Source organism: Zingiber officinale, chromosome 2A (genome assembly GCF_018446385.1).
Source record: "Zingiber officinale cultivar Zhangliang chromosome 2A, Zo_v1.1, whole genome shotgun sequence".
Taxonomy (NCBI): Eukaryota; Viridiplantae; Streptophyta; class Magnoliopsida; order Zingiberales; family Zingiberaceae; genus Zingiber; species Zingiber officinale.
Genome location: NC_055988.1, coordinates 129,755,109 through 129,816,229, shown reverse-complemented (window position 1 = coordinate 129,816,229; position 61,121 = coordinate 129,755,109). Strand labels below are relative to the sequence as shown.

Sequence of the window (61,121 nt, the reverse complement as noted above, 5' to 3'; positions counted from 1 at the left end):
AGGACTAACACGGAGAAGGTAAATCACGGACAGCTACTAACCTTTAAAATAATGACTAACACCTAAAGAAGACATTTATTTTAACTTTATCGAGATTCGAACCTCAGACCTCATGATGACAATACCTCATGCGCTAATCACTAGACTCATCCGAAGGAACACCCTAGACCCCTCTGAGAAGGCTTTAACATCAGATTGCAAATTATTCATCTTATATATATAATACATCTTTACCAAATATTTATGATACATTTCATACTAAATGAATTGTTAATCATTGATGCAATTATATTATTGCGATATAAAAAAATTGTTATATATATTGTAGTTCAGGAGGTATGTATATACTAATAGACATAGAGCAGTATTAATATTTGGTGAATACAACAGAATAAATCAAAATATGATCAAATCTAATTTTTAAATTCCATTTAATTTAAGTTTCTTATTCCCTTTTCATACAAAATAACAACAATTGTATCAGAATTTTCTTACTCAGAGCAATCGAAATAGAAACATTTACCTCACCAAAGAGTTTTCCTTGAACAATGAGAATTACACTTGTGTTTCATTACAGCAGGAAAATCTTCATCCAAAGTGTCTTTAAAATGAGGCGTCGATAAGAATAAGACATATAAATACATTAAGGCCACAGAAAGAACTTATAAACATCACAAAGAAGATTTAACAGGATTGCAGCTAAATTATCTATGCAATTACACATAATCTTCCTGTTCGTCCATTCGCTTGCTTGAGTTAGCCCTTTGAACCAAGCGAACTAAAGCTTGCACCACTTCGGACATGGGTGGTCTGAATTCTGGTTCAGGCTATTGCCGGCGAGAAAATTCAGCTTATTGTTTAGTTTGCTTATAAAAGAAGGGAAACAAATATCATCAACTGAGACCTTTACCTGAACACACACAGCAATTACATCAGCAAATCGAGAAAGTGATTTTGCAGGGTATAACCCCTTGAGGCCAGGATCAACCATACTATCCAGTGCATCGATGTCGTGGAGCTGAGGAGTAGCCCATCGAACTAGTGATTGATCAGCTCGTGTTCTTGAGCTGTAAGAAGGTTAGGACATCATTTAACCTGTTCTACATGGGTTATGAGAGTGAGTTTGCATTAAGAGATGACTTCAGTTGTGTACCTGTCAAAAGGTTTTCGTCCCGTTAAAAGCTCTAGCATCACAACACCAAAGTTGTACACATCACTCTTCAAAGTGTACTGGCCTGACATGGCAACTTCAGGTGGATTATAGCCAGATGCCATATTCTCTTCTGATGCCTATATAATTTTTTTTTTTAAAGAAAATCAGCAAATCGAGAGAATTCAGGGAAGGAAACTAGACTTAAAGTATGCTCTGGGTGTTTCAAAAGGACTGCCCACGAGGTAACATCAATCTTGGTAGTAATTAGTAACTATATCAAGCGAGCTCTGATTAATTAGGCATGCCATAGCAGCAACAAGCACACAATTATAACATGTATATTTTCATGCCACGAATTATTTAACATGATATTGAAAATAAAAAAATATCTGATCAATGAAAAGTAAAGTACTCTAGTTCCCTTATATACGAAGAAGGGAGACGTACAAAATTGTGCAAACTATAAGGGTATTAAACTAATGAGTCATACCATGAAATTTTGGAAACGAATAATAAAAAGGAGATATAAGGACGGAGACTGCGATGACCGAAAATTAATTTGAATTCATATCCAGAAAGTCTACAATAGAAGCTATATATCTACTCTAGCAACTAATTGAAAAGTATCGGGAGCAAAAGTAAGATTTACACATGATATTCATTAATTTATAAAAAGCTTATGATAGAATCCTAAAAGAAATTATATGGAAAATTCTAAAAAAAAAAATGTTAACGTAACATATATTTAACTAATTGAGGATATGTATTAGAATGTAACAACTAGAGTTAACATTTCAAGCAGATTACCTAAAGTATTTCCAATAAAGATAAGGTTACATTAAGATTAGCTCTTAACTTCCTATCTTTTTACATTAATCATGAACGAACTACACATTCAAGACACAAGGTGCAAATTTGCACATAATATTATTTTGGTACATGAGGCACGTAAAGGAGTAAATGTTAAATTAGAATCTCGGCAGAAAATACTATAAGAAAAAGGTTTTAGGCTTAGTAAAATAAAAACTGAATATATGAAATTTAAGTTTAGAAATATTAGACGTAATGAGACAATTGTGAAGATAGGAGATGACAAGTTGTTTGGAATTGAGAGCTTTAAGTGTTTAAGATCAATTTTGCAAAACGATGGAAGGATTGAAAGAGATGTCTTATATAGAATACAAGGTTGAAATGAAGGAGAGTGTCGGGTGTTTTATGTAATCGTAAAGTATTTCTAAATCTTAAAGGAAAGTTCTATAAAACGACGCATGTTATATTATATAACGCTGAATGTTAGACTATGACTCAAGCACATGAGCAAAAGATAAGAACTGCAGAGATGAGAATGTTAAAGTAAATGTGTGAACATGCAAGAATAGACAGAATAAGAAATGAGAGTATTAGAGAGAAAGTCAGAGTTGCATTTATTGAGGAAAAACTCTGAGAGACATGTTTAAGATGATACAAATATGTACTTAGACAATCAATAAATGTTCCAATTAGGTGATGTGAAACAATGACAAATATACACATCAAACGACGAAGACACGATAAAAAAAAGACTTTGGTCAGCAATAATAAAACAAGATAAAATTTATTTAAGTATAGATGATGATATAGTACGGGATAGAGTCCAATGGCGTAGAAGGATTCATATAACCGACTCCACCTAGTATGATAAAACTTAGATGTTGTTGCATAGTTTCATACCACAAGCTCTCTATAAACAACTAGCTCTATGTTAGTGATCAAAACAATTAATTTTAAAAACAAAAAAGTGAAGCCTTATTTGGTTCAAATGTATATGCAGGCACATTTTTTTGTGAATATATGTAAAGGTAGCAGAGTATTAAATTGTTTTTATTACTCGCCATACTTGAACATTTAACTTGTCAGTGCTGTTGTCAGGTACATATATGAGAAATATTTGTTTCAATTCATAAGCGACTCCTAGACATATTTCTGTGTTAGACAACAAACTAGATAATTAGTCTATGATCCAAATATCTGGTATGGCTTGATCTGGTACAGCTTGCCATGTTCTCACTGGATTTTCTATATTTATAAACAGATACTAGTAATGTCAATAAGTATCCAGCCCCTTTTTTATCTTTGATTTGTGGAATGGGCAAGGCCATATTGGTTGATGTTAAAGAGTAATTGAGATTACCCAATGGATCATCTAAAAATTATATCAACATTCATCAGTCTGTGTAATGATCACCGTGGAAATCCTCAGTAAAGGCAGAAAAGAGGTGAAGAAAAGTGAAAACCGCCTGCTGCACATGACCAAAAGAACTGACCAGGAACTGTAAGGTACCGCTCTCTAAGAGACTACAATATTCAAGATCCGAAATTAATCATAAAGTTATTAGAGGGGAACAAGTAATCTGTTCATTCACTAACCAACTGTTTTAACACAGTCATCAATCGCACTTCTAAGATAAAAGTAAGAAAGGACACCATTCTACTTTGAGAATCTTTTGGAAACTAATTCAAACCAGACATACTAATTAATCAAACTTCACCTGAAATTCGGCATCAGGAATAAGGCTTTCAAATCCACAATCTGAAAGGTGTGGGTTGAGTTCCATATCTAACAAGATATTGGATGACTTGAAATTTTTATGGACTAGAGATGGTGAGCAGACCTCGTGTAGATATCTGAGGATACAATTTTCAATATGTTTCAGTTAATAAGAGTAAAAGGTAAATTATGCCAGAGAAATGCAGGGGTTCAATTGAAATGAAAAAATGCAGCAAAAAAAAGTTTCAAATCAACTTCAGGAAATATTTGATTCAAATTTAAGAGTTACAAATATGTATATACATATAGTCACTAATTGCTATGCATCTGATAGATAGATATCATTTGACTTTTTGCATAACTGAAAATTATAAGTATTAAAAAACTTCCTCGTGTGTTACAATGCACCTAAGACTTAGCTCAAAAGACTCGGTGACAAATGGTTACAGAGGACATCAACATAACTAGTCATTCAAGCTAAGAGCTAACAGTGGAACACCTACTCAGTTATTAGTAAGGTAAGAGAAATAGTTGAGGCAAAAAATCCACCAAAGCAATCACACAAATAAGTGTCAAAACACATCAGACATAAATGACCAATCATTCTAACTGAGACTCTCAAGCTCAAATCAAACAGAATCCTGGAGATAATATGACAATAGAATATAATTTTGAAGAGAATTAAAGTGCAACAATTTTGAACTATATTACTCAAACTTGGATACAGATATCTGACATGGATATGAATCCAAATGTTTCACATGTGATTTTAAAAAAAAATGAAACATGGGAACTAGTTAAAAGAGCGTATGGGAACACAATGGATCTTCAAAATATGTAGATGTTTAATTGTTTGTGTTTATAATAAATATGATATAATTATATAAATTTATATAATATATAATCAATGTTTGTGGTATATATAATATTATTAGTAGTATATACTGTGTATATATATATATAATATTTGAAAAGTAAAAAAAGTTTTAGATGGCTTTTAAAGATGATCTCTATCCTTTATAATCATCCCCTCTCTCTTCTCCCAACTCTCCCTATTCTTACAATTGCAAGTCTCCTTTTTCTACGATTGCCTGCTTGCTGCCACCTAGCACCCTACACTGCATGGCTTGCATTGCTTGCCTGCTACCCCACCCACCTGCTTCCACCTCACTATAGATTCTCAAGCTTATGTGAGGGCTTGATTCCAAGTTAGGCTTTTTTTTTTTCTTCCTCTCCACTGCTTCCCTTTTATCTTTCTTCTTCCTCTTATGTTCCTTCTTCCTCGATTATTCTTTGAGGAGATGTGAGTCTGACGAGCAAGAATTGTATTTCTTATTCATGCCTACATCGTGTTCACACACATATGAGAGTGAGAATCAAAGAGTTCAAGTATCAAAAGTTACAAGTCACTGTCTTTCAGATGAGCCTCTTTTAGATTAGACAGAAACTTCTTAATATGAAAATAAATTGCTTGTATAATACATGAAAAGTGATTTATGTTAATTCAGTGTTCCAAATATGAAAATAAATTGCTTGTGAAGGTACAAAAAGCACTATATATAACAACACTAGCATTATATTACAACTCAAGTATTTGCCATATCAACATTTGTTAGCCATTCACTTTTTTTTTGTAATCTACTATCCAACTCTTCGAACCAACTAATCCTGGAGGTAACCAATCCAACCCCACGGAAGTTTTCCACCGGCCATAAATGTAAATCGGGAAGCACTCCCAGAGGCTCATCCAAGCTGCCAACTTTCTTAGGTTTGTCATCCCAATACACCATAGCTGGGATTCAAACCTTAAATGTCTGGTTAACCACTTGAAGGCCTAACTGCTGCACCATAGCCCCGAGGGCAAGCCATTCACTTTAAATTATCTTAGAAGTGAAATCAATTGTGAATTACCTGTGTGAAGTGGGTAAAATTACCACTAATTCTAATGTTGTTAGATGCTATCTTGAGATGATTAGAAATAGTGTGAACAAAGTTTAAGACAAGTGCTTTGGATTTAACCGATGTAAAATCGACTTGTGTTTGGTCAAATTAATTAATAGGCAGAGACTGTGTCAAAGATAGATTGGCCATTTTGGCCAAGCAATGACAGAGCACTTGCTTTGAAGCCTTTTATAAATGGGGTCAAGGGCAACATTAAAAGGACTTTTGCAGGCTTACTGCAGTGACAGTGCTCTTGGAGAGGGCAATAACTTGTTACCACTGCACTTTTGACTAAGCATAAATCTTCCCCCAGTCCTCTCAACCCTGGTACAAATTGTTCTCATTGTTCTACGACACCATTATACAGAACTCAGCTTCATCTCATTATAAATACTAAAATGTCCAAATCCTATCCAACCTTTAATCACCTTGGACAAGCTGCTTGCACCTCATCTGACCTCAATCCACTTCGACTGCTTTATACAGCCTAGCTACATTGAACTTGACACATATCCCTACTCGGCTGAACTCCCCCAACCCACTCTTTCTTATTGACTTCCTGTAATCGAGGTTCAACCTAGTGCAAGTGACTAGCATGCTTCTATATCTGTTATAATTTCACTCGTAATATGTTGATGTCATCTTTGGGAAAGTGATAGGCATCGAAACATGAGGTAGAGAAGAGAAGAGATTGATTAAAAAATCATCTCACTAACCACTAAAGAAATTCAAAGCTTCAACCAAGCAGAGACGACACAAGCCATGAGCTCTTCCATTGCAAATGAAAGGTACTAAATTCTGGAGCCACAAGCCCAGAGGTCCCACCTGATTCTGTGGTGAAAAGCATCAAATTAATGTTAAGATGCAGCGAGATATACTTGCAAACTGCTAGAGAAAATTTTAATGCAGTTTGTGCAACAGTAAGCAAGAGTAACACTTTGTAATACTTGTGGCAAAAAAAAAAAACGAAATCGCTCGCCCCCCGCGGCCCCGCAACACCCAACCCCAGGCCATCACGAGGGAGGTAAATCACAGCAGCCGAGCAGGCAAGTGGTGGTGGGGTGAGGTGCACAGGGTCCAGGGATTTACGTCCCGACAGCCCTACAGTTCGACCCCGCGACCTCATGTGGCAAGCATGCCACCACTTACCAATTCGGATGACTTGTGGGGTTAACACTTTGTAATACTTGATATGAGGGAGGGAGGATAATGTAGGCGTACACATGACCTCAAGATAACAACCATTACATGGAAAAGTTGAACATTTCGTTCATGTGTCACCCTGCTTTTAGGCAAGTGCTCAGTTTCAGGCCTATAAAAGGTGCTCTTTTGGAGGTGTATCAACATCCCACTTTTGACTAAGCTAGCTTCATACCAAAGATCTTTCCACCCTAGTGCAACTAGTTCTCATTGTTCTACCACAAGACTCTACAAAGCATAGCTTTGTCTTATTACAATTCTAGCAAATTCCAAATCCTTTCCCACCTTCAATCACCTCAGAAGAGTTGCTTGCACCACACTCAACCTTAACCCACTTATACCAAACTCTATGATTTGGCTACTGAGCCAGTCCTAAATGGCTATATCCAAACTTAACCAAATCTCTCTCCTCTAGCCAATCACTTAATCGAGGTCCAAACTAGTGCACACTGGCATACTTGTATATCTGCAGTAGTTTCACCATAATACTCAACAACGTTCATAATATTGTGCTAGTTAAGTAACTTGCTTATAATCTTCTTTGAATTAACAATGTGGTCAACAACATTTTGCTCACATATTTATGATCATTTTAGTTAAATTATGAACTTTGAGTTTTTCATTATTTTTCTGTTATGTCTAGATAAACCAAACACAACTATCACCATATGGGCGTAGATGAATTAGAGAACGGAAACTAACAAAGAAATTGATGGTTCTCTGATTTAAACAAGCCCAAAATAGGCAAACACAAGATGTAAGAAGACCCTGAAGGAAGAGGAGGATGAAGAACATTGCTTGTAAAATTGGTCCAAAAGCTAATGCACATAATGAGTTGAGGATGTTGAATATCACCCATTCACCCATGGACTGAATCCAAAAAGGGTCCACATAACACATAAAAATGTCATTGTTGCAAAATCATTTGGATAGGTATATTCCCAATGAACTTTTCTAATCAACACAAAGCATCATTTGATATTAATTCTTGATAAAAACAAACTGTAGGATCAATGATGTGGTTAGTGAAATGATTTCCAGATTAAAATGTAACAGAAAACAATAATAACTTCACTTACTCTAATCCTCGTGCGGTGCCAAGGGCTACTTTGACACGAGTATTCCAGCTCAGTGACTTGCTGTTCTCATCTGAGAGGTGAAGCAGATCATGAAGAGAGCCATTCTTATAGAACTCATATACCAGTAAATGTTGTCCATGCTCAGAGCAATAGCCTACAAGTTCACTCAAATTTGGGTGATGCAGGTGTGAGATATTGGAAACCAATTCAATGAAGTCATCCGATGACTGATTAAGCAAAGCTGAAGAATTTATTTTCTTTACTGCCAGAACCTACCAAAGTGAAATTTGTGTTATTTCATTTCATTCTAAGAACAGAAACTTGTAAACATGAATCTGTAAGAGAGGAAAAACATTGATGAATAAAGAGTCGGTTATATAAATGTAACTCTATTAAAGACATGCATTAGTTGAATCATGTCCAAGAAAATTTTAATGATAATATATATATATATATATATATATATATATATATATATATATATATATATATATATATATATATATATATATATATATATATATATATATATATATATATATTATACTGATAGAGAAACAGTATATTGCGCTAAAATCAAGCATACTTGATGTTTCTATACAAACAAATGATATCAACCAATGTTTTAAAAAGTATTCCCAAGCAGTCAATCCTAGGTAGACATATACAGTTGAAATTAAAATATATATGTATACAAATATTTTATATTGATAAAAATAATTCATAATTATTTATACTAATCAAAATCCATCCAATTCAGGAAAATACGTCTACCAGTCATACAATATAAAACATATAACATAGCAATGTAGAATATGATATATTTATCAGCAATCTACATATAATTAATGTCTTTATCACTTAGCAAAATAAATGTCCTTTGCAAATGTTTAAGTTAACACTTTTGAATTATGCGTGATCACATCAAAAACTTGGTTTATTGTTTCACGATCGCAAGAAAGATTCTTCTTGAACATAGAAAAGGCACACCAAAGGTCCACATTAGATTATCAAATGAACCAAACCAATTTTCTTCCCTTTTCATTGCATTGTGGTTCACTAGCTCGCATATGCAACCACTTGGCCCACCTATGCGCCTGAACCACCTAAAGGGACTACATATTGCATATATGATGCAGTCCCTTGACAAAACACCTAAGTGACTGCATATGCAACCACCTAGATCCTTTTCAGAACAGTGATATCAATTAGAAAACTATGGAGGCGCATTCTTGTGCATGATATTCTTTTTACATTTTCACAGTAAATATATATTTGCATTGCTCAAGTAGATCAACTAAATTTAATCCAAATTTATTAGGGCTTATTCAATAATCTATTTCTGTATGAGGAAATTAAAGATCCTATTAGGTTTTTCAGTATTTTATTTGATGAAATTTACAGGATTTATCATGATTTAAAATTTCGACCTATGCCGAGTTTTTCGCGGATCGGAACGATACGATTTTAGTATCATATAATGTCATATCGATATGGTTTCAGTATTTTTTAATATAAAATATATTAATTAAAAATAAAAAATTAATTTAAATATTTTTAAAAAAATGAAATTTTAACATTTTTATATGATAAATAAATATAAATGTAAATTTTATTGCATATTTTTAAAATTTAAAAAATAATAAAATATATATGTTAAATTAATAGGATAAATTTGTTAGGGTTTGATTACATCTGTTTAAATCATCATCCCATTTATAGTGAGGAGTTGATTATAATTATTAAGTTTTTTTTTAGTTTTCCTATGTTTTAATTAAAACCTTGAACATCCCTACCTCCGCAGGTCACCGCGTGCCGAGCGCAACCCATCAGGATCACTACGTTTGAGGGCCCGCGAAGTCGCAGCACTTCCGCGACCAAGGGCGGAGCCAGGTTGAAGGCTACCCGGGCTGTAGCCCGGGTAGCCTTCAACCTTGACAAAGGGATTTGCTTTAGATTTACTATTGGAGAAGCAAAAATAATGGGAGAGAAACGAGAAATAGCCCGGATGACGGTGTTGTCGTTGATGCTTGTAGCCCACCTCCCACGATCAGCCCAGGTAAATCATCCGGGCTGGCTCCGCCAGTGTCCGCGACCCTACAATGGTCACCGGGGGCCGCAATGCTTCTGCAACCCCGTAGAGGTCACCATAGGGTCGGCGCTTCCGTGACCACAAAGGGGTCGCCGGGGTCGACCCCGCAGCAACTGGTGGTGCTGGCAGCGGTTCCGGTGTCGACCGACCGGCGGAACGGTAAGTTTCACTCATTTTGCCTGGCACGGAACCGTATTTAAACCTTGGGTCTTATTATTAAGTGTTCTACCCTGCACACACAAACCATAACTTTAGGCAACACACCATTCTTCCTCTTTTGTCCCTTTTTGCACCTCCTTCCTCAAAGTGTCATAGAAAACTTTTCTTAATTCCCTCTAGGATTTCAATATGTTAGTCCCTCAACCTGTACCTTAGACTAGGCGTAGGGTTGCTTGATTCTACATCTTCTGTCATATTCTAATAGGTCATGAAGAGTTGTTTTCTACCTTTCACCATTACCACCTATCTCGATATATGACAATTCAGATGTCCCTACTAAATTGCAAGAATAGTTGCATAATTCTTCATCATTAATAGACAAACCCTTATATGATCCATAGTTACACAAACTTATTGTCCCATATCATCATTACAAAATCATTGAATCGTCGTGCAACTTATTATCCCACTCTTCGTGTAGTTTAACATATAAAGATAAACGCAACCATGGAGTTTGTGAGTCTAATATGGTCTATTAAGGCAATGAATGATTTGCTTTTAGTGTTCTATCTAACACTAGCATCATCTCTTAACTAGTCGATCGTCATCTTGGGCATCTAAGGCCAAAATGTTAAAGATAGTGTCCTAAGCTCATTCAAATTGTAAGAGAGAATTACTGTACAATGTAATTTCATAATTATAACTTTTATTTTATCTATCTTAAATCTGTGCGACTAAAAGTGTTACTTTAGTGATAGATTAAGAGATAGGAGACACTCCGAAAGCACATAATTGTTGAAATAGCTTCTATCTTCTTATAGTGATCTAGAGAATAGGATATCAACATAATCTCTTAACCAGTTGATCCAATATTCACTCATTTTTTGTTCATGCTAACCATGCTATAAAAAAACCTCTACATGAGTTTACTTATGAAGTTGCCCACATTTATGCAAAGAGGGAGTAAATAGCGTTGTGATTGCATAAAGAATATTGATGTATGTGATTCATACCTATATTTCCAACCTTGTTTGGCATTTGTTTCCAACATTACATGAGCATATTTACATTTATTTCTAGCACCTTCATGCATTTTCATATTTATAGTTCAGAAGACTGCTCGTTTGCACTTTATGTTGACAGGGCATGAAAATCTCGGCTTTTGGATGCGTTTGGAGACGGATGGCCTTATTCCAGTACCATACATGGCCTACCCGTGGTCCATGCCACGATTGTGTATAGAAGTGTCAAAAATGAACCCAACCCGAGTCAACCCAAAAAAAAATCGGATTCAAGTTGGGAGTTTTCCGATTCAGATTGGAGTTTTTAGGTTGGTTTAGGTTCGGGTCGGGTTGGCCTGAATTTAGGATTTAGGGGTTTTTTGGGGGGTTAAATCAAATTTTATTTTAACAATTAAGATGTTTTATGTACATAAATAGTTATTATAATAATGATGAAATATTGAGATAAAAGTGAAGATAGGAAAGTAACAAAAAAAAAATATTGGATTGGACGGGTTATTCGGGTTGATCAGGTTATCCAGGTTCGGGTTTAAGAATTTCGGGTTGAATTCAAGTTCAGGTCAGGATTTTTTTAGTAACCGATCTTCAACCCGACCTGAACTCGCCCGAATTGACACCCCTAGTCGTGTATCATTCTTCGAGGCAAAACACGCATCGAAGCAATAACACGAAGTCCAAGGCCAAACACGGCCAAGCTGTGTTAGCCGACATGGTTGTGCCAGAATCTACCTCCTCCAGAGTTGCAACATAGGGAGCAACACGGCCTGTACAAGTTCTCTAACACAGCTGTAGAGCGCCGAGACATTTCACCCTAATTAAAAGAATTCAGTTGGAGACCGAACAACCTCAAAAGCTATAAAAGGAACCAAGGGGTTCCCGCCATAGGGATTGAAGAATACGGGGTGAGTGACAGAAACCCTCCTTGGGAGAGTCGTCCTGCAAGGAAGTGGAGATTGCAACGCAACCAAGGAGCGATTAGAGATCTTCCGAAGACATCACTGTGTGCCTTCTAAACCTAATTGTTATTTTTCATTGTAGAATTATGCCTTTGGCTTGTAACTCCATCGCCATAGAGTAGTCTCCCTAAATCTAGGATTAGGGAATAACTAGATGTTTTGTTTGATGAAATAAATACATTGATCCTCATTTTGTTTATGACGCATATGAATTATGATTGGTTCTAGTTTGTTTCTCTCCATCCATCATTGTTGCTAGATTCAACTTAGATAGTAACCTCGTCAGGATTGACCGAGGGATAAACCCTAGCCGTAATCATTGCATATAAGCATATGATTGGATCAACAGAGAATAAGAGACGCCCTTATCAGCGAACCTAATCTCTGACCTCTAGAACCAACTTGAAGGTTCTTATCACGAAGTAAGGTAGCATCTTCAGATTCGTGGAGCTCTAGTGACAAGAGTTTCCTTGAAAGCGACACAAAAGTGGTTAACTATCACAAGGCTTTCACGATTCGTCATAGAACTTAAAGGTCTATCCTAATCCACTTTATGAGTTGCGATCAATATAGACACATCAGTGTTTTCGTGCTTCTCTTTACTCTATAGACACATCCGCTCATTTTTGGACAAATCCCTTCATCATATACATCGAGCTAAAAGGACTTGCATTCGTCAACATACATCATAATGAAACTGAAACCCTAGGATTTCCTTCCTAACTAGTTTTCTCACCGTTTTCTCTCAATCTCTTTTGGTTATTTAGCACAGCACATCTTTTCTGGACCTTCTAAATAATCTGCTTCACAAGTATTTTGGTACCAACACTTGACGACACCATGCGCTTGTGGTTTGCACACATCAAATATGCAAGCTAAGCCAATCCCCAACTAAATTTCAAGTCATGTCAAAATATATTGATTTAACTAAATTCAGTCAATATGTATACTTCTTACAGGGGTCATTTAGATAGTAAGATAAATTGTTACCTTTTTTTGTTATATGCATTTTCACCTGTAAATATTTATACGGATTTATGATAGGCTTAGGAGTGATTAATTTAACTAATAAGGAATAGATTCAAGTTAATCTGAATTGATTGGTTAGGTTAATTAATTAAATATAATATAGTAAATATACACAGTACATTTCAGCATCTGATTTTATAAATAATTTGTCAATATAAATAATATTATTGTTCGAAGAACTATAGATAACATATACAACTACATATGAGTCTACATGCAACATATTTGTTATGCAGTGCCTTGCCAACATATTGCTTGCATGTCTTTTAAATCTTTCCACTGATGTAACATTTTATGTCTTATTTCTTAGCTTCATCCAAATCTATGTAGCTCCCACCCTAGCTCTCTCTAGCTCTTCACTAAATTAATCCAAGTACCCTAACTACTCTTCGGCATAAGATATACCTTTATTAGTCTGTCAACCTACTCAGGTTAATTTGTCTTCGAACTCTTTCTAACATCAACACTTGGCATGCATAACAAACTTACCTAGAGCACTTCGAAAAGGTGAGCTTACCTTCATAATGCATCTCATCGTCAATTTCCAAGAACTCTCTAGCATCAATACTTGCTATGTTTGACAGATTTATGTATAACTCTTCAACATGGCAAGTATGATATAATTATGCATCTCATCATCAATTTCATTTATTTCAAACATTTAAGCCCCTCCTTTGACAAGTGTACTGAGTCATTTTCCTTTGTGATGACCCCCATATTACACCACAAAGTTCTTAGTAAATTTTTCATTTTAAGCAATTCATAGATCAGATGTTTGTTATTCTCTCAAGGGAAACATAGGAGATAATTACTTTTGTCTCATGATCTTCAACCTATTTATGATGTCAGATTCTTGAGGTTAAGTATCTTCCTTTAGTTGGTACAAAGCTTGATTGGCTGAAAAAGGTATATACCCAAACATCAGCATCACTGCGATGCTTTATGCAATTGCTCATATAATTCTATATATCTTCTCTTTTCCATTTCACTGTTAACCAAAGTTGGAAAGTATTTTAGATAAATGACAAAAATATCTTTCTTTGTGATAACCTTTTAAAGAAGTTTATCAGAGTAACCTTCAGATTGCCCAAGGGGAGGAAAAAATTGAACTCAGCAATCGATGGTCCCAAACAAATAACTTAACAATGGTTAAATAAACTTTTATCAATTTTGGTACAAAACAAGTCATTAAGATTATGCAAGACTGTAATCAGAATAGTGATTTTGAAATTTTACAGTAAATACAAACCATGGTTTAAAATCTCAAACTATGCTAAGGTTTCAATCTCAGACTGGAATAATACAGTTTCAGTACTGTATCGTGTTGTGTCAACATAGTTTTGATATTTTTTAAATATAAAATATATTAACTTAAAAATAAAAAATTTAATCTAAATATTTAAAATATTATATATATATATATATATATATATAGAGAGAGAGAGAGAGAGAGAGAGAGATGTCTGATATGTTGCACCCCTTGTGCGCCCACGCGTGTGTGTGTGTGTGTTGGGGGGAGGGGAGGCTAACGTGGCATGAGGGGGTCAACCCCCACCACATGGCGCTCCCTAGGCGCACAGCATATTAAAATACCCCCACCTATTTCGCGCTGCCAGCTACCGTGGGGCAACGCAACGCTTCCAGGCGCATTGCCAGCTACCTCTAGGCCAACGCAACATGTCTGTGGGGCCTCGGGCCGCACCGACACTGGCACTGGAGCCATGCCTATGCCTGTGCCAAAACGAAATATTTGGCCCGCATCAGACAAAACGGCACAAGATTTTAAACTATGGTACTAACTATATTCTTTTAACGAGGAGTAACAGGCAAGGCAGTGCATAGGCACTACATAAATATTATTTTCTAGGAGTAGATGTTGCTTATAGTTTTAAAGCTGAGATTATATTATTGATCATCTGCAACAAACAACGTAATTAGATGCCAACTGTAGATATTCTGATTATCCTACATCAATATTTGTGACCAGAAAATGGTGATGATTTGAAGCCCTTCTTGTTATTGGAAGACTCTTTCCAAACCTCATCTATTATAATTACTAGGCCTGATATCTCCTTTGTGATTGATGTTGCAAAACATTACTAGAGAGAAGCAATCCTTGGAACCAGTGTTAAGTATAACATCTAAAACTAATACATTTTCTGACAAAGGCTATGTTGGATCTATTATTGATACATTTTGCACTTATGTTAGAGGCAAGATGGAAAAGGAAGTAATTAATGTTGTAGCTCGCCCTACTATTTGAATCAGAATATAGATTTATGACAGCTTATGAGATGCTGTGGATCAAGTCTTTACTTGATGATCTCAGATTAGAAGTGATGAGCAAATGAATCTACAACCTAATAACAATCACATGATCATTAGCTTGCATGCATTCAGTGTTTCACAAACCTACTAAATACATTAAAATTTTAAATATTCAAAATTTAAAATTTAATCTAACATTGGCAAATATTTTTTCATGATCCAACTTTTATAAAGAAGAGATCCAAAGAAATTATTAATTGTTTAACTTTTTTTTGTCCTCTTTTGTGTTTTCAAAAGATTAAATTAAAAAAATAATTAGAGTTCGACAAGTCTCTTTGATCAAATAAAAAAAATATTTGATTAAATTAAAAAATCTATAATTCTTAATTACATAAAATTATTATTTTTTAAATCTATTTTCAAATGTAAATGTGATTTTATTGAAAATCTTAACCTAAAAGTTTCAAATTATAGTTGAGTTTAAATCAAATTTCATATATTTGATTTTTAAAAATTTAAATATAATATTTTACATCCTAAAATTTTGAATCTCATTATTTTTAGTCCACCTAATAATTATAGTTAGGTGGAAGAAACAAAGCTAAATTAAAATTAAATGATAGAATTTTAAGTATCTAAGAGTATTTTATTTAGGTTTTTACTAAACTAAATATAAAAAAGTAATGTTTAATTCTTTATTAAATGCTTATAAATAAATTTTAAACATAATTACATAAATTAATAAAAATATAAATTCATTTTAAACAAAATTACATTATTAGCAATCAAAGCTTCTTGGGCTCGTGCTTTCAAATATGAAAACACTAATTTTGCTTAATTTAAAAGTAAAACATGCTAAGTTTATAAAGCACTAGAGAAGGTCTCATTTGCTCTAGCATTTTACCTGCAAAAATTGAATAAATTATAAATGTAAATATTATAAAATGAAAAAAAAACTATAATTTAAACTAAAATTAAAATTAAAGATTATAAGCATTTTAATTATAAAAACTGAGATAATTGAATAAATCATAAAGAAAAAAACATATATTAACAATATAACTAATTATTAATTTAATAATTAATTAAAATAAACAATGAAGTAAAAATTACTTATATTAAGTAAAATTAATTATGGTATTATTAATAATTCAATTAAATAAGTATCAAAATCATATTAAAATAGTATAATATGGTACTAATGTAGGGTAAATCCGATCGAGTAATCGCCCTATCTGGCCTTGCACGCCAGATGACACCTACCATGACAACACGACCCCATCCGGTGCCAACCTCCCTTACCCACACGAACATAGGTTCCCAAATGACGATGAATCCTAGACGAGATAAGTTGAGCGGTTTCTCCCTAACCTCAACCTTCGACCATCCTTGACGCGAGATTGACCTCAACGAGGTTGCCTACTTAGAAAGCGACATCGGGTTAATGACCACACAGCATCAAGAGTACGACCCAATGGTTGTCACCCTTAATGCAACGTCCTGCTCATGCAGTTGGTCAGCAGGTAACGCTTTGCTCATGCGGTCATCCACGCAGCCTACATAGGGCTTACATGGCAGCTTATGCGAACCTTCCCCCTCCGTGGCAATATAAGGTTCCGCAAAGGTAAATGAAGGTATGGTTTTTTTCTTTCACTTAAAGGCTAATCTTCTCCATCTTCTTCTTTAAGTTGCTACGCTCTCTCGTGCACGCACGTGAGCCTTCCCTCTCAACCTGTCGCTAACTTGACCGTCGGAGGGGTCACGTCGACAACGCCGGTCCTCGACTGACATGCTTTGATTCATAGGACGCAAGCAGCGAGCACACTTGAGGGCCTACCTCAACCACAATCCCGAAGGAAGGGGAGGAGGAACCCGAGCAAGTGAAGGACACCATCAGATAAAAAAACAATATTGTTCCCATCTTAGTCAAAGACTGAAATTCTGGTATGATTCAAAATTTTAAACCTTATTGCTCTCATATTTGAAGCTATGATATGTTGTTAGCTTTTGGAGATCCATATACATGGAGACAGTCATTGAATTGATAGATAATAAAATCCCAATTTTCTACTTCTCCAATTGGTTACCATACCAACTGCTTCTATCACATATTCACTTTAAATGACTAAATGTTCCCATAATTCACCCTTAAAGTTTGACTTTCTTTTTAAGAGAAAACAGACATCTAAAATTGACATTTGCATATTATGTGAGCATATTTGAAAAAAAAAATGGAAATGAATAAAGCATGAAACAGATGGAGAAAATCTAGTTTGAAGCAAGAGATACCTTTCCATCACCAAATTGTGCCTTGTAGACACGACCAAAAGAGCCTTCACCTACAAGGTTATAAATACTGAAGCTGTCTGTGGCAATCTGCAAATCTGCAACTGAATAAATAGCTGTCTTGATTGCTAAACTGGTGACCTTCTTCGCATTGGGCTTGTCTGAAAAGTCATCTTTGTCAAATGATTTATGCCTATCAATCGGAGGAGGCTTAAGGCTTAATGGAGCTGGAGGCAATGTCCTTGCCTCAGATGAAGAGGATGTCTGGATTTTCTTCACCTCTACAAAAAATTGTTCATTGGATAAGCACATAGCAAAGTGAATGTAAGTGTAGAATATTCAATTAGGCATATACTTCAGCGAAATGGAATTTAAAGTATATGATCATTTTATGATCAGACGTCTGACAATGGCAGGAACAAATTTAAAGGGATGAGAGGCAACATCTACTGATTCCAAAGGTAACAAGTCTACTAGTTATACCTTCATTATGAGATACTAACCTATGACAAGTCACAACATAGTGCCAGTTATACAATTTAAGCATCAATTGCAACACAGAAATGAACCAGAAACATTTTTTGTTGAAATCTAAAAAAAATGAATTGATGTTTTTCAAGCAACGAAATTTTTGGTTTTTGTGAACACAATGAATTTCTTGATTAACTATTAATACCAAATAGGGCATGAAGGCAATAGGTGTCCAATTTTACTTAAAATTTGTCAATAGAAGAGCCAGTGCACCACATATGCTTCATTCCATTTGACCTGAATAATGCAGCTACCTAACCAACACTAAAATATTAAACTGCACGTGCATTCAATGTGTATAGAGGCTACATGAATGGCATCATAACATGCTTGTGGCACATTTTATTCGTGTTAAAGTGGTAAATATTGTGATTCAAGGTATGGCTATTGACACTTGTGACTAAATTGGCAATATGATGATTCTAATATATCGAGTATGCAATTTGTCGAGAAGGAATTAAGTGAAGGGTGGACAAACCTTTGCATAGGAATGTCAGATTAATGTTTGTCCGACTAGATCCAATCAATATATAAGTTAGCACCCTGCCTGTGCTATATGAGTTAATGAGAAGAGTTGGGACAACAAATATCAATAAATCAATAAGATACGGGTAGTAGTTTTACCATAATGAAGTACCAAAAACACTGTCCACGTGTTGTTTCAAGTATTAAGCGCATCTTGGCTCCCAGAACCCTACCCAGATAAAGAACTTGAACTCTAATATTGTGGATGTCTTGCACACAAAGTTGTTTGTGATCACACCAACTCCTATCTGTCACCCCAAATCCTAGTCATCTCTGCTATTACAACTATTGAATGTCTGTCAACCCTAACCTCCTCTCCTTGTCTCTTGCATCTTAATCGCGGCAGCTGGAGAGGTGAAATTGGGATGGCAAAGTCTAGATAAGATGAGCGGTGGCGTGACAGAAAGTAGAGATCTTCTACTACCATGGCGGAACATGGTGATAACAAAATTACAGCTACTTATGACAATCCTTCTCTCCAATCCAATTAAATTAGATGGATTTTGATCATGCTTGCTATTCATTCAGGCTACAGAATTGCGAAGCTACATCAATAATGGGAAAAGAAAACAAATATTCCTGATCTTGGACGCTTAGCAAATGAGACTCAGAGACTTCTCGCATCATGTAATGGTTGATCAACTCTCTCATCATCTTGGCTCTTGCACGAGGTTACCTTTTCTCCTAGATACAACTCAAAAGATTTGGGATGCAGCTACCCCCCAATCACGTAATGATGCTCAAATATATAAGCCAAGGAAAAGGGTTCATGAAACCAAACAAGTTGAGATGACAATTGCAGAGTATCTTTCTGAACTTAGTGGCTTGTGGAAAGAACTTGGGATTTTCAAGCAACATGTTTATGATTTTCTGGTAAGACTAAATGATATTTTTGATCATATAAGAATAATAGTTCTTAAGCAAGATCCTTTTTCCTCCTTACAACAAGCATATAGCTATGTGCACCAGAAAGAGAGCAGATGGAATATACTATCATATCAATTATCTTTACTCAAGGATCAGGGATGCTTATTGACTCCTCTATAGGGACAGATCTAGGAATTAGAGTTGGGAGGGACTTGAACTTCGTGAGATGGGCTGGGCTTTGGGTGTGGAAGGAGTGAGTTTTAGTGGACTAAATAAAAAATTTACATAGGTAATAATAAAAAAAATTGGGTTGGGCTAGAGCCCAGGACAGCCCTAAGTAAGATCCGTCTTTGCTCCTCTACCATAACTATAAAACCTAATGCGGTTGGAAGTGAATCTATAAGGGAAGAATAACAAAATAGTGTAATTGCTATGGGAAACCAAGACATACCAAGGACATGTGCTGGAAACTTCACGATCGTCCAATACGTGATCAATGTGAAAATTGGTGATCCACGGCCTCTAACTCAGATGTCTAAAACTCTTGATACCATGCTGCCAAGAGAAACCAATCCTTCTGGTGGACTATCTAATGAAGAACCGCAAACTCTCGGGTTTAAAATTTCAAGTTGTGCTGGAGTTTCAGTTTATGATCGGAGTGATACGATTTCAATATCATATTATATCATGTCAATATGGTTTTGGTACTTTTTAAAATATAGAAGTTCAAGCAGGATCTAATTTGAATTTATTTTGATCAATTTAAAATTAAATAAAATTTATATATAAAATAACTTAAATCATTTGTAATGATAGATTTTATAAGGTTTGAATTTATATTATTTTTTTCCTTAAAAATTTGTCTCTTACTTACATTCTTGAAGATGTTTTTTTCTCTGTTGGTCTCTATTTACCACTTGGTCTCTATTTACAAAGGGAAAAAAATAATCGGAAACAAAGTTGCAAAGGAAAGAAAATAAGGGGGGAGGAAAGAAAAAAAAAATGACTATCAATTGGCTGCATCGCGACCTCACAGAAGCCTTTGTGAGATCACCGCGAGGTCGTGATGGCCTCACAGCTATGAGATGGTACCGATCAACAGATGGAACGGTACCCGTGCCAACATGCATGGCTCGGTGTTTCAAACCATGCTCTTAGGCTCCTTATACAAGAATGGAATCCCCTCCTACCACAGACACTCCACATCTTGATCTTGCACATTAAGGTATACCATTTTCATTCTTTTTTATTAGTCATTCTGTCCAAAATTGTCCATGGTAATTCTGAGAACTTGTGGATTTTAGATCTGGAGCATCTGATCAGATGATTAGTGCTCATAAAAACTTGCTCACCTATTTTTCTTGTTCAGGCGCTGAGAAATAGTCCATATAGCCGGCTGGTCTTTATTGCCTATTGTTAGGAAAGGTTCTATAACCTACATTCCTTCCACTAAGTTGCTACTTGTCTTATATATTTCCCAGTTTTCACATAATCTTCTACCTGTTAATGCTCTTACAAGGGATCTAAATTGTAAAATTTAATTTGTCCCTTCTCATTGTGTCATGCAAAAACTGAGCAATGAAAAAAATGATTGGTTGTGGTAGAGTTCATGATGGCTTATATCGACTAGTTGAAGTATATCAACTAGTTGAAGGACCTCTTTTCAAAGGTCCTACTTTATTAGGTGAATATAATTATGCTCAATTGCTCATCACTAAATTCTTCAGTAGCAATGGAGATTAGGATATCCTTCTTTTCTTATATTGAAAAACTTTATCCCACTAATTTAAGCAATGTAATGTGGAAACCTCCGTTTGTGATGCTTGCGAACTTGCTAAGCATACTAGAAATTCATATCCTTCAGTCAATAATAAAAGTTCCCCTCATAATGATTTACTCTAACATGTGGGGCCCTAGTCCGATGACCTCCTTATCTAGTTATAAATGGTTTATGACTTTTATTGATTGTTACCATAGGACAACATGAGTGTATTTGATGCATGCAAAAAGTGAACTGTTCCCCTATTTTCAATCCTACATAATGATTAGTATACCGTTTGGTGTCAAAGTGAAAAATTCACGGATTGATAGATAACGGTATCGAATATATAGAGAAGAGACACTCATGAGATTATACACCAAACTAATTATCTTAAAACTCACCCGAAATGGTGCACCTGATCTGAAAAATAGATATCTTCTGGAAATTGCTAGAGTTCTTATGGTCACTATGAATATCCCTAAAAGTCAATTGGGGGATGCAATACTTATTGTTGCCTACTATAGGATCAATATTGTGCTTAAGGGGGTGAATAGGCGCATGCAATTTTTACTTTTGTTCGTGTTTGCTTTTCTACAAAAGGTCAGTGCGCAACAAAAATATAGAAAGGCAACCCAACACAAATGAACAAATGCACGAACTACAGAATTCGCGTAATTCAGAACCTCTAATTCCTACTCCACGACCTATGATTCGTAATTCTCTAATTCCTACTCCACGACCTATGATTTGTAATTGGATAACTTCCGATAACACCACTATATTTTCTCCTTCTTTAGATATCTTCCAAAAGCAGGAAAACCTCTTACAATCTTTTCTTAGGACAAGTAGTGAAAAAGCAAATATACAAGTAAATACAATCAAATGACAAAAATACAATAACGGAAATTACTGAAAGAAATTGCTTTGGATTGTTGTAGGTTGCTCAAAAGGCCTTGAGATACAGTAGCACTCTCCTGAAACCAATCATGAACGATGCCTCGAAATTTCCCCAAGATCAGCTTATACAGCCCTTCTATTCGCCAGCCATAGTCAACAGCTTATTGTTGATCTATCAACTGAACCATGACACATTGTCCGTTTCGGACCTGTTCATCCACTAACTAGTTCAAGCAGTTGACTGAACTTGAGTTTAATACGACTGTGTTATTTGCTGACTGAATCTTCTGCTTGTTAGGCCATCAATCAACTGGACTTGAACCATCAATTGATTGCACCATCAGTAGATTGCTTGACCAACATCAGTTGACTCCTTTACCCGTAATCTAACAAAACCACAATTTTGTGATTTCAAGTTCACCAGTTGAATGGCACTGATTCAGCCACACCAAAGTTGAATCTATATGTCAAGAGATCCCATGTCTTTAGGACTTCCTCATTTGCCTGATATATATCGATCTTAACCTACTAGGACTTTAACCTTGCCTAGTATCGGATTAACCTGAATCAGACTACCCACTTGCTCAACCTCAAGCCAACCTTGACGAACCCAAACTTCCACTTCAACCTTGAATACATTTGTAACAAACTAGGATTTATAATATCTTTGAATCTACTTCAGGGAAGTATTATATGGACCTAATTGTAAATAAGTAAGGTCTACTTGAATTTGTAAGTATACAAATCATAGGGTTATAAATAGCTGTTATACACCTATTGGGATATATAATGGGATTACATTTAATGGGTTATAAATAATGTTATACACCTAAATAGCAGTTATCAATGCTGAACTTTACAACTTCGATTACATTTGTAGTTGCTTGTTTTATTAGTAATTACCAGTTTTTGAACTCATACTTCAATTTAGGTGTGCATTTTGGTGATGTTATTCTAAGAATTAAATGGTAGGATTTATTTAATTGGAATTTCTTACAATCTTATTATTTGATCTTACAATCAAAATGGCATACTATCATTCAACCTTATTTAGGAAAGAATGACTGCCTTGGTTGGAGTGAAGCAACAAATATAAAACCACCAATAAAAAAATAAGAGCAAAGGAAGGCTAGTGGACCACAACCTTATGGAAAATAACCACCAAAAGTAATTATCTTGAGTGCAGCGAATTTACCTTTGGCATCATCAGAAAGAAGAGTGGCAAATGACTGATCATTTTTAGGAAATTGTTCCCTTGAAGGTTTGTGTGACTTCCACGTAACCAAGAAGAATGCTAGTATTCCAGCTATGACCAACACAGATGCAACAATTCCTACTATAGCTCCAGCACTAATGCTGGATTTGTTTCCACCTCCACTGCCTGAGGAATTGATACTCCCACCAGAATGTTGGTCAGGGTTGCTTTGTCGGCTTGGTGGAGGAGGGTGATAAGGTGGTGGTGGAGATGCTGGCGTTGAACTCCATGAATTGCCATCAGTTCTGTAGAATTAGATATATACATGACCGGTAAATAGAAATGAGCGTTATGCAAGAATGTAGCAGAATTCATTTTGTACTCACTGAAGACTATTTATTCTCTTTAGCTGATCAGGAATCCATCCAGTGAAACGATTATTTGCCACATTCCTAAAAGCAAGAAATGCATACTAAATGTATGATACACAAATTACTTCTTACCTATACAGATATGAACTTACAAATTCTGAAGGGGAAGATTAGCAAGAACATCTATGCTGCCAGTAAATTGGTTGTTCTCCAAATTCCTGGATAAATAATTAATTTACAACAATCATACTACTCAAGACACTGTGTTGAAATTCACAGTCAATGCTGCACAGATATAAGTAGCATACAGTGTTGCCAAACTTGATAGATTGCTAAAGCTCTCTGGAAGATCACCTGTAAGTTGATTGACGGACAAGTCCCTGCAGAACAACTCAAGTATTTGCTAAGTCTTATGATTTTTTTAACATTCACTTACATAATATCGAACCCTATACCTCAATGCAAATTGGAAACCCATCATTTTAACATTTTCAATTTTTTGGAAAAAGAATTTTACCCCATTCTATTCTATCAATATAAGTAAGATGGAATGTATGTTATGTATGGCAAATGCTAGCTTAAATATGTCAAAGTAGATGTTCCAGAAAGCATTCTAGCAGACATTATTGTCTAGTAGATGAGGCAAGTATTGAGAAACAAGTGGCAATAAAACAAGATATATGGTCCGGGAACAATAACGAATACTAACATTGTTGTGAGATTACCAAGGCCACCAAACATATCAGTCAGATTCCCCTGCAGTTGGTTATGTGCAAGATTTCTACAACAGTAAGAAATTGCTTAGTTTGAAAGTGTTAAGAAGTTAAAATGCAGACAATGGCATCGCCACTTACAGATTTTTAAGTGCCACCATCTTGGAGATTGAATAAGGCACACTGCCTGAGAATTGGTTACCGCCAAGATTCCTGCCCATTTTATCCTCATACAAACAATCACATAAAAACCAAGAAAAATGTTGATGTTGTCAACATCAATAAACTTACAGAGTCAGGAGGTTTGGAGGAAGGTTATAAGGTATTTGGTTACCACTTCCAATATTATTATCGCTAACATCACTGCACCAAGATTGACAATTAGTTTCTGAATTAAAAATATTATGAAGGATTTATCTAACTCACAATATTGTTAGTGAAGTCATGGTTTGTAAATTATAGCCTATTGTCCCAGAAAGTCCCAAATTTGACAATTTTCTGTAGCAATCCATCAGAAAAGATGTATCAGGCAAAGTAGTGATATCGCCAGGAAAAGAAAGAACAAGGTGGGGAATCTCACATCGCCGTAACAGCTGATCCTGTACATTCAATACCCCTCCATGATTGCCCACAGGGATCCCCTCCACTGGCAACCCAGTTTGTTAACACAGATGATGAATTCAAGCTGACATATATTACATTGAGAGATGAAACTGTACAAGAAACATCAAAACAGGAAAAAATGAAATCAGTATCAAAGTTTAATTGGCAGCTCCAATACCATGCTATTTTTTTGCACAACAAAAAATAGTTTCAAGAAAATACTACAACAACAACCAAGACTTATCCCACTAGGTGGGGTCGGCTATATAGATCTTTTTACGTCATTGAGCTCTATCTCCTACTATATCATCATCTATACTTAAATAAATTTTATCTTACTTTATTGTTACTAACCAAGTCTTTTTTGGTCTTCCTCTTCCTTGTTTGATATGTATCCTTATCATAGTTCACATCGCCTAACTAGAACATTTATTAGTCGTCTAAGTACATGTCCATACCATCTTAAACGTGTCTCTCGAAGTTTTCCCTCAATAAATGCAACTCTGACTCTTTCTCTAATACTCTCATTTCTTATTCTGTCTATAACACATCCACCTTAATATTCTCATTTCTACAACTCGCATCTTTTGCTCATATGCTCGAGTCATAGCTTAAACAACATAGCAAGTTTAACTGCGATTTTGTAGAATTTTCCTTTAAGTTTTATAAGTACTTTACAATGACATAAAACACCCAACACTCTCCTCCATTTCAATCATCATACTTGTATTCTATGTAAGACATCTCTCTCAATCCTTCCATCGTTTTACAAAAATGATCCTAAATATTTAAACCTCTCGGTTCCAGGCAACTCATCATCTTCTATCTTAACAATTATTTCATTACGTCTAATATTGCTAAACTTAAATTCATATATTCTATCTTTATTCTACCAAGACTAAAACCTTCACTTCTAGTGTTCCAACCAAAATTTTAGTTTAGCATTTACTTCTTCACGTGTTTCATCTACCAAAACAATATCGTCTGCAAATAACATGCACCACGGTACTCTGTCTTAAATATGTGCAGTAAGTTCGTCCATAATTAGTGTAAAAAGATAAGGACTTAGAGTTAATATTTAATGTAACCCTATCTTTATTGAAAATGCTTCCGTTACTCCACCTCAAGTCTTTACTCTAATCATTACATCCTCGTACATATCCTTAATTAGTTCATTACATCCTCGAAAATAGTTTCAAGAAAATAATAAGCGTAAATGTCAGCCAATCCCACTCAGCTAAATGGAGATAATAGGTTGTTCTATTTAAATTGTTCAAGATGTCGAGCGAAAGAGAGATTATAATTCACAAATATTGATGAAAATGTAGAATTGTGTTAGGTATGACAAAGCAAAGAGAAGAAATGAAGCGACAAATCCATGTCTGAAAATCCAACACAATGTCTCATTACGCAAGAAAGATATCCCCGCAAATCTATCCCAATACTAAAAGCTTGATTCATTCCACTTACACGATATCAGTTGTGATGGCAACAAAAAAAATCCAACCAAAACCCACTTCAGTAACCTAACCATTAACCACCGAAATCTACAATAACCATCAAGAACACGGACTATCTCCCTCTGAACAAGCGCCCACATCAGAAAAAGGAAGAAAGAATCCGACAGATGCAAGATTGAGACACCAACGCTGTAACCATCTCCTACTTACCTCTCCAGCGCAACCAAAATCCTCCCAAAAAAATGTTTTTTTAGCAAAAAAACGCTTTTTTTTTCAAGCAAAAGAACTGAGAATCTCAAAGCCGCTTACCGTCATTCTGGTTCGTGGTGCCACACACACCTGCCTGATTCCCTACCAAAATGCCGACCAAAAGAGCCCAAATCGTCACCACCTCCCTCCCTCTCCCCTTCGCCATTCTCTCCTTTCCGAGAGGGCCAGAGATGCAACCACTCTCTCCCTACCGCGGCTAGCAACTTAGCGCAGCCTACAAAGTAACAATCATCAATTTCAAAGAATACGACTTCCGATTATTCACCCAAGGTGGGTGACCAAGCTCTGCTGGCACGGAGAACGAGATGAATCCAGGGACCAGAATTGGAGTCAGGCCTCAAATCGAGGAAACGATGGCGCTCTTTCACTGTGAACTCGGTAAAATGAAAAAGGCCGCTCTTTTCTCCAGAGCGACCGACAATATTCTCACTGGCGGTGACGGGACCCGCGGAGAAGCGAAGGTAACATTGTAATTGTAGTCTTTTGAGGTTTGAATGGATCGACACCGTTGGATGGTACGCGTGACAAACAAAGGCCATGCAATTAGTCAATTTGTGTGATTTAATGACAATTTTTTTTTTAATGCAGATTTTTACGATTAATTTGGGAGGTGATGAATTGTATCCTATAAAATTTTATATCCACCGTCATGATACATTAAAAAAAAAAGTAATACTAAATAGTTAGAATCTATTCATAGGGGTATTTTAATAATATCATATGTACATATTAATTACATGTATATATATACATGTATTATGATTGATTGATAAAAATTTCTAATTGATCAAATTCTAACTAACAAGATTTACTTTTAAAAAAAATATAAATGAATCTCGTGGATAGCCTAACACCATCATTAATTTGAATTCACAGACATTTGGGAATGCTCAACGTAAGATTCAAATTCTCGTTATATGACAATTTAAGCTCAACCATTAAATGTGTCAAATTTTTCTTCTTTCGATAACTATATGGACTTCGCATTAAGCTAATTTGGTATGAGAATGTAAGAATGTTTGTGACAAAAGTTGATGGAGGTATTTTAGTCGTATACTCCTCTCAGAGTCGAATTTATCATGTGTACAATAAGTGAACACTTGCCGTAGTTGAGTCATCTAGTATTATATTTGAGAAAACTATTGGAGTGTATCTAGGTTTTTATAAAAAGTTGAAAATTTTGAATACACATGAAAAGTGAATTCGGATGAAATAATGATTATTCTAGAGGTTATATATATATATATATATATATATATATATATATATATATATATATATATATATATATATATATATAATTCAAAGATAACACAATAAATCGTTCAATGCAAAGATGTTATCTCTAGATTTAACTGAATAAAATTGATTAAAAATAAAATATCATGTTCTTAACATTAACTAAATAAAGGTTTTAGTAGTCTCAAAATTCTATCATAAAGCAATGACAAAAATTTATCATTATCCTCTGAAAATACTTTAAATGATATTATTTGGGTATTAGACTACACCGTTACGAGTTACACCTGTGATTAATTATAGATTTATAAATAAACTTTAATTTGATATATTAAAGATCTCATAGTTCAACCCAAATTAAAAGTTATAATCTCTCGAAATCCAGATCCTCCTACATCCAGAAGATAAGAAGCTATATAGAAACTCTCATGGGCTTAAGGAAAATCCAAACTAACAAGTAACGAGAGGCGTTCATGTCTCAGGAAAATCCATAACAATATCATATTTTTTGGGGTAAATTATCCTAAACTCTCCATATGCAAACTCAACTTCTTCCTTAGCCCCGTATCATAAAAAAATTATTCTCGCTCCCTGCATATAAACTTTTCTCTACTTCAACTCTCTAATACACACTAATTTACCTAATTGCCCTAATTTTTAAGTACAAAAAGTCTAAAATGAGGTATAATTCCTCCTAAATTTAGCACATTTAAATTAGAAACTAGTATATTTTCTATCAAATTGAGCATGACTTTTTTTCCGCCTGGTCAATCAATTGATATACTTGATTCTAATTAAATGAGATTGAATTTAGGAAAATTTATACCATTATTTTTATAGAATAGAATCCCTCAATATTTTGTATAGGTATAAAAAATCCAAAATGAGGTATAATTCCTCCTAAATTTGGCATCATTTAACTAAAGTAGAGTATATCAATCGATTGGTCAGACGGAAAAAAGTCGTGTTCAATTTGATAGAAAATATACTAGATTATTATTTAAATGTGTTGTATTTAAGAGGAATTATACCTTATTTTGGACTTTTTTTACCTAAAAAATTAAGGACAATTAGGTAGATCAATGTGCATTAGAGAGTTGAAGCAAAGAAAAATTTACATGCAGAGAGTGAGAGAAATTTTTTTTTTACACGAGAACTAAGGAGGAAGTTGAGTTTGCTATTAGGAATTTTAGGACAATTTATTATTTTTTTAACATACATAATGTAGCTTATGTTTTCCAAATTGAACTACATTAGTGCAATCGACTCCTAGTCAAGGTTTGACCAAGTTTAAGTTAACTTGAGTTGGAATTTTTCCATTTGTTTAATATGTTATTTGGTTGAGAGAGACGTTAAGTAGATCAAAGTTTACCGGAGATGTGACAGTCGATCAATATGTTAAGTTGGTTGAGCATAAAGTCAAGTAAGTTAAGGTTCACCAGATACTTGATAATATATAAAAAGTAACAAGTGGTATCAGAGCAAAACCACTTTTCATAGAACTAACAATCAAAAGAAGTATAAGCTAGAGGAAGAAAAAGAAGCTAAAATTTTGAGCCCTCCAATATCAATAAGTCAAAGGATCGATCATCAAAAGAGCTTAACCTCACAATGGATCCTCAAGACGGATTCATATGACATTCGAGTACCTCCACCATTCGGATTGGGAGGATTTGAGTAATGAAAGTCAAGGATGGAAAACTTCCTTATCATAGACATAGAGCAATGATTTGCTCTAATGGAAAAATTTGAAGCTCTGAGAGATACAAAAGAAAAAACTTCTTCGGAGGAGCAAATGGACTAAGAAATAAGTTCAAAAATTTGAGGCAAATGAAAAGTTAACCAAATTATCAGTAAATATTTTATCTAACGATACCTTGAACAAGATAAGTCAATATTAGGATGCAAATGATCTATATAACAAGCTTGCAAAACTTTACGAAGATTTAACATTAAGGCAAAGTGAAGACGAGCCTAAGGATAGAGACTCATCGACACTAGAGAAAAATGACTCGGATGTTAGGAGATGCTCAACATCTTAGATGGAAGATGAAGAAGCATCCACCTCAAAGATTGAGATGGAGCATAAGCCACTGACATTGGAATAAGCAGAACCCTCGACATTCGAAGCCAATGAGGATGATTGTGCCACCTCTACGAACAAAGATAACTCAACTCATGAAGGTGTAACAATTTTGATTATTAAAATTAAAAATCATATCATTTTCTTTGAGTGTAGAAAAAAGGACACTACAAGAGTAAATGACCTAAATTGACGAAGAAAAAGACTAAGTTGGCACCCAAGGCGAGGGAGAAGTCAAAGGAAGATGAAATCTTGATACGAACGAGCAAAGAACATATTGTGTGTTTCACATTCAACCAAAATAAACATTATCAAAACCAATGTCCAAAGGGGAGGCTTCAAGGAAAAGATAAGGAGGAAGCTCAAATTTAGGGAAAGCTTCAAAGGTATTAATTCATAATGCAATTTCCTTATATCATGCAAACAAACATGCTAGAACTAAGTTTCATAATTTAAGAACAAATTTATTATAATAATAGAAAGTATGATAATTCTAAGAACAAATTTAGGTCATATCATACTAGAATAACTTCACCTAAAGATAGAAAGGTTGACAATAATCTAGGCAAGGACTTTAAGCAATTTAAACATATGCTTAGAAAAAGGAAAATCCAAGACAATCATGAAAAATCAAGAATAAATGCCTTAAAGGTTGAAAAACAAATTTTGAGGTCAAACTTGATCAATTAGAAAATACCCTTAAGAAAATAATGAATGAGGTTAAAGGTCCCACGAAGTAAAATCTAGGGTTAGGTGGGCAAGAGTCATCTAAGGGCAAAAAAGGGTTATGATACAGATTTAAGTCTAAGAAAAGTATGACTCCATATCATAGAGTTCCATATAACTATGGAACTAATCTTAGGTCTAGAAGTGAAGTCAAGATCCAATGACTAAGGTTTCTTAGAAGTTTAGAAAAGTCATTGGAATATATCTAGAGAAGTTATCCCTAATGAATACCTAGGACACCCAAAGAGCTTCAATATGTATTAGGTTCCTAAAAGTGTAATCTTTTCACACTAAATGGGTATTGGGTGTGGCAACCCAAATAGGAAGGGTAGTTAACCAACCATAATAAAGTTGACATTTTAAGATATTTTCAAGGAATTGTAATATCTTGAGAATGAAAAATCAAATCTTATCTTGAAAGATTTCTATAGTGTACCATTAAGAATTGAGTTTTTAAATTGATCAAAATTGGCATGATAGGATAAAATTCAAAAATGTACCAAATTGAGAATTTGTATATATTCAAGGAAGATAGGTTGTCAAATCATGTATTTTGGCGTAGTGATTAGTTAATAATACTTAGATAGAAAATCTAGATATTTTTTTATGTCATAATTATCATGCATTGTGTGTCATATCATATGACATGACATCATGTCATATCCCATATATAAATATCACATCTTGCCAATATTTGATACATATTATATCATACATGCATCATTAGGTTATGATAGTTTTGGTCTTTTGAAAGTATGCATTTGATGTATATCATACTCATGCACATACATAAATCTTAATTTCTTATAACTAAATACAATGATATTAGTTAACATCCTAGATAGGATGATCAAATGTAGAATGCTTAGATAGAAATGTATGATCCCTAAGTTTAGAAAAAATCAATTTTACATCTCACAAAGATCATAAAATGACTTGTGTGTACTGAGACATACTAGACAAAGTAAGATGCTAAGATGATAAACTAAGTTCAAGATACAATTTGATGTATTAAAATGAGCTTTAGTTTATTCATATCCAAGTAGATTTTGCATGACCAAATATGAAGAAAATTAAAGTGCAAGTCATGTGCATTTAGCCTATAGATCATAGTTGAAAATTGTGTTTGAAAACCATTTCAAAAGTATTTTGAATAATATTGGTGAAGTCTATTTATTGATAAGAATCAACATTGATTAGGTTGATACAAATTTAGTATGAAATATTAAAATTTATAACTTTATACCATTCTTTGAAAATAAAATATATTTTCATGTATTACTATGTTTCCTTGATAGTGTTTGACATAAGTAATATTTATATGAAATTTTATGATTTTTTAAAAATCATAGAATTACTTATATATTTATAAAATTTGGTCTAAAAATTTGACCAAATGTTAGTCATCAATCAACTTATGACTATTTTTGGCTGAAATAGATTATTTCAGTCATTTAAGTTCACTCTTAAACAACTTAACTATCCATAATCCTTTGATATACTTGAATAAGCATTTAAAGATGATGTTCTTAGAGAAAATGAGAAAGGAAAGTTAAAAGGAAACAATGAGGAATTGAGGAGGAGGTTTAGATTAAAGGTTGAATCTTTAACCTCATGACTTAGAGTTGGAAATTTTTTAAAAGTTTAGAAACTCTAAATCATTATTGGTGTAATGATTGAAGATAGAGCATATTTTGAAGGGGAAGTCCTCCCTAAAGGCATAATTTCGATAGAGAGGAGTGAATAGCTTCGTCCGATTATTTGAACTTGATTTGTAGTGGAAACTTAAAACGAATAACTCCACAATGCTAACATTTGAATTTCCTTGGTATCCATATCCTTGAAGTGACTAATCCAAGGGTCCACTCCTCGCACATAGTATGTACTATGAAAACCTCCTTCTTGGAAATAATCCGGAGGCGAAAAAATCTCATACAAACTCGAACACAATAATACAACAAGAGAAATAAAAGCAAAAGACAAATGAAATCGAAAATGACTTTACAATAATAAAATCTTGCTTACCTTGTTGTCTTATTGCTTGGAAATGTCACTTATCAATTGGAAATGCAGCAACACTTCTTCCTCAACCTCCCAAGAACTGACTACTATAAAACATCGTGAAACCCCATTTTCTAGGGGTTCTCTCGAGTTGAAAAATGTATCTCAATCGATTGCCAATGTCAAATCGTCTCTTTAAAACCTACAGAATTATTTTTTTTTCATTTATCCAATTGATTGATAGCTTTTAATCAATTGATTCAATCGATTAAGAAACTTTCTATTCTTTGCTAAAACACTCCAATGAATCTGCCTAAGCCCAATCAATTTTGACCCTCATTGTGCTCTTGTAAAAATACTCTAATTGAGTCCAATCGATTGACTAATCAATTATGACTCTCACTATATTCTCACAAAAAAAACTCTCATTTGATTAGCCTAATCGAGTGAGCTATTTCATTGCTTAACCCTAAACTCTGAACCTAAGTTTAGGGTTTCTTTGCTCAACCCTAAAGTCATCCATGACTCGATGAGACTTTTCGTTATCTAACATCCGGTCAACTTTGACCTGTCAGGGCTTGTTTACCAAGTGTTCGGTCCTTCTTAACCCATTTGGACTTTTTTTTATAACTTTCCGTTAGACTTCTAATTACCAAGTATCCAGTTAATCTTTGATCCACTTGGACTTTACCCTTATCAACCTTCCTGTTGGACTTTCGATCACCACGTGTTCAAGTAATACTTTGGCTCACTTGGACTTTTCCCATGTCGGCCTTCCGTTTGACTTTCTCTTGCCTAATTTCCAGTTAGGACTAGTCACTCTGTAGATTTCTCACCTGCCTAACCTCTAGTTAGGATTTTCCCTTTTCTAGCCTTCAGTTAGAACTTCCATTGTTTAACCTCAAGTTAAGACTTCCTTTGCCTAGTTTCCAACTAGGTTTTTCACCACCTAGCTCCGCTAGGATTTTCCGCTACCTAAACTCCAGTTAGAATTTACCAATCAAATATTTGGTCCTCTCTTGACCTTATTGACTTCTTTCTCATATATTGTCAAACATCGAAACTCAAACTCGAGTCAATCTGAGCTTAGTCAACTTTGTTAAGCTTGATCAAAGAACGATTACATCAATAGTTAGATATAGAGTGGATCCTTACCGTGTAAGATGAGTTAACTCATTTGAATGAAATAATATTCAGAAATTATCCCAAATAAAAAATCAAGTTATTGGTACTCAATGGATTTTTTTTTTAAAAAAAAATAAGCTAGATGAAAATGCAAACATTGTCTCTTAGGAACAATGCTAGATTAGTTGCACACAAATACAATCAATTAAAATATGATAAGGCATATGGACTTATTGCAAAATAATCTTCTTACTTTAGAACATATTTAGTTGATTGATATGCATATTAATTCGATCAATTGGTTAGTTATGGTTGATCGATGATGTAGTCAAATAGATTTGAGTTAACTGGATGAGCAACGATTGTTGCAAATAGGGTTATGAGAAAAGTGGATTAATTAATCGACTTATGGTTAATATCACTTTATAAATATAGAAAAAGCATTTCAAATAGCTCCTGCAACTATTTATCACATCTACTAGTTTTGTTAGGGCTCTTTAATTTGCTGATATTGTTTTGTATTACATTCAGGTTACTTTATTTTTTTCCTATTTCTTCTTGTACTATACTCTTATATATAAAAGAGAAATAATTTTGTATGAGATTTCTCTACCATTGAAAAGGAGGGACCTTTTTATTATTGGATTTGATGAGTAACTCGTCTAAAGAGTCATAGAACATGGAATAACAACCCGAGGTTGTCCACATAAAATCCTATGTGTTCTAAGAATCCTTTTGGAGTCGTGTATTTCTTTTTCAATTTTGAATAATTAACTTCATATAACAATTTTGTTCAAAAATATTATATGATTTTTAGTGTTCTAAATTTCACAAACAAACAGTTATATTATATGTATTTTTGGATCTAATGGAGTTGTTATATGCCTTGCTTTTTCAATTTAGACTAGTCCAGGATCATATAACAATTTTGTTCAAACTGTTATATGATTTTAAAATGTCAAAAATATAATGTAGAAAAGTATTTTTGAATAAACAAGAACTACAAATTTAAAACTAAGAAAAGAGAAAAGTTCATCAATTCATAGAGATAAAGCGACATTTGCAAGAACACAAAAGGTGCATTAATTTTAAAGATATTTGATTCGAAATTAGTGAATTCAAAGTCCAATTTCAACATATTTGGTAATTTGTTTGAGTCAAATTTGAATATAATATTTTATTTGATTATTCATGAATAATGAGATTTTATTTAATATATAATTGTTTATAGTTTTTATTGTATTACATAATAAATATATTTTTTTAAATTTGATATACTCCTATTAAGGTTTGAATAACTCAATTTGGGCGCCATAGTTCGATTTTGTTCGGATCAAGTTTTGCACAACTCAAATTGAATTCAAGCTTAAATCTAATATGGAGCCAAAATTATTTATATATTTTTACTTTTAAATTGAATGGATTAAGTGCCCCTTAATGATTTTATTAAAAAAAATATTATTTTTTATTTTTGCATTTTATTACAGGTGATTTACTGATGGACCACTGCACAGTAAATTTCAGCTTTGACTATTTTAAATAATAAAAATTCATATAAATTTTGTGTTAATTGCCATTATTTTTCAATATGAATATTCTCATTTTATACTCTTTAAAATTAAATGGCAATGTATAATTGTATATACATTATTTTCTACAACATTAATAATGTATCTTTCTAGATTATTGACAAACTGTTTTATTTAATTTACAAAGATGAGTGAACCATGTTAAGATAGGAGATGATGAGTTGTCAAAAATCGAGAGATTTAAATATTTAAGATCATTTTTATAAAACAATGAAGAAATTGAGAGAGATGTCTTACATAGAATACAAACAGGATGAATGAAATGGAGGGGAGCGTCGAGTGTTTTATGTGATCGTAAAATACCTTTTAAATTTAAAAGTAAGTTCTATAAAATCGTAGTTAGACTTGCTATGTTATATGGAGCTGAATATTGGATTATGACTCAAACATATGAGCAGAAGATGAGAGTTGCAGATATGAGGATGTTAAGGTGGATGTGTGGACATACGAGGATGAACAAAATAAGAAATGAGAGCATTAGAGAGAAAGTCAGAATTACATATATTGAGGAAAAAACTTCGAGAGACACGTTTAAGATGGTACAGATATGTACTTAGACGACCAATAAATGCTCCAGTTAGACGATATGAAACCATGATAAACATGCATATCAAACGAGGAAGAGGAAGACAAAAAAAAGACTTGATTAACAATAATAAACAAGATAAAATTTATTTAAATATATATGATGATATAATAGGAGATATATTTCAATGGTGTAAAAGGATTTATACCCTACCTAGTAGGAAAAGACTTGATTATTATTGTTGAGTCCACTATGTTTTCCAATGTCTTTCTTATTTATTTCTAATAAAGGCATTTAAAAAAAATTACCCCTTTTATTTATATCATCAAAAGGTCGTTATTTTTTTAAAAAATAAAAAATAAAACAGCGCCCGCGCACAATTTCTATTCAAAATATTACTTTTGGAATTCCATTAACCAAAGATTACATTAATTAGAAGAGAGAAAAAATAAATAAAAGGACAAACAAAAAGGAAAATAAATAGAAAACCTTAATAAAAGTAATATATAGCTAGTTGCAAAAGGAAACAATAAAAAAAATAGAAAATCAAAGAATACTAGGAAACGGTTTTGATCAATGCAATTATTCTTTGGGGACGACCCGTCTTCAAAGTTTCAAACAATTTCTTGTGCTCTGTTGTTAATCTCATTCGAATGTGTGTTTCGTGAAGGAAGAGTTGCGTGCAAAAACAAGACGTTTGGGTGGCTCAGATATTCGGTATCTCGGATGCTTGAGAAAATGAAATGAGATAAGATATAGGTGGGAGGGTACTATCATACCACAGTAATTTAGGCGTATGAATTTACATCAGGTGCTTGATTGTTTTTAATTAATATTTTCTTAAAGATCCTGGACACTCTAACTAATAGAAAGCCTTAAGAAAAAAAATTATTAACTTAAATTTATTTTAATTTAATTTTTAAATCTTAAAATTTTAAATTTTAAATACATAATATATCCTGTGAATATTTAAAATTTTAATCTTAAACACTATAATATAAGAAGGTAGTCTGAACTCTAGAGAAAAAAATTTTATTGACTCCAACTCATTATAATTAACTTTCAAATTTTAAAATCTTAATCCTAAATACATATAATTAAAATAAAACAAAACAAAACAAAAAACTTACTGACTGAATCAAAGCATATGGATTCATTCCAAACGTCTGGATCATGTTATGCATGAACATCTGAATTCATTCCAGGCGTCTGGAATAATCTCGCGCACCGACACGCGGCAAATGATCCTCAACAGAATAACCTGTGTGTACATATAAATATCTAATAGTTAGTTGATTTGAAAATGTTGGACGGATGAATCATCTGTTATAAATATTTTTTAATTTATTTTAGTGATCGATATGAAATTTTTATAGAATTAAATTAATCATCTCGAAATTAATCGAGGTAGGGATATAGGGTGTTAATTAAAAAATAAACAATCATACATATATTAATAATATATGCATTAGCGTCCGTTTCAAGAAACTGCAAGAAGTCTCATGGACATCAAGGCTTTTGAGTTGGACATTTCATGCATCATTGAGTTGAAACAAATTGAAATATCATTTTCATTCTAACCATCCACCAAGACAAGAACAATGTTTATTCAGATTAATTTACTTCATAATGGTCTCAAATTGACAGGAGGCCTCAACTACTCCAACCATTTTTTTTGTTGCCATCTTCTTGATAACTACGAGCATTAAGTTAGCGTCGGTAGAATGGTGAAGATAAATAATTATTATTATTTTAATAATGAGTATAATATATTTTTATAGGTATAATGCATCTATCAATCTTAATAAATTATGAAAAAAATATTATTTTATAAAATATACAGAACTAAAATATTCGATCAATTAATTAAAATCTTATCAAATCAAATAAATTGATACAAAATTAAATAGATAAATATCAAATTAATTTTAATTGATATTAATTAATTCGTTAATTAAATTTATACTCTCCCCAAGTTTGATTGCAAATGTTGATAGGCCAAGCTTGCTGATAAGAAATTTACGGATTCATTCTGATAGTCCTTTTGTGAGTAAGTCAGCCAACTAATGAGAAGTAGGGATCTATTCAACATTGAGGCTACCTTCTTCTAATTTTTCCTTGATTAAATATCTATTAATTGTTAGTATCCTAAGGTAGTTTTGATATGATCAACTAAGTCAAATTAGGCGTTGTTGGTATTTAACCCCTGTTTCTAAGTGTGTAAGAACTTAGAAGTACACGAAGTCGAGTGAAAGACTCAGCTAGCGAGAATGACGACACGAAAGAGAGCCGACGGCCTCGATGCGTCCGAGGAATGAGGTGCTGCAGAAGAGTACGTGGGTGGACAAGGAGGAGACGCGGAACATTTCCGACGGATGAGAAGTCGGAGCAGAAGATTGCTCGAAAGCCGGAAGTTGGGTTCGGGTGAGCCTTATTCTGGATGGCCAAAATCACCCAAGCGAACGGAGCCGGAGCGGAAGACCCGGACCCAAGTGAGTGAAGACCCGAACCAAGGCGAGCGGAAATGGTGCAGAAGATCGGGATCGAAAAAAATCAACAAAAGCTGATTTTTTCGGTCCGGGCGTCCGGAACCCTTTTGGGTGTCCGGAGCAGAAAATTATTCGGAATGCAACATGGCGTGTTCCGTTACGATGGGAATAAAAATTTATCCCCTCCTAGGCACTTGGAATCCTTTCAGACCCCCGACCAAGGCTATAAATATATCCCTGGTCCAAATGGTTAAGTACAACTTGTATACTAGTTTCTTTAAGTATTCTACAACTTTGTGTGCTTCCAACGCTTGTAAAAGACTTTTCTGCCTATGATGAAAGGAGAATTTGAGTAGTGCTTCAGAGTCTTGGATTACAACCTTCTCGGTTGTAACCAAGTAAAAAATCGGTAGCCTCTTTCTTTTTTGATTTATTAATTCTGTTTATACAAGTATATTTTTATTTCAAAAGATCGAGAAAGGTTTGTTTGTTATTATTGTGCAGACAATTCACCCTCTCTTGCCGGCCGCACCAATCCTAACAATTAGTATCAGAGTAAGGTCCACTTCAGAAAGATTAACCGCCATCCGAAGCAAAAGAAATAGCCAGATCCAACATCTACCCGTCGAAATTTGAGGGAGACTTCGTAACTTAGAAGAAGCGCATGGAAGTATTCTTCAAAACTGACTTCGAAATTCTTTTAAGTATAAAATATGATTTTGTAGCACTTACGGATTAGCACAGAGTTGAGAAAGAAGAATACACATGGATGAAGAAGGAGCAAGCCGACTTCGTGGCTAATGGAAAAGCAGAGTTCCATCTACTCAACGTTTTTCCACCCCAGGAGGTCAACCAGATCGAAAGTTACGACTCCGCTAAAGATCTCTGGAAGAAATTCTTGGAGCTTCACAAAGGTACCTCATAATCCAAACTGGCTAAGCATGACATCCTCCAAAGCCAACTGACGAACTTCCGGATGAACAAGGGAGAGAAGGTAGTCCAACTCCATGCAAGAATCAAAGACCTGATCACCCAACTCAACGACCTCAGAGAAAAGGTAACAAATTGTGACTCCTTAAGGTATGCACTTAACTCCTTTCCGAGAACTTAAGAATGGCCAGCCTTAGTAGACGCTTACTACATCTCTAAGGACCTTAAGGTATGTACTCTTGAAAGCTTATTTCTAACTTTTGAACTTCACGAGTCTCACTGTATAGATTCTCAGGAAATAGATGTTGGTGCAATATTCCCTAGGTCAAGGTTGACCTGGTTGATTAAACTTGAGTTGGCTCAAGTTTGGGTCTTGATGTTTGGGTTTCGATGTTTGACAATACATTGAGACAATACATGGAGACTGACAGGTCGTGGAGATTGCAGGTGCAATCATCCGTGTGAGAAGTCCTGGTGAGTGAAGCCAGGCAGATGAAAATCCTAGTGAGTGAAGCTAGGTGAAAGTCCCAGTGAGTGAAGCCGGGTAGTTGAGAAGTCCTGATGAGTGAAGCCAGACAGATGAAAATCCTAGTGAGTGAAGCTAGGTGAAAGTCCCGGTGAGTGAAGCCAGGCAGTTGGGAAAGTCCTAGTGAGTGAAGCCAGGCAGGTAGAAGTCCTGGTGAGTGAAGCCATGCAAGTGAAAGTCCTAGTGAGTGAAGCCAGGTAAGGGAAAGTCCCGGTGAGTGAAGTCGGGCAATGGAAAGACCTAGTGAGTGAATCCAGGCACGAGGAAATCCAGATGAGTCAAGGGTGACCGGACATTTGGTAGAAGGAAGTCCAAGTGAGTCATGGAGGGCAGGACACTTGGCACGAGATGATAAGTCCAAGTGGGTCAAGGTTGACTGAACACTTGGCACAAGCAGAAAATCTAGATGAGTCAAAAGTTGACCGAACTCTTAGTGATCGTAAGTCCAATAGGGAGTTGGCATGGAACTAGGAAGCTCGGACGTAGTGAGCTTCCGAAGGCCATAACTTTTGACTCGGATATCGGAATGAGGTGATCTCGGATGCGAAACGAAGCTAATTTCAAGCTCTACACAGATTTCTGCTTCCCAATCGATTGGCCGATCAATTGGGGGGTTCAATCGATTGGTCAATCGATTGGGCGACGCGATTTTATGCAGAAATGCTGTGAATCGATTGGGTAATCGATTGAAACTTCCCCAATCGATCGACCGATCGATTAGGAGAGTTTCTGAGCAAACAGTAAGCTTCTGAATCGATCGGTTGATCGATTGAAACCTCTAATCGATCGACCGATCGATTGGAGCGCTGGAAATCGCTCGAGAAGCCTTGAATCGATCGAGCAATCGATTCAGGGCAATTCCAGAAAGCACAGAGGCACTCTGCATCGATCGGTCGATCAATCCAAAGCCTCCCCAATCGATTGGGAGCAATCCAATCGATTGGGATTCGACCGTTGGCGCGGATAAAGCCGTTGGCGAGCGATTTCTTCGGCACTTCTTCCTCTCTTCTCCACAGGCGATCACATCACAGCTCCACAGCGATCTTTTCTTCCTCATCGCCAGTTCTTGAAGGTTCTTGGAGGCTCATCCAAGTCAAGAGACGAGTTACAACAAGAAGAAGAAGAAGCTAGGGTTTTCATTGTAATCTTGTAAGATTCATTTATATTTTGCTTCTTTCTTTCTCATTGTTGTACTATGAGGTTGTAAGGCTTCTCCGCCTTCGATAGTTACCGAGAAGGAGTGTTTTTATAGTGGAGGGTGCGTGAGTGTGTGGATCCTTGGACTAGTCACCTCTTCTTGAGGTGGATACCAAGTAAATCCCTAGAGTTAGCATTGTGTGTTTGTTTTCTTGTATTTCCGCTGCACATCATTGCAAGAGGCAAGTGACGACGAGCACGAGATCGCGCCGAGCTATTCACCCCCCTCTAGCTACATTTCGGTCCCAACAAGTGGTATCAGAGCGAGGCCGCTTTTCACCGGAATCATTGCCGGAAGGGGCAAAAAGCTAGAGGGTGAAGAAGTTGGAGAAAATTCTACAAGTCGAAGACTTCATCAAAAGGCTCAACTTCAAAATGGAATTCCAAGATGGACTTGGATTCGACACAAGGGTGCCTCCACCATATATATCTACAAGCTTCAATTCTTGAAAATCAAGGATCGAGAATTTTCTTATGATGGAGATAGAGCAATGATTTGCTCTCATGGAAGGCTCCGAAGCTCCAAGAAATTCAAAGGGCAAGATCCTCAAGAGGAGCAAGTGGAGCCAAGAACAAATCCAAAGGTGCGAGGCGAATGAAAAGGTAATCAAATTATTGGTTAATTTATTGCCAAACACAATTCTATGTAAAATTGGAGAATTTGAAGACGCAAAGGAATTGTGGAGAAAATTGGCCAAGCTTCATGAAGACCCCTCCACTATACCAAATCAAGACAAATCCAAAGAGGACAACTCATTGGAGCAAGACCAAGAGCAAGAGGACTCCGAAGTTGAGAGATGCTCAACTTCCGAAGAAGAGGGTCAAGAAGTTTCATCTTCAAAGGAATACAATAAAAAGGGCAAAGAGGGAGCATACTCTTTGTTCCATGTACAAGAGGAAGGTGAAGAAGCCTCCACCTCTAGGATTGAGGGGGAGAGACCTTTGTTGCCATCGGATCAAGAAGAAGGAGAAGCTTCTACATCTGGGTCAAATGGAGAAGAAGACAATGCATCCTCCAAAAATCAAGAAACATCAAATGGAGGAGCAAGTGTCATCCCTACAAGCAAAGGTATAAATGTTTTAATTATTAATAATAAAAAGTATATCATATGTTTTGAGTGTAGGGAACACGAGCACTACAAAAGTAAGTGCCCTAACTTGGTAAAGAAGAAGGGCCAAGTGACACTAACGGGCAAGGAGAAGCCTAAGGAGACCACCCTCACTACAAAGAAGAGCAAGGAGCACATTGTGTGCTTCTTGTGCCATCAAAAAGGACATTACCGGAGTCAATGTCCTAAGGGGAAGAAAGTGGTCAAAGCTAAAGGAGGAAGCATGGATCAAGGGGGAGCTTCAAAGGTAAAATGCAAGGTATCATTTATTGAGCCTACCTCTTTAAATTATGGTAAAAAGCATGCTAGTTCTAATTTTTATCATTTTAATGCTATTTATCACAAAAATAAGAAGCATGATAGCATTAAGGAAAAACATGTAGCTTTTCATGCTAAAATCACTCAACCTAAGGTTAGGAAGGTAGATAACCAACTAGGAAATAATTCTAAGGGTTTTAAGCATATGCCTAAGAAAAGGAAATATCAAGATTTTAGTGAAAAATCTATGGTTGAGGAACTATGGAAGGAAAATCAAGTCTTGATAAAATAGAAAGGATTCTTAGGAAAATCACAAATGAAACACAAGGGTCCAAAAATCATAACCTAGGTCTAGGAGTACAAAAGTCATCCAATGGTCGTAAGGGGTTGGGATACAAACCTAAAACCAAGAAGGATGCAATTTCTTACCATAGGGTTCCATATACCTATGGAACTAACTCTAGGCCTAGTGGTCAAGTCAAAAATACAAGGGAAGTTATCCCTAGAAGTATTTTTGCAACAACAAACGTGACTAAGACTTCTAAGAAGTCTAAGAAAGTCACTAGGAAGGTCACAAGGGAAGAAATCCCTAGGGTTGACCTAGAAAAAGTGATCAAGGCTTCTAAGAAGCCTAACAAGGTCACTAGAAAGGTATCTAGGGAAGTTATTCCTAGTGAGTACCTAGAGCATCCAAGGAGCACTAATAGATTTTGGGTTCCTAGGAGCATTTTCTCTACCCCTTAGATGAGTTAGAGAGTGTCAACTCAAATTGAAAGGGTAGTTAACCTAATCATGATAAAGTTGACACTCGGAAAATATTTTTAAGGTTATTATTAACCTTTGAAAATGAAGTGGATTATTCATTTACTCTTAAAAGGAGTAAAATGTGCCAAAAATTTGAGGAATTTGATAAAATCTAAATTGACACAATTTAGGAAAATCATAAGAACTACGAAGTTAAAATTTTGGTATGCTCTTAAGAAATTAAAGGCAATTCGGGCCTTAAAGTTAAAATGATTACTCTTGTGGTAAGAGTAAATTGTGCCAAAGATTTGAGGAATATGCAAAATCTTAACTGACATAAATTAATCAAGAGTTAAAGAAATATCAAGTTGGGTTTTGACATTTTCTTGGAAAATATTGGGCAATCTAGGGTTTAAATTTAAGATTAGTTAAGGTTTAAGGATACTTAGATAGTTAATCTAGGTATTCTATTTATACTAATTTGGCATGCTTTGTTTGTTCATAATACGCCATGACATCATGTTTTGCATTCATGTTTTTATTATGAATTTTTTTATGACATGAACCAAACTAGTTAATTTTTTTTATACTTAGATAGTTAATTTTTTTTATAATACGCCATGACATCTTTGAAATTTTTTTTTATGAAAAATATAAAAATATCATGTCATGTCATGTCATACATACATCATGTAGTTATAGGAAATTTTCTTTTGAGAATTATTTATCTTTGATGTATGTCATAATATCATCATGCATCATGTTTAATTCCTTTCAAATTAAGGACAAATGACATCCATTAACAAGTAACATCCTTGGTGGATGTTCATAACCTCAAAATGCCTAAATAGATATGCATGACCCCTAGATTAGGGCAAAACCAAAGTTTACATCTCACTAAAGAACTATAAGGTGACTTGTATGTGGTTTCGTACACATTAAATACAAGTGAGATGATAGGATGATGAACCAAACTCAAGATGTTGATTTAGTACAATCTTTTGAGTTTTTAAGTTCATCAAAACACATAGTTATGTGTTTTTCAATCATTGGGAAAGCTAATGTACAAGTCATGTGCATTGAGCCCAAAGAATATGGTTGGATATTGATTTTGAAAATGGTTTTAAAATGCTTTTGGAAAACCTTGGTGAAGGCTATCTTTTGATAGTAATCATCATTGAATAGTTAGGCACAAACTTGGAAGAAAACACTAAAGTTTTTAAAAGTTTCCAAGTTTGTATCAATCTTTGAAAATATGAAGTATTTTCTTAGAAAACTATTTTTTTCATGGTAATATATACCCTAAATAATGTCTACAATGATTTTCATGATTTTTGGAATTTTGTAGAATTTTCTAGGGGGTTCTGAAATTGACTGAAATGAAATTTCAGTAACTTCGGACCTTCAATCGATCACCCGATCGATTGAAGGGTCTTAATCGATCAGATGATCGATTGAGAGTGAGCTTCTCGCGAACAGAAGCTCACTGGATCGATCCACCGATCGATCCACACTAGCTGAATCGATCAGTGGATCGATTCAAGCAGGTTCAATCGATTGGGACCCAACTCCAATCGATTGGGGATGCTGATTTTGGCTGGGAAAGCTTATTGCCAGCATTTTTGATCTATGTAACCATTCCTAACTTCTCAAAAACATTTGTATACCTTTAGGGGGAGTTTTCATGATGAAAACAAGTATGGATTGGTTAAGGAACACTAAGTAGAGGTTGAGGTTGAGATTTGGCTTCATTATTGACTCTTTGAACCTCAAAACTTCTAAATTTAGGTTTCCTAAAGATTTAGAGATTCCAAGTCATTGTTGGTGCAATGACAGAAGTTACGCGCATGTCTTTAGGGGAAGTTACTCTTTAAGGACATGAAAATCTATTTTTCATACACCTTGGAAGGTGGTTAACCTTCTTTAGTGAAAATACTCAAAGTTGGGCATTTGAATACAATGAGGAGTGGATATCTTCATTGTTTAGTTGTTCGTGCTCAAGGGTGAGCGTTGGAGATAATGAAGGGTATGAGACCTTCATTTTTGTGTTGAACACAACGAGTGAAGTTGTGAACAACGGTGAGTGACTCTTCAAGGGGAGAGTTTTTGATGTGTGCCAATATGGGGAGAATGTATGGTTAAGTTAGGCCTTCATTACCTAAAGAGGAAGTTTGTGCCCTCCAGGAAAGGGGAAGAATGAAGGGAACCCTCATTCATACATTGGCATGGGATTAGCCTAACTTAAAGGTATTGTCAAACATCAAAAAGGGGGAGATTGTTGGTGCAATATTCCCTAGGTCAAGGTTGACCTGGTTGACTAAGCTTGAGTTGGCTCAAGTTTGGGTCTTGATATTTGGGTTTCGATGTTTGACAATACATTGAAACAATACATGGAGACTGACAGGTCGTGGAGATTGCAGGTGCAATCGTCCGTGTGAGAAGTCCTGGTGAGTGAAGCCAGGCAGATGAAAATCCTAGTGAGTGAAGCTAGGTGAAAGTCCCGGTGAGTGAAGCCGGGCAGTTGAGAAGTCCTGGTGAGTGAATCCAGACAGATGAAAATCCTAGTGAGTGAAGCTAGGTGAAAGTCTCGGTGAGTGAAGCCAGGTAGTTGGGAAAGTCCTGGTGAGTGAAGCCAGGCAGGTAGAAGTCCTGGTGAGTGAAGCCAGACAAGTGAAAGTCCTAGTGAGTGAAGCCAGGCAGGGGAAAGTCCCGGTGAGTGAAGTCGGGCAATGGAAAGACCTGGTGAGTGAAGCCAGACACGAGGAAATCTAGATGGGTCAAGGGTGACTGGACATCTGGTAGAAGGAAGTCCAAGTGAGTCATGGAGGATCGGACACTTGGCACGAGATGATAAGTCCAAGTGGGTCAAGGTTGACTGAACACTTGGCACAAGTAGAAAGTCTAGATGAGTCAAAAGTTGACCGAACTCTTAGCGATCGTAAGTCCAATAGGGAGTTGGCATGGAACTAGGAAGCTCGGACATAGTGAGCTTCCGAAGGCCATAACTTTTGACTCGGATATCGAAATGAGGTGATCTCGGATGCAAAACGAAGCTAATTTCAAGATCTACAAAGATTTCTGCTTCCCAATCAATTGGCCGATCAATTGGGGGGTTTAATCGATTGGTCAATCAATTGAGCGACGTAATTTTGTGCAGAAATGCTGTGAATCGATTAGGTAATCGATTGGGTAATCGATTGAAACTTCCCCAATCGATCGACCGATCGATTAGGAGAGTTTCTGAGCAAACAGTAAGCTTCTGAATCGATCGGTTGATCGATTGAAACCTCCAATCGATCGACCGATCGATTGGAGCGCTGGAAATCGCTCGAGAAGCCTTGAATCGATCGAGCAATCGATTCAGGGCAATTCCAGAAAGCACAGAGGCACTCTGCATCGATCGGTCGATCGATCCAAAGCCTCCCCAATCGATTGGGAGCAATCCAATCGATTGGGATTCGACCGTTGGCGCGGATAAAGCCGTTGGCGAGCGATTTCTTCGGCACTTCTTCCTCTCTTCTCCACAGGCGATCACATCACAGCTCCACAACGATCTTTTCTTCCTCATCGCCACTTCTTGAAGGTTCTTGGAGGCTCATCCAAGTCAAGAGACGAGTTACAACAAGAAGAAGAAGAAGCTAGGGTTTTCATTGTAATCTTGTAAGATTCATTTATATTTTGCTTCTTTCTTTCTCATTGTTGTACTGTGAGATTGTAAGGCTTCTCCGCCTTCGATAGTTACCGAGAAGGAGTGTTTTTATGGTGGAGGGTGCGTGAGTGTGTGGATCCTTGGACTAGTCACCTCTTCTTGAGGTGGATACCAAGTAAATCCCTAGAGTTAGCGTTGTGTGTTTGTTTTCTTGTATTTCCGCTGCACATCATCGCAAGAGGTAAGTGACGACGAGCACGAGATCGCGCTGAGCTATTCACCCCCCTCTAGCTACATTTCGGTCCCAACAATAGAGAAATCAAATAATATTGCTCTAAAAGCCAAGAAGGATGAATCAGACGTTGACAAATCCTTCAACGACGATGAAATAACATACATGGTAAGAAAATTCAAGAATTTTTTTTTTAAACTAATAAGTTTAATCAAGTGTAGGGAAAGAAAAAAAGAGCAAGGAAGGTAAGATGCTATAACTGCAATGAAGAGGGGTATATTAAGGAAGACTGCCTAAAGCTGAAGAAGGAAAACAAGAAGGGACCAACCACAACAAAGCACAAAACCTTGAAAGCGATGTGGGACGAGTCATCATCAGAGTCAGATCTAAAGGAGTACGTTGGACTTGCACTGATGGCAAACTACCAGGAGGAGAGCATAGATGAAGGGGAAGGCTCCTCAGAGGAAAATAGCAGCGAGGATGAAGAAATAAACTTTAGAATAGATATGGTAAGTGAGGTATGTTTACTACCCCTAACTAGTTATATTCAAGTATTAAATCCATAACCAGATCCTTATGTAAACTAAAAATAAAAAATGTTAATTTTAAAAAGGAAGTTTTGGAATTAAGTATAATCCTAGTAAACAAAATGCCCCTAGAAATGTATGATAAAATAAAAGATAAAAATGAAAAATTAAAGGACCAAATTAAAAATCAAGAAATTTTGCATATGATAATCAAAATACTTGAAAAAATTATAGAAACCTAATTTAGTATCTTTAATATCATAAGGGCTAAATTAGAAAAATATCACAGAAGTATGTTCTTAGAAAGTTTTTGATAAATCAGTAGAAAGGAATCCGCTTTGGGTTCTAAAATCATGCTTAAATTAAAATTATCTTTTGATGTATGATCTGTTTTAAGTTAGACTTAGGGCTTTTAGAAAGAAAATTAAATATTTAAATTCTTTAAGAGATTTTGTCTAGAAGTGGTTAATGCTCCAATAACCAAGAAGGCCTAGTGCCTCGCCAGAGCTTGGAAGCCAATTACTGAATTGAATGTTTAATTGACTTACTGTGAAACATTTAACTAATGCTTTAAATTGCTTATTAAAATTTTAGTTAGAAAATTTTCTATGAATTAGTTATCAAAATGTAAGTTTGTTTTTTGTGAAATTTTTTCCTAAAATTCAAATTTTTACCCTTGTTAAATCTTTTTAATATTTAAAGTTTTTTTAAAAAACTTGTTAATAACACTAGAGTTCTTGAAGCTTAACCTTTCATTTTTTTCTTAGACTCTATATTTACTTTTTCCAAAGTCATTTTTAAAAGTATCCTATTTTTAATGTGATCAAAAGGGAGAGTAGCGAAGATTAAGTCTAGGGGAGATTAGTTAGTACATAATTTTATTTTATTTTTTGCAAATTTTTATCTTTAAAAAATTATAACTATTATTTTTGAGGTTTTACCCTAACTTAACTTGTGTTTACTTACTTCAAAAAGGGTGAGATTGTTAGTATCCCAATGTAATTTTGATGTGATCAACTAAGTCAGGTTAGGTCCTGTTGGTATTTAACCCCTGTGTCTAAGTGTGTAGAAACTTAGGAGCACAAGATGTTGAGCAAAAGACGTAGCTAGCAAGAAGGACGACACGAAAGAGAGCCGACGGGCTCGGTCTAAGGGAAGAGTATGCGGGCGGATGAGAAGGAGGTGCGCGGCGTTTCCGAGGGACGAGAAGCCAGAGTGGAAGATTGTTCGAAGGACGGAAATTGAGTTCGGGTGAGCCATATTCCGGATGACCGAGATCATCTAAGCGAATAGAGCCGGAGCGGAAGACCCAGACCCAAGCGAGCAAAGATCCATACCAAGGTGAGCAGAAATAGAGTGGAAGACCGGGATCAAAAAAATCAACAAAAGCTGATTTTTTGGTCCAGGGCACCCCGAGCTGGTCCGGGGCGCCCGGAGCAGAAAATTATCCAGAACGTGACGTGGCGCATTTCGTTGCGACGTAGATAAAAGTTTATCCCCTCCCAGGCACCTAGAACCCTTCCAGGCTCCCCGACCAGGGCTATAAATACATCTCTGGTCCAAATGGTTGAGTACAACTTGTATACGAGTTTCTTTAAGTGTTCTACAACTTTGTGTGCTTCCAACGCTTGTAAGAGGCTTCTCCGCCTACGATGAAAGGAGAATTTAAGTAGTGCTTCAGAGTCTTGGATTAACAACCTTTCCGGTTATAACTAAGTAAGAAATTGGTAGCCTCTTTCTTTTTTGGTTTATTAATTTTGTTTATACAAGTATATTTTATTTCAAAAGATCGAGAAAAATTTATTTGTTATTATTGTGCAGGCAATTCATCCCCTCTTGCCGGCCGCACTGATCCTAACATCAACTTCAACATGTTTAGTTCTATCATGATAAATAGGATTATGAGCTATGCTGATAGTTGATTTATTGTCACAGAATAGCTTCATAATGCTTTCAAGATTTATTTTCAACTCTTTCATAACCCTATTAATCTGAAAGTTAACACGCTCCATGAGCCATATCTTGATATTCTACTTTTGCACTACTTCTTACCACAATTGACTATTTTTTGCTCCGCCATGTTACTAAATTCCCCTAAACTAGCGTATAATATTCGGAGGTAGACTTTCGATCTTCGATTGATCCGACTCAATCAGTATTAGTAGAAGCACTTACTCTTTGATCATTAGTCTTTGCAAAAAATAACTCTATCCAAGGAGTTTGTTTCAAATATCTCAAAATTCTATAGACTGTATTGAGATGACCTTGACATGGTGAATGTATATATTAACTTACTAGACTCATTGAAAAAAGAAACATTAGGGTGAGTGTATGAGAGATAATGATTTTCCCAACAAGGCGTTGATACCTTTCTTTGTCCACTAAATCCCCCTCAACCATTCTTTCTTTATTTCCCTACTCAAGTGGTGTATTGTTTGGTTTGCACTCTAGCATCCTGATTTCTTCCAACAGATCTAAAATATACTTTCTTTGAGAAACATATATACCTTTTTTTTCTCCTAGCAATTTCCATTTCCAAAAAATATTTCATTTCTTCGAGATCTTTAACTTCAAAATCCTTTGCCATCATGATCTTAATATTCTTCATTTCTTTGTTGTTGTTTCTAGTTACTATAATATCACCAACATACACTATGAGAATAGTAATTTTTTCCTTTGTTAGAATGTTTAACAAAGAGCGTATGATCAACTTGCCCCTGCATATATCCAAGTTTCTTGATAATCTTAGAGAATTTGTCAAACCATACACGTGGAGACTGTTTCAAACCATAAATAGACTTGTTGAGTATGTTTCATTTTCTAGTTTTTCTTCAAATCCTGGGGGTTGACTCATATAGACTTCCTCTTTAAGTTTACCATTCAAGAATGTATTTTTTTTATGTCAAGTTGATGTAGTGGCCAATCAAGATTTGTTGCCAATGATATAAGTATTCGAATTAAGTTTGGCAATAGGAGCAAATGTCTCAATATAGTCAATGCCATAGGTTTGAGTAAATCCCTTTGCTACAAGGCAAGCTTTGTATCTTTCAATTGTGACTTATATTTTACCATAAAGATCCATTTGAAACCAACTTTATTTTTCCCTCATGGTAATTCGACCAAAGTCCAAGTATTATTTAGCTTTAAGGCATGCATTTCCTCAAGAATAGTCTTTCTCTATTCAAGAACAACCAGAGCCTCTCGAACAGACTTGGGAATTTTTATGCTGGATAAACTCAAGGTAAAGGTATAAAATGATGATGATAAATTGGAATATGAAACACATTTTGAAATGGGATGTTGATTGCAATACCTCACACCTTTCCTAATTACTATAGGAATATTGAGATTGGAGATAGTACCTGATTGAGGATCCTCTACCGGTTCATTTTCTTGACTGTGTTTAGAATTCATAATGTCTTCAGTAGCCTGAGGTTTTCATCTTGAGTAAACTTGTAACTCTTGTTCTAGTATCACTTCCCCCCTTGTTTATAATACTAGAAAATGTTTTAGAATGTGATTACTAGACTGGATTGGATTAAACATGGGTGTTGGAAGAAGGGGATTATCTTGACAAGCTTCATCTATTCTCCCCCTGAAGCGGAGTTGAGGAGAAGTAAGGTGTATCTTCTAGGAATTGCACATCATGAGAAGTATGTGTTTTTCGGGTTTGAGGACAATAACATCGATAACCTTTTTGTGTTGGTGAATACCCAATAAAGACAACCTTAATAGCTTTTGGATCAAGTTTACTTTGGTTGTGGTCATATATGTAAACAAATGTTGTACAACCAAAGGTTTTTAAGGTAAAGTTATTGGATGTAGGCACATGATGGTATCTTTGAATGAGGACAAACAATGGAGTTTTAAAATTAAGAGTGCAACTTGGTAGGTGATTGATTAGGTACGTAGCCGTGAGAATGACATCCCCCATAGGTATTTTGGGACATTCATGGTGAATATTAGAGCGCGGGCTACTTCCAACAAATGGAGATTTTTTCTTTCTGACATCTCATTTTGTTGTGGGGTATCGACACAAGTGCTTTGGTAAAGAATCCCATTTTTGAAAAGATAGTCACCTAAAATGGTATTGAAGTATTCTTTACCAATGTCGGTGTGAAGAGTTTGAATTTTAGTGTGAAATTGGGTTTGAATCATCTGGTGGAAGTTTTTGAATATTTGACTTGTGTTAGATTTGTTGTGAAGAAGATAAATCCAAGCGACTCACGTATGATCATCAATAAAAGTTAGAAATCATTTTTTCCCTTGAGATGTGGTGATTGGTGAAGGACCCCAAATGCCACAATGGATTAGTGAAAAAGGTGGAAAGTGTATATGGTTTCAAAGAGAAAATAGTTCAAGGTTGCTTAGCCAAGTGACACATTTCACAATCAAGAATACCAAGATTTTTATTATGAAATGGAGAAGGAAGCAATATTTTCAAATATGAAAAACTAGAATGACCTAACATATGATGCCACAACATTATTTCCCTAGGACTTGAAATGGAAATAGAAGCAATGTTACAGTCGAGTTGAAAGACCTTTAGATGTGGCAACCTTAAGATAATATAATCCATTGTGAATTCTAGCACGGACAATCATCTTCCTCGATAGTAGGTCCTGAAATTGACATAATAAAGAGACAAAGTTAGCAACACAATTATTGTCATTAGTGAATTTGCTAACAGAGATGAGGTTGCATGTTAGAGACGAGACAAGGAACACATATTTGAGGATAATATCCTTAGACAGATGAATATTATCGATACCCATAACTAAACTCATTGACCCATGTGTAATTTTCACAAATGTGTGACTAGGGTAGGGAGCATAGGAAGAAAATAAACTAGAATCCCCTGTCATATGGTCGGAGGCTCCGGAATCAATAATCCAAGAGCCTATACAAGCCGAGCTAAGAGTTGAATAGAATGTACCAGATTGGGTTATGGAGTCGATAGAGGGGTTGAGAGTAGTCTGCCGAAAAAGACGATAATATTATTCAATCTACTCAATTTGTTCCTTTGTGAATGGAGCTGAAATGCCAAAATTTTTAGGTTATTCTTGGGTGATTTTGTCCTGATAACCATGTGGCTCTGTTTTCTTTCAGGACTGCCAATTTGTTGGTTTGTCATAGATTTCCCAACACTTTTCTTAGGTATGACCTGGATGCTTACAATGTTCACACTAAGACGAATTTGCTGGTTTTCCAACACTTTTCTTTGGTATGACCTGAACGCTTACAATGTTTACACCAAGGCATTTTGCTTGTGTGCAGAACTTGAGATAGCATCCTGTGAGTAACCAAAGCAGAAACATCATGGGCAGATTGTTGAGAAGGTGAATCATTAAAGAGCACGACTTTCTAGCTCATCTCTTCACGTCTGACTTCAGCAAAGACATCGTCGATATAAGGAAATGATTCCCGAGCAATCACACAGCCACGAACATCATCAATATTACAATTGAGGCCTACCAAGAAATCAAAGACTCTTTCTTTGTCAAGATTTGTCTTATTTTTGATATTGCATTCAACACACACTGAGGAATCTTCGAGGAACATATTCACTTCTTGCCAAATATCCTGAAGTTCCGAGAAGTATTGAGTCATCGAATTATTTCCCTATTTTATATCCTTCAGTTTGGAGCGGAGTTCAAATATTTGAGAGGCATTTCCAATATCTAAGTACATTTGACAAGTGGCATCCCACACTTCCTTAGTTGTTTGGAACCTATCGTTTGCTGATATTGGGTTCCATGGAGTTTATGAGCCACGCAAGAACTATTGAGTTTTCAACCACCCAAACTTTGTACGGTGCATCTTTGTGGCTTGGTGCAGGAGGATCACTAGTGAGGTAGCCCAGTTTGTCTCGGTGGCATATCACAATTTTTACAGATTGAGCCCACAATAGATAATTTCTATCGTTTAGCTTGTGAGACGTAATCTGTAGAGAAGAAATATCACTACCTGAAAGAGAAGTGACTGATGCAAATGATTTTCCAACCACAATGTTGCTGGATGAGCCTGACAATGTGTTTGAATCCTTGGACATATTAATTGAGCTTCAATGAAATGACCTACACGTTAGGAAAGATGAAGCCGACAGAAGAAATTGGAGAAATCAACCTTACTTTGATACCATGTAGAAAGGTGGAGACAAATAATAATTGTTATTTCAATAATGAGTAGAATACACTTTTATAGATACAATGGGTCTATCAATCCCAACAAATCATGGAAAATATTATCCTAACAAATATACAAAACTAAAATATTTTATCAATCAATTAAAATCCTATCAGGTCAAATAGATTGATACCAATTAATTTTAATTGATACCAATTAATTCACTAAGTAAATCTACTGCATGCATATTGTTCATCTTATGAACCGTCATTTTCAACATGAACAACACGAAGGCTCCTCCTGTTCATTTCCACCAAGAGAAAAAGATTAGAGTGAGACCGGAAGATATCAAAAGAGGCCGCTCAGGTTTGGTAGAAGTACCTAAAATGATTTGACTGAGTGTCCATGAGGTTTTTGCACAAAGGGATGGTTCAAAATAGGGTTGTAACTGGGTCAAGCTAAGTTAAGTTTTATATATGTAGTTCAAGTTTGTTTGATAAAGTAATTTATACAATTGTTTAAATTTGATTTGGTGTCTTTTTTATGAGCTTAAGCTTCGTTCAAATTTGGTTTGAGCTTGATTCTTTTAGATGATTTACAAACCAGGCTTAGTTTGAGTTCAATTGTTTATGAACATTATTCACAAATAATTTATAATCTTTAATTATTTATGAACATTAATAAATTGAAAACATATTTGTTTAACCTTATTCGCTAGTTGAATAAGTTGTTCAAGTTTGTTCATTTAATCGAATTTGTCTATGTTGTTTAGTGTTGTTTGTTAGTAGGTTGGTGTGTATCCTAGGACAACCAACTCTAACTTAGTTTTACCATTTGTTTAAAAATTTATGCTTCTATATATTAGTGCATATTCAAGTCAGCATTCGGGTATTCACTTTCATGAATTCAATTCATATGTAAGCTAATACTTTTATCCAATCATAGGGAACTCATTCTTTTTCACTCAAATAATCTTAACCATTAATTTTTCATTCATTCATTATATTTCATTTATTGACTAGTTTTCGTGCCATATTTTCACGATTGAGACGATTCAGGGCGCCTGGAATCACTAGGGCACCTCCGATTCATTCACGGCGCCCCTAGTGATTCCAAGCACCTCGAGACGTCTTAGTCGTGGAAATATGGTGCAAAAATGAGTTGGGCACCATATTATTTACGTGTGTATATATATATATATATATATATATATATATATATATATATATATATATATATATATATATATGATATGCTGAGCGACTCTTTGTGCGCAATCGTGAGCAAAATCCGATGTGAGCTATCTAATGCGGTGAAACCTATTTTTTTTAATCTCTCTCTTATCTGATGCAACAACTTTTCTCTCTCATATGCATGCAACAATTATAAAAATTTTTAATCTCTCTCTCATCTACATGTAACAACTTTTCTCTCTTTTTTTTTTTAAATTAAAATGATATTTTATCTTCTCTCTCCTATTATTACATGAAAAAAATTATTGTGGTAGTAATGATACAACGTTGTAGTAGCTACTATGCAGTCGCAGCTATAATGGTGCAGAAGCTGCTACAAAAGTGCAGAAGCTACTACAATGGTGCAGTAGCTGCTACAACGATGTAGAAGCTGCTATAACGGTGCATAAGCTGCTATAACGGTAGAGTAGTTGCTACAATGGTGCAGTAGCTGCTACAACGATGCAAAAGTTGCTACAACGGTGCAGCAGTTGTTACAACGGTGCAGAAGCTGCTACAACGGTGCAGTAGCTGCTACAACGGTACAGTAGCTGCTACAACATAGTAGTTATACAATAACACTGCTACACGTTATAGCAGCTACTATACAGAAGTTGCTACAACGTGTAGCAGCTATTGTGTAGTAGCTGCTACAACGTTGTAGCAACTATATCACCTTTAAAAATTAGCAGTACAGTGATTGTTGCATGCAATCATATTATGAGAGAGAGATTAAAATTTTTTATAGTTGCATGCAGATGAGAGAGAGATTAAAAAAATTAGATTTTGGCCGCGTCAGATAGCCCACGTCGGATTTCGCTCACGGTCGTGTGTGTGTGTGTGTGTATATATATATATATATATATATATATATATATATATAAATATAAAGATATGAAAAAGATCATAGATTTAAAAATAATGAAGATATCTCGATTGGTATGAGGTCTTTTGGATAGAACTAAAAAATAAAATCATGAGGGTTTAGGCATAAAGTGGATAATATTATACCATTGTAAAGATATGTGAATTATTTTAGTTCCAACAAATGGTATCAGAGATTCAGACTGAATATCATATGGGGTGGCCTTGAATGAAGTTGAGAGGAAGCCTAGAGTAGGTCAAGAATGATTGGATGTGTGTGGGGAGCCCCGAAGCAGGTTAATTAAAAGTAATTTGATGCTTTCGGGAAGGCCTAGAACAGATCAAAAGTGACCGAATACTTACGGGAAAGCCTGAACCATGAGAGTAATGGTGATCATTCATTTGAGAGGAGAATTATTAGAAATACAATCAAGGGCGCACATTAGAAAGACATGAAAAAAGATCATAGGTTTAAAAAAGATAAAGATATCTTGATTGGTATGAAGTCTTTTGGGTAAAACCATAAAATAAAACCATGAGGGTTTGGTTTAGGCCCAAAATGTACAATACCATACCATTGTAAAGATATATGAATTCTTTTAATTCTAATAAGTGGTATCAGAGTCATGGTTCATGCTGGATACCATATGGGGTGACCTTGAATGAAGTTGAGGGGAGGCTCGAAGCAAGTCAAGAATGATCGAATGCCTGCGGAGAGACCTAGAGTAGGTCAAGAGTAATCAGATACTTGCCGGAGGCCCAAAGTAGGTCAAAAGTGACTGAATACTTACGGGAAAGCCCAAATCATGAGAGTAATTAATGATGGTCCCTCATTTTAGGGGAGGATTATTGGGAATACAATCAAAGTTCCACATTAAAAATACATGAAAAATATCATAGGTTTTAAAAGAATAAAAATATCTTCATTGGTATGAGGTTTTTAGATAGAATTTAAAAGTAAAACTATGAAGATTTTGGTCTATATATATATATATATATATATATATATATATATATATATATATATATATATATATATATATATATATATATATATATATATAACTTCCCAATTGGATCAATTTAAGTGAAGTAGGTTGACCGTTGGAGTCAAATAAAGCCGACTAGACCAAATGAAACAATTAGGTTGAGTCAGGTAGGCAGGTAGCCAAGTAAGGATGACTATTTGATCCCAGACGAAACAAGCGAGATAGTTGAGTTAGATAAGCAAAGATGTATTAGATGGTCCTATTAAGCCAACTATATCCATTGGACAACTTGGGCATACCAATATAAGTGAGTCAATTGTTGATTGGTATTGCCAATTGAGCCATGTAGGATGGTCAAGCTGAATGAATTCAATTAGATTAATTGTTTAAGTCAAATGATCAATTGTAACAAAAGATGATTACGCTCATTATAGATGCTTCTCACAATCCATCCCTAAGTCAAGTGATCAAGCAAAGTTAGATGATTGAGCCAAACATACTAAATATGTCAATTAACTGAGTTAGATGAAGTGAATAGACCAACAAAATTGGTATAGTTAATTAGGCTAGTGAGTTGGTTGGCTGAGTGAGCCAATTATATTGAATTGAACATATTAGTTAGTCTAATTTGCATAATTAGGCTATATAGATTTACTAAGTTGATCAGTGGCTGAATTAAGTTGAACGAATTAATAAACTATTAATTTACTATGTATTCATTTTACCAATTTTACTAACTAAATAAGTATAAAAAAACTATTTTATACTATTACATTTGAATATTCATTATGTCTATTTCTTATCTATTATATTGTATATGAATAATTATTTTCTACAAAACATAAGACAACATCTACAAAGCAAATGAATAAAGGAAGCAATAAAGTTTTGAAAGCAATAAGAAGAGTTACTAAGAGCACAACAAAGCTAAATGAGATTCTCCTCCTTCAAATTAAGGTCACAACTAAAAGTGAGCCTACCTAGCCATAGCTAATTAATTAAAGCTTGTCCAATAAAGAGTTCTTGATTCTACCCACTCAAGAAGAATATCTAGGTCTTAGAGAAAGTGAAGGCTAGGGTTTTATTGGAGCCAATTACATTAAGTGCCAAAGTATTAGTGATCCTAGCTAGAGAATCTTGTTTAGCCTTAGGCTAAGGGGGCAACCCTTGGACTATGTCGTCCTATTTGGTCATTATAGAAAATAAATTATCGGCTATGACAAATTGTGATGGTGGTTAAACGATCTTAACTTGTCATTCTTTTTGTGAATGGGAGAAAAGTTGTCACGTATATTATTTATTTTGGAGTAGGTGTCAATTGCAACAACCTAATCCTACGTAATTAGTCCTTTAGCTATGAAGTTTGTGTTGGGAATCATTATCACACATTTTTTTTAAGTTAGGGTTTAATCATCTGTTGGATTTCTCTTAATTGGATTGGTTCAACGTACATAGTCTGATCAATCAATTCATTATAGTAAGTTAATGACTCAAATCGGAGAACATCAATATATAGCGACACGGATCATATCCTTTTTAGATTCTTGACACAATCAAAGCATTTCTTTAGGTAGTAGATGTACCCCTTTTAATTAGTAGCATTGTCACAAGTTTACTAATATTCTAATCGGGGCCTTAATTAAGGGCTACTTGGTAATCCATAAATATAATTGGGCTACTTTTGATTTCCTAATTTCATCAATCTTGGCCAATAGATCGAGTAGCCCATCTGGATTTAATTATATATCTTTCAATTTTATCTTTCAAATTCCCTTAATTTAAGTCTCATGGGTATTATATTCACATCCATAGACTACACTCATCTACGAGCTCATGCCTTCTTCAAATTTAATCAAGCCAATCCTTCATAACATGATAATCCTGGACATTAATGTCTTCTTTACCTAAAAATTAGTATGCAATGGTCTATTCATAAAATAGAAGTCCATGAAGCGCCCATTAGAAAAGCTATTGCATTGAAAGAATAGATTATACCTTTGAACTTCTAACAGTAGAATATAATTAAATTTACTTAACTTCTCAATAAATTATTCCGTTGTTGGTATAATCAAATATCATACCCACACAATAGTCTGCCTAGACTTCTACCAATTCTTTGTCATATGCACGTTTTGACCATGCATAATGCTTGAGAAGTCATAAATACTTACAGTTGTTATTGCAATAATCCTCCAGCTTGGTCAACCAAGACGTGTTTCACTGTTTTGATATGTTTGTGCAATGTGATTGAGTTGAGTGTTTAAGTTATGTTGATATATATGTCAAATAATTTAAGTTTCATGCGATACTTGGCATTGAATGAAGTAGACATTTGATAATGTGGAAAGTCTAACAGTTGTTGTTAAGAGGAAATCCAACAGGTGTTAGTAGGTCGAAAGTCCAACAAATGGAAAATGCTGGAAGTCTGATATATCAGTAGAAAAAAGTCCAACGTATGTTTCTACGCCCTATGAAGATTTCTCAGAAGGAGAAATATTGTAAATTTTTATGGCTTGACTCAACTTTCGAGTATATAAGTCGTGTTTTATGGGGTTAAAGCAAGACAGTCTCAATCATTTTGAGGTGTAGGGCTGAAAAAAAATTAAGGCCTTAATATTTCTTTTTTAAAAAAATATTAAAAATATTATTAGAGACATTTAATTTTATTAGTAAAATTTAAAATGATAATTTTATACATTGCCAATGATTATTTATGTAATCGGAAGAGTGAGTAACTAGGTCACATAGTAATAACTTTATCTTATGTCAAACCTCACTTTTTTATTAGTAAAATTTATAAAAAAAATAAAAAATATTTTATGTTAATTAATTTGATAATGATTAATAAATTATTATAATACTATTAATATACATTTTAATTATTATTATTTTTTTAAAAATATCAATTAATTTTAACTTTGATGAAGGTAAGTCTTGACGTAACGGTAAATATTATTATTGTATAATCTAGATGTAATAGATTCGAATAATAATCAGTAGATATAGACACTGCGTATAATAGACTCTTTCTTAGGATCCCACATTGACAGAACCTTCATGAACCAAACTGTCTTTTATCAATTTTAACTTGGATAAATTATCAATTAAATTTATTTAGTCAAAAATATCGACGACAAATTATTAAAAAAAAGTGTGCATAATAACTCGTCGAAAAGAAAGGACATAATAATAACAGTAAAAAAAAATGATAATAAAGAAGAAGAGAGAAAGAAAAAATAAAATTTAGAGAGAAATAGTAATACAACATTAAATATGCTTTTGAACGGCTTTCAAAAGTATTTTTATGAAAAAATATTAGTTAAGTATAACTAATAAGTATTTTTAATTTATTAACCACACTTAATTCTAATTATTAAATTAAATTTTTATCATAAAAAATTAAAAATTATGAGTCAAATTTTAATAAAAATAAAAATAAATTATCAACCAAATCTAACTTTAATATTAAAAAATTAAAATTATCAATCAAATCTAATACAAGTAAAAAAAATAAAAACGATCAAATTTAACTTTAATTTATAAAAAATAAAAAATTATTGATTAAATTTAAAATTTAAAAATTATTGACTAAATATAATTTAGCTAATAAAAAATTAAAATTATCGATGAAAATAAATCTTAGACTAAAATTTATTTTAACAATAATTTTAAAGATTTAATATCCAAATTAATATATATATATATATATATAATTTGATGAGTCCCAATATAATAGGGGCCCTAGACATAGGTCTTAATGGCCTATGCCTTGAGCCGACCCTGGGTCAAAGGATGATTCTTTCAGTGTCCTAGTCAATCTATTCTTAAAAAAAAATGATTAATCAGGCTGGGTAACGTCGAGTCTGGGATGACCGGTCCGGTCCCACGAAAATTTTCCATTGACCACTAGAGTAAATCGGGAAGTGTTCGCAGCGAGCAGCCCAGGAGCCTAGCATCCTTTAGTTGCGTGCTCCATTTGTAGGAAAAATTCCCGGTCAATCTATTCTATGTGGCAACATAGTCTATTCTAGATTAATAGGAATGAGGTAAATTA

The 61,121-nt window shown here is 34.8% G+C and overlaps 1 protein-coding gene across 1 annotated transcript; it reads right to left on the bottom strand.

The window, feature by feature from the left end:
• Positions 1-518: 518 nt before the first annotated feature.
• On the bottom strand, positions 519-27,314 carry LOC122042316 (protein STRUBBELIG-RECEPTOR FAMILY 6-like). The gene is made up of 16 exons (XM_042602355.1): positions 26,946-27,314; positions 25,154-25,286; positions 25,000-25,071; positions 24,865-24,936; positions 24,715-24,786; positions 24,570-24,641; positions 24,169-24,240; positions 24,013-24,078; positions 23,876-23,941; positions 23,490-23,794; positions 17,716-17,993; positions 7,901-8,172; positions 3,682-3,817; positions 1,154-1,290; positions 911-1,067; positions 519-827 (listed from the first exon to the last, which is right to left on the bottom strand). The coding sequence occupies exons 1-16, from the start codon at positions 27,049-27,051 to the stop codon at positions 717-719; spliced, it is 2,127 nt and encodes a 708-aa protein (XP_042458289.1). The 5' UTR covers positions 27,052-27,314; the 3' UTR covers positions 519-716.
• Positions 27,315-61,121: the final 33,807 nt, after the last annotated feature.

Bases quoted from the DNA above. Each gene is read 5' to 3' on its own strand.
- LOC122042316 (XM_042602355.1), bottom strand. From the start codon at position 27,051: ATGGCGAAGGGGAGAGGGAGGGAGGTGGTGACGATTTGGGCTCTTTTG. The intron at 23,795-23,875 runs GTGAGTACAAAA...CTAATTCTACAG, and splicing joins AAGAGAATAAATAGTCTTCA to AACTGATGGCAATTCATGGA. The intron at 8,173-17,715 runs GTATCTCTTGCT...TCACTTTGGTAG, and splicing joins CACAATTTGGTGATGGAAAG to GTTCTGGCAGTAAAGAAAAT.